The sequence below is a fragment of the Hibiscus syriacus genome, unplaced genomic scaffold, assembly GCF_006381635.1.
Source record: "Hibiscus syriacus cultivar Baekdansim isolate YM2019G1 unplaced genomic scaffold, ASM638163v2 tig00110549_pilon, whole genome shotgun sequence".
NCBI lineage: Eukaryota > Viridiplantae > Streptophyta > Magnoliopsida > Malvales > Malvaceae > Hibiscus > Hibiscus syriacus.
This window is the reverse complement of record NW_024062776.1, coordinates 390,963-455,187: the sequence shown is the minus strand read 5'-3', so window position 1 is coordinate 455,187 and position 64,225 is coordinate 390,963. Positions and strand designations below refer to the sequence as shown.

The 64,225-nt window shown below is 35.3% G+C and overlaps 2 protein-coding genes, 1 long non-coding RNA gene and 5 pseudogenes across 3 annotated transcripts; all 8 read right to left on the bottom strand.

Moving 5' to 3' along the window:
- Positions 1 to 2,444: 2,444 nt before the first annotated feature.
- LOC120131202 (homeobox-leucine zipper protein ANTHOCYANINLESS 2-like) lies at positions 2,445 to 6,517 on the bottom strand. The gene is made up of 9 exons (XM_039148252.1): positions 6,359 to 6,517; positions 6,040 to 6,263; positions 5,811 to 5,928; positions 5,049 to 5,729; positions 4,838 to 4,939; positions 4,547 to 4,753; positions 3,527 to 3,701; positions 3,072 to 3,439; positions 2,445 to 2,843 (listed from the first exon to the last, which is right to left on the bottom strand). Exons 1-9 carry the CDS (start codon positions 6,515 to 6,517, stop codon positions 2,445 to 2,447), a joined length of 2,433 nt encoding a protein of 810 aa, XP_039004183.1.
- Positions 6,518 to 18,530: 12,013 nt separating this feature from the next.
- Positions 18,531 to 20,172, bottom strand: LOC120131215 (probable receptor-like protein kinase At5g24010). The gene has a single exon (XM_039148262.1). The coding sequence runs from the start codon at positions 20,080 to 20,082 to the stop codon at positions 18,658 to 18,660; it is 1,425 nt and encodes a 474-aa protein (XP_039004193.1). The 5' UTR covers positions 20,083 to 20,172; the 3' UTR covers positions 18,531 to 18,657.
- Positions 20,173 to 20,655: 483 nt separating this feature from the next.
- LOC120131198 lies at positions 20,656 to 25,052 on the bottom strand (annotated as a pseudogene).
- Positions 25,053 to 25,687: 635 nt separating this feature from the next.
- LOC120131199 lies at positions 25,688 to 27,159 on the bottom strand (annotated as a pseudogene).
- A 13,171-nt stretch (positions 27,160 to 40,330) lies between these two features.
- Positions 40,331 to 41,637, bottom strand: LOC120131142 (annotated as a pseudogene).
- A 2,119-nt stretch (positions 41,638 to 43,756) lies between these two features.
- LOC120131200 lies at positions 43,757 to 45,404 on the bottom strand (annotated as a pseudogene).
- A 3,316-nt stretch (positions 45,405 to 48,720) lies between these two features.
- Positions 48,721 to 50,930, bottom strand: LOC120131169 (annotated as a pseudogene).
- A 954-nt stretch (positions 50,931 to 51,884) lies between these two features.
- Positions 51,885 to 53,539, bottom strand: LOC120131190. Its single transcript, XR_005516901.1, has 4 exons — positions 53,312 to 53,539; positions 52,374 to 52,418; positions 52,160 to 52,276; positions 51,885 to 52,057 (listed from the first exon to the last, which is right to left on the bottom strand). It is a non-coding gene; the product is annotated as an uncharacterized LOC120131190 (long non-coding RNA).
- Positions 53,540 to 64,225: the final 10,686 nt, after the last annotated feature.

Genomic DNA, 64,225 nt, shown 5'->3' with positions numbered 1-64,225 from the left:
TTCGATACCGGAGATCGCGTTGCGAATTATCGATCGCGTTGCGAATTATCGATCGCATTACGATTTATCGATCGCATTACGATTTAGTTGGTCATTTTGACAAATCTAAAAAAAGTTAATTAAAATCATATATTATAAGACATTTTTTGTCACTGAAATTATTTTCTCTTATGAATATCAGAATATCAGTGATGATGCGTGTTTTTATTCTTTATTCTTTTTTATTCTTCTGGAAACTTTTATTATTTTAAAATTCCATATGCGGAGTGCTTGTAGAAAATCTGTAATATATATTGAAAGTAAACAATAATAAAGACTAAGCATACCCAAGTTGGCCAGTGTGGTTTCGGAAGCATTTCACCTTCCGTAAGACACATTGATGTTTTTAAACACAGGTAATTCGTTTTTTTTGAGGTGACGATTTTTTTTATTTTCTTTGAAAAAAATAAAATTACATAATAATCTGAAAAAATAATAATAACTTTTTAATAATGATGGGTTTCAAAAGAAATATTAAAATATTAAATTTAAAATAAAAGAAATATTTTTTAAAATTTATCAATCTCAAAATAACGAGTACACTTATACGGTAGATAATACTGTAAATCTCAAAATAATTTATGAGGTATTCTATTGGACCAAAAAATTATACCGAGTGCCCTATTGGGGCAAAAAACCGTCAAAACCATATGCCCACCACATATTTAACAAAATATCATCATCCAGAAACGCCGTTTCTGTCAGCCCGCTTTCTTCTCTGAGAAATATCCTCCAGAAACGTGGCCCCGTTTCATTGGCTTCCTCCACGTATTCCTTGGGTCGACAAAGCCAAGACCTTTCTTTGCATTTAATGACAGACACGCTTTCTCCCAACAGCTTCTGCAACCGCATTTAATGCCCCCGTTGCAACTTTCAACCTAGCCCCCACACTCTCGGTCTCATTTGATGTCTAACTTGCATCGGTGGCGCGTTGGCTCTACTTGCTCACTCGCCGCCAAATGTGCTTTCACGCCAAAGTTCGGGGATTTCATCAGACCTAATTTGAGAGTTGGATGACGGATCTAATTTCAGTTTTAGATGTTGAAATCTAAAATCTAATCTATGTACTTTATTAAATAAATTTATATATTTTGATTTTATATTATTATACCTTCCCCAAATCTCCTCAGTAGCTCAGGACCTTGAAGGACTTAAGAACGTCTTCGAATCTTTAGTCCCTCTTGTATTTTTTGGGATTATGAAAAATTTTAAAATAATATTTTAATAAGAAGAATCTAGAATATCAAATTTTTTTTAAAGATGTCACGAATAAATTCAAATGACATACAAAAGTTAAATTTACTGTCAACTAATCATGTCTAATTTAATCATAATAAACCTATGTTATCATTGGCTACAAAAATCATTATAAAACCTCTTTATTAAAACCGTGGGAAGAGACAACTCATTATTCTCCTCCATTCAATTATTCTCTACCATCGTATGAATACAAAGGATTTAGATATCTAGTTTCGACAATCAATCTCTCAACAACTATAATTTTTCATTATAATTTATTATGATCTTTAATAAACTCACATGACATATCAAATCTAAATCTATCATCAAATAATAATATTTATTTAATTTATAAACTTATAAATAGTCATAATAATCTTACATAATCACCACTACAAGAATCACTACCAATACTCTCGTCAACTTTCAAAGAGATAAAACTCACTATTCTTTTTCACCATTCAATCATTCTCTACGAATACAAAGAATTTAGATATCTAACTACCGACAGAGGATAAATCATTTATAAACATCAACAAATATAATTTAATCATGTTATAATGTTGCAAGTGATATCTAGAGGAAATAATCGCTATTAGATCACAAAGTTAATATCACATGAAATATAACTTTATTGTATTCAGTTACTGATAAATTGTTAACCATAATGATATTTTTAAATTTTAAATAATAATATAAAAACAAAATTGAAGTTAAAAAATGCAAATAATAAATTTTAGGTTCAAACAAAAAGTTAAAGCAGGTGTGAAATTGGTAGGTTTCCTGAATCCAAAACCCTAAAGAAAATGACAACTCAAAAGCAATATGTTCCATGAGATTACGAGTCGTGCAATCGAAAAATCTAAAGTCCAAACCCTGGGAAACAGAGTTGATTAACAATCAGAGGGAGCTGTTGACTTTCTTCCAGCCATCTCAGAGGGTCGACCTGAGTCAATACCCGAACCACCACCCTTGCCTCGTGCTGTCCACTCGACTAAGCCGAGCCGACCATCACCACGCAAGGAGTCTCCACGAGCGGTTCGTTCTTGACTCAAAGCCCCCCGAACTCACTGAGTCACACAAGAGACTTGCATGTAGAGAAATTCAACAAAAGTAAAGAACAACAAAAAAACTAGTACACAAACGGCCCTCGGGTCAAAATCAGGTCAGCTTTCGCACTGGAGGGCAGCTTTGATCTTCTGGACAGTGCACAATATCAGATTGTTGACCGTCTCCACCGATTCTACCGTTAGCTTCGCCGTAGGTAAACTGTTGACCAATATTTGGAACGCCACCGTGAGAAGGGATCCACCCACTCTCGGTGACCCTCCAATGTCACCGCCGCTCCCGTTAACCTGTACATTAGTGATGGTCCCACGAGAGCCCGGACCATCCGGGACGATGGAGAAACCTGAAGGTAGGAGTGCCACGTAAGCAGAATCACCACCGTTCATTACCACGTGCATGGCTGGAATGTCAACGGGCGCGTACACCACAAGCGATGCGGCCGCGTCTATGCATGTCTCCTGCAATATCAGCATGCTACTCTGGTTCGGGTTCATGGCCTGCAACGAAAATAACAAAAGAAGAAAAGGTTAAAAGGGTCCTGTGCTTTGACTTTTTTAAATGACGAGGACGAAACCTTGTTTTTTTAAATATCCTACAATAATACGTGGTCATAGATACTTCTAAAACTCCAGACCCGGCTCGTCCTTTCGATTTTACCCACTAAACCCTAAATTATTTTACCCATACGTGAAAATGACAAGAAGCGAGGTAGGGAGTATATTTACACTGGCACGGAGGAGGGAGACGCAGTTGCCATGATCTTGGCCTTTAGCAATGTGGGCCATTTCTTGCATCGGTCCACCGTTGGACAATATGTCCCACTCGCTTCTCAACCGTTCGTCACGAAGAAAATCGAACAGTCTTTGAGGCGACACCGGCAACCAAACCGATGTTGCGGCACTCAATACGATGCCCGGCGGTTCGCCGGGGTCGTTGACACTCTTCCTAGTCATGACCCTAACGTCTTCATCCACATTACCAACGTTCAACTTGTTCCATTTATGAACCGTCGAGGCACAAACACCGGCACAAAAGTTGTTAGTCATCCGTTGAGCTAGCTTTAACATGCTTCGTCTCCCACTTGCAGTTATAGCTACAAAGAATAAATAATCATCAAAGTTCGTATATTGCACTGTAGATGTAATTAAATATAATATTTATAGGTAAATTATTTAACTACCAGTGTGATCTCCAGTGGGGACAGTGGTGGACATAAGTATAGCAAGGCATTCGCATTGCCGTTGAAGGGTTGCCACCCACCGTTGGGCACCAAAGCCCATACCGGAACTTAGTAAAGGACGGTAGAGATGGTGAACTTCAGTCTCGTCATACTCGGCATGTTCAACCCATGTAACCTGCAAATTTTCAGTAGCTTACTAATTACATTACCGACAAATGATCTAGATTAATGCAATAGAAAAATACGAGGCAAAATCTTGAAGATGGCTGAAATATTGGGCTCAATGAAAGTTATTAGTTTGAGTGCGGTGTGACATCTTGATGTGTACTAAAGTCGCCTCAAAATAATAGATAAATACAAACAAAAGGGCTACAGCCTATCCAACAGCATTTAGACTAAATGGTCTTTCTCTATGTGTAGGAAAACGAAAACTAACAAAAAACAAAGACATCAGCCGAGGCTGGAAACTAGGTCCACACGCGGTTACATGCAAAGGCTTAAAATGAGAGACTCGAGGCAGCATCAAAGAATACAATATTCTATTCAATAAGAAACTCAGGGTTCCAATGCAGTTTGTAGATGTATATTTATGAAATTAATGTTTTCAAGCCTAAAAAAAACTAGATAAAGAGTAGTTGCAATAGAGGCTTCCATTGATATATTTATATATAAAAAACAATTGGAGCAGCCTCGTTCTGCGGTGTTGCAGTGGGGGTTATTTATTTTATTTTGATGAAGCAAACCCAGACGTTGAAACTTGAAATTTAAACAATATTTTGATATTAGAAGAATCGAAATCAGTAAAATAAGGCAGCAGGAAGGTTCAGATTCTTTAGAGAGGGGAGTTAAATTCATTTGGAAGCAAACCAGGCACTGACAGTGTGGGGTTTGCACTGAGTAATCACTAGACAAAACAAAGCTTTTATATGCACAACCCTCTTAAAAGTTAGTTGGGAATGCAAATGTCAATGGACTTGTTAAAATCTCGTGTTTCCTACATGTAATTTAAAAAAAGTGTACCTTGGAGTATCCATTGGGCAAATCTTGCACAACACAGCCAGAAGGAAGCCTCCTACAGCTCACAAACGTTGGTGCACCTTCTCGGATGCTGTCGATGGACACATCGACTACTGCCCAAACCCCTTCTGCATGTTGCTTGCAGTACCTTAAGAAACTCACCTCCCGAACTGGAACCAAAGGAGAGAGGACTTGGAGCTCAGCATGCATCTGATACAATAAATAAAACATGGAGAATTATTTACAAGGACTTATGAGGATTTTTAACTTTTTGCAGGAAATTAAGTTATATACCAGTTGAAGTGCACCATTTCTGGTTCCTCCCACGCCGTTAGATATCACATCAGTAGTTGATGTTCTAGCCATCATACAAGGAAACATCTCCGCCCAACGATTCTATGGAAAACAAAAGGGATATTTAGTGAGAAAATGCTTGTAAAATGAGTTCAAAGTCCTTAAATTAAAGTGAGAATTGATTAGTTGGAGGGAGATTTAGTAGGCAAACCGAGTCCATCATAGTTTCAACGAGGGCCAAACTGTTGATAATCACTACACCAGTCTCTCTAGAAGCCTCGGTCACAAAGCTGGTTGGTTTCAAGCCGATGCAAGGAGTGAATGTTCTCAAGTACTCATCATGTTTTAACATTTCTCTTCCACCTTCCAAGCTCCTAACCCAAAGTGGTTCATCAGTTTGAGCCATCTTAACCAGTTCGTCCATGGCAGCCAATGCGAGTTCCAAAAACATCGATCTTTCCACCGATCTATCGAGACCGGTGACTCCGGTTGTCTGTCTATTAGGAGGAGAAACCACTGGTGGCAAAGCATTTGTAATCCCACATCCAAAATCAGGCCCCAAAGGCAATGTTGTAGCGGCCACGGTGCTTAAACCACCAAAGCCATTGCTACCAACTCCAAGCTCCAAACCTGAGTTTGGCATTGGAGGTGCTGAAATTGGACGCCCTAAAAACTTGCCAGCAAGTGCACAAACACGATCTAACTCATCTTTTAAGCGAGCGTTCTCAATCCTAAGATGCTGCTCTTCAAGTGATATATCACCAACAATTGCTGGACCCCCACAGTTAGTACACATCGGATTCCTCATAGCATCCCTAATAGACATGTTTTCAGCTCGAAGCTTATCGTTCTCTTGCCTCAGCAATGAGTTCTCGTGGCGTTCTAACTGAGTCTGGAAAAGTATCAAAGTTCCAATATTTACTATACAATCCGAGCAAATGAAAGAAAGAAAGAAAAGTTGGTTCGCGTATACCTTCATTTGAGTTCGGCGATTTTGAAACCAGAACTTGACCTGCCTGGTTTCTAAGCAAAGCCTTTTGCTGAGCTCTAATCTCTGTTTTTCATCGGGATGAGGGCACTCCTTAAAGAGACTAAACCAAAACCAATGAAGGAATCAGAAAAGGTATATAACTTATTAAGGCGATGTTCAATAGAGGAAGAAAAAAATTGATGCAGCTGAAAAAAGGAACATGAAATCATACGCTTCAAGCTCTTGGATTTGCTGAGGAGTGTGTCGGTGGTATCTCTTCTTCCTCGGAGGTTTGTCGGCGGCGGCGTCTTGATCATCACCTGAAGCACCATACATGTTGTCACTGCCAGATCTGCTCTCGTGTTCCTCTTCTCTGCTTCTTCTCCCAATACTTGCCTCAAAATTCCCACCCAATCTGCTCTCATCTCCTTGGTTATTATCTATGTTAGGTTGTTGCTGCAAAAACATCGGAGAAAAAAAAACAACCCAGATCAATTTTTCAATGAAAAAAAACAAAACATTAGATAAGAGTGTTAATTGTTTTTCATTACAAGAGCAAGAGAGAGGCCTGGAGAGTTGAACATGTTCTTAGGAAGTGCAAAAGCACCAGTGGGCATGTTGTTGCTATAAGGGATGTCTGCAACTATTCTTGCACCCACAAGGCCTTCATTAGTACCAGAACTGTCATCGAGAAATCCCCCAAAACTCATCAATGAAAGCTCCTTTTTTTATGCAACTCTCTTTTTCTGAACGTATCAAGCACTCAGCTTTGATTAAGGTCCTTTTTTTCCCTTTCTTTTCTCTACAAATTTACCTGCACAACCTTTACACTTACACTCCCATCAAAACCCAAATTTGCAGACTAAAAATATACATAAATAAAAACTGTGTTCCACAAAAAACAAACGAAAAGTGAAAAAAAAAGGATAATGAGAGAGGATAGAGGAGACACAAGGATGAACAAACTGCAAATGTCTCCAACTCCCTCTCTACAAAAGAAGTGATTTCCAATGGAGAGAAAGAAAGAGAAAGAAGGCAAGCAAAACCCCTTTTGTGATTGTTCACTGCTGCTTAGCCCTTCGTTCTCAATCCCTCTCTCTTTTCTCTCTCTTTAACAAAAAAGAAACCTTTTTTTTCTTAGTGTTTAAGGACTCTGGGAAAGTGAAGAAGAAAGCTTTAAAATTAGTTGGCTGGAGCGTTTCAAAGAAGATAATAAATGCAAACCCTAGTTTCGGCAAGGCGCTTGTGTGATATCATGTTTATCTTTCGCTCGTTCTCTGCATGCTCCACGCTCTTACTGAGCTACTCTAAAAGCTTGGGATAAAAATAAAAACAAAACAAGAAATAGAAATAATTAGTAAAAAAAAGGGGGAAAAAAGCTGAAGATAAAACGTAAGACGTGGACTCTCCGATGCCTTACATAGAGATACCAACGAAAAGAGGTCGGTTGACTTTTTTTCTCTTCAAGAGCCTGGGACTGACAGTGAAAAATTTACTTTTGATCATTTTAACCTGATTTTAGGACAAGGTAAGTTAAAAAGCAAACAAACAAAGGAGAGTAGTCTCAACCCAATTTCTTACATGGGACAGAGTTTCATATTTGCTGCCCCCTTTTCTACCACCCCCCTCTCTCTCTCCCCATCCCCGTAAAAAATTCAACTTTGGGATCTGTAAAAACACCAAGCTCATGGTCAAACAAGGAGATATTACGTTTTTTCCCCTTTCTCTACAGAAGGTAGTTCTAGTTCCTACTGCTACAAGCAATTTACACGTACATAATCCATCAAACAAATTGAAGAATTTCTACTCGGTGAGATTCAATCTCATAACTTTTAACTTATAGATCATGGATGAAGAATCATACCACATGAGCTAGAAAATGACAAAATCTCAAGCTTTCGCATATATTCCACTGATAAATGGTTAAAATTTCATGTCACGACTATATATTAATTTATTTTTAAAAAAGTTACCAAATTTATGTATAAATCTATATAATAAACTACAGGGTTTTTACATAACTGACATCGTTTGCTTTTAATTTTATTTTTCTGACACCGTTTGACCAATATTTTCAGAACTAGCACCCTTTCTGCTGAGTTGGCAAAGGCGCGTCCCCGGGGGCGCGCTTTACCCGTGTTTTTCGCTGAGTTGGATGCCACGTGTGAAAGGCGCGTCCCCGGGGACGCGCCTTTGCCAACTCAGCAGACACGTATTTTGTTTTATAATAAATAGTTTATTTTTATTATTATTATAAATTAATAATATATTATGTAAAATGTTTCGATTATAATGTAAGAATTATCAAGTTTCGAGTATTTTTGATTTTGATTATCGATCTATTAATTTTATCAGTTAATTATTTAAATGTTATCAATCTAGTCATCTCATATCAATATTTAACGAAATATTGATGCATAAGTTAATAAATTAGTATAATTACATATTTAATCTTCAAGACTTACATATTTTATAAAATTAGTCTTATTGAAAATTTAATTTAATAAATTTAATCCTCCAATCAGAACATGAAATGTGTCATCGTATACATAATTTTTTAATAACTTTTAATTTGTTTAATTTAATATTTTTCTCTACTTAGAAGGTGGAATTATTATTATATTTTAAAAAAATTATAACTAATAATATTAATTATTATATTAAATAAATATATTAAATATATTTATGTATTTAAAAGTTAAAAAAATTATTTAGGTGTACATACATTGACAAATTATATAAATGCAATAACATTAAATTATTAGAAATAAAAACATTCATTTAAATACAATATTAATTACATAAGAGTTAACGGTTATATGATGATAACAGAGCTGGACATTTTTTTCTATTGTGCCCGATGTTTCTACAATGCCCACATCGTTTTGTTCTGTTGACTTCTCCCGAATATCCATATCACAATGTATTCTAGTAGATTTTGGACGACCTGAGTCCCTCAATAGCAATGGATCTGGTACAATTGTAAGCCAAGTTTGAATCTCATTTGGGTCTCTTTCGTTTCTTATGGGCGGAAACTCAAATTCATATACCTTGAATACTTGTGAAAGTTGGTATACGGGATCAACATAATTTTTGTAGTCCAAATGCGAATGTGAGCAAGCAGCAATGACATGAGAGCATGGATATTTGAGTGCTTGAAAGAAACCACAATCGTACCACCTCTTTTGCAGATTAACTCTGAAAGAGTTAGCTTCAATCCCTTGCAGCGGACGTGGCATTTCGGTTACACGAAACAATTCACGGGTGCGAGAAAAATTTGTAACTAACATCCCATTTGATGCAGCCACTTTTTTCTGTAAATCGGCTACTAGTCTTGGGTGGTAAATATGTCCGTTTTGCATCCAAGTAAGAGCTTGTCCACCGAGTTTTGTAAAGAGTTGACTCAAACGAAAATAAGTCGTTTTGACCAACGCCGTGACTGGTAAATGACGCGCCCCCTTTAAGGTTGAATTTATTGCTTCAGCCAAGTTTGTTGTCATATGACCATAGCGATACCCCCCGTCATATGCATTTGTCCACATTTCTTTGCTGATGTCCATAATGTACTCGCACCCCTTCTTATTTTTGCCAAACAGCTCTTGTAGCATCGACTCAAACCTTTGAGGTAAGAGTTCGTAACCTAAGCCATTAGGAATATGTAATAGTTAATATGAAGTATAAATAAGTAATAAGAAATTGATAGAAAAATTGGGAAAAAGTAACATACACATCCGCACGACTAACTGACGTTCATCGTTCTTCTTGTATTTTCCGTAATAGTTTGCAGCAATATGACGGACACAATAACGATGTTGAACATGTGGAGGTCTATACATTGTACCCAAAGAGTCCATTGCTGCTTTTATCCCGGCTCCTCGGTCTGAAATAATGCATAGTCGTTCCCTGGTGACAACATGTAAACGTAAATTTTTAAGGAAAAAAGCCCAAGACTCAGTGTCTTCTCCTTGAACGAGGGCAAACGCAACAGGAAGAATATTGCGGTTTCCATCTTGGACCACAGCCAATAATAAAACTTGCTTGTATTTCCCATACAAGAAAGTACCATCAATTTGGACAATTGGTTTATAGTACTTGACTGCATTAATACACTGAGGGTAAGTCCAAAAGACTCGGTAAAATTGGCAGCGATCGCGAACCATTCGATCATTCACGTAATGATGTTGAGTTTCGAACTCAACAATTGTCCCGGGATTAAGTCTTTGCACAACATGAAACCAACTGGGTAGCTCGTTGTAAGAGGAATCCCATTCGCCATGAAGTTTGCAAATGGCATTCTGTTTTTCCAACCACGCTTTTTTATATGAGACAGTGTACCCATATTGTGACTGTATAGTAGAAATCAACACTGCAACAGCTATATGAGAGCTTTGCTTCACAATGGACATGATTGCTTGACAAATAATGTTGGAGTCCAAGTTTGGATGATCCTGGTTTATACCTGTTGCACAACATGTATGAGGACCGTTGTATCTGGTTAGTTCCCATAAGTTGTTCTTCCTCTTCCTCTTTGATACACGGACCATCCATTGACATCCGTTGTGACGTTGGACGCAGTAGCAGACATATTTCTCCGTGTTAGATCGATCAACTCGGGACTGAACTGAGTTACGAATATTGTAACTCTTTATTGCCATCATTGCTTCCTCCTTCGATGCGAACTCCATTCCAATATGTAAATTACCGTCATTGACTGATGATTGAAGTCCATAGTTGCCAACATCAGGAAGATCTGGAAATTCAGGCTCATACATTGCATCATAATCAGCCTCATACATATGTGCAGGAAGTTCGGCTGGTGTTGTATTTATCGGAACGTCATCCTCGTCATCATCAGAATGTACGTTAAACTGTGGTGAGTCAGGTTCAACGAATAATCCCGTTTCAGCACCATCTGCACCTGGCTCCCGAAGAGGTTCTTCTGGTGGAGATGAGGGTTCCTCCGATAATCCAATGTTGAGGTCAAATAAGTTCCCGCTTGCGTGTCCTCCCCTTGAACTTGAGGCCATTGTATCATGTGGGATGTGAATAGACTGTCGTCTCGTTGGCATTTCCATATGTAAGTCGAAAACATTGGCAGATGAATGTCTGCCCCTTGAAGTAGAAGATGTTTCCATATGGATTATTGGTGAAGCCACGTGGGTTGAGATCATAAGCAGTTGCAGATGAATGCCTTCCTATTGAACTTGATGGCATGGTATATGGCGTTGGATCCGCCATTAATGATGTGAAATCATTACAGATCAGTTGTGTCGGGCTATCAACTTGATCAGTTTGATATGCAATGCCAAAGTGAGAGGAATATGAGAGACCACGAGTTGCACGAACCTCAATAAAAGTGGCATACATTTCAATAAGAGATTGTGAACTCCCCATATGAGCATCAACCATCATAGAAACATCATCATCGTTTGAAAGCTGAAATGATGTATACGTTAGCGGAAAAGTTCAGTAGGAAATCTGTACTGAAGTGAAGATAGTCTTCTCTGGCCTGCTACACGAATCTTTAACGAAATTTTTGTGATTACTCCTCAATTGTGATGTTTCTCTTCAAGGTTAAGGGGATATAATGATCTGACTCAAAAACAACCCCCTCTTCAGCTTCCTTAATTTCTACATCATACAAAACAACAGCAGAAAGACGACTCATTTCAGAGAATTTGAGAATTTAGAGTTTGGGAATTTGAGAATTTGAAAGATTGTGAACTGAAGTTTGTTTTGAAAGTTTATAATACGTTGCATATAATAGTGTCTATAATCGGTTCACTATTCACATGAAGGCGCGTTCCCGGGGGCGCGCCTTCCATTATTTCGTCAGAGAATATGTTATCATTGCCCTATTATGTCATTCATGTCCCTCGGGGACACTAGATATATCAGTATCTATTATTTCACTATTCACATGAAGGCGCGTTCCCGGGACGCGCCTTCCATTATTTCGTCAGAGAATATGTTATCATTGCCCTATTATGTCACTCATGTCCCTCGGGGACACTAGATATATCAGTACCTATTATTTCACTATTCACATGAAGGCGCGTTCCCGGGGGCGCGCCTTCCATTATTTCGTCAGATAATATGTTATCATTGTCCTATTATGTCACTCATGTCCCTCGGGGACACTAGATATATCAGTACCTATTATTTCACTATTCACATGAAGGCGCGTTCCCGGGGCGCGCCTTCCATTATTTCGTCAGAGAATATGTTATCATTGCCCTATTATGTCACTCATGTCCCTCGGGGACACTAGATATATCAGTACCTATTATTTCACTATTCACATGAAGGCGCGTTCCCGGGGCGCGCCTTCCATTATTTCGTCAGAGAATATGTTATCATTGCCCTATTATGTCACTCATGTCCCTCGGGGACACTAGATATATCAGTACCTATTATTTCACTATTCACATGAAGGCGCGTTCCGGGGCGCGCCTTCCATTATTTCGTCAGAGAATATGTTATCATTGCCCTATTATGTCACTTATGTCCCTCGGGGACACTAGACATATCAGTACCTATTATTTCACTATTCACATGAAGGCGCGTTCCCGGGGCGCGCCTTCCATTATTTCGTCAGAGAATATGTTATCATTGCCCTATTATGTCACTCATGTCCCTCGGGGACACTAGATATATCAGTACCTATTATTTCACTATTCACATGAAGGCGCGTTCCCGGGGGCGCCTTCCATTATTTCGTCAGAGAATATGTTATCATTGCCCTATTATGTCACTCATGTCCCTCGGGACACTAGATATATCAGTTTGAATAACTTAAATTTAACTTCTTTTGAAAGTTCAACAAGTTAAGAATAACTTAAATTAAAACGTTATGTGAAGTTTGAATAAATTAGATAAAATGTTATGGATAAATTGAATAAATGTGAAGTGATAAGTTGATTGTGACATTGAAATTGTATGGAATGAGCATTGAAATGTGACATTGAATAAATTGCCAATTCACCCCACTCTTGGCTGATTCCGTCGATCGATGAACTCAACATAAGTTGATTTTAATGTATACGTTTTAATATATATGTTAATGATAAAATCATATGTATGGATAAATTTAATTTCAATTTAAGTATTGTGAACTATAATTGGAATATAACTTTTAATTTCGAATACAATTGGAATATTAAGTTGAAATTTAATGTTAAATTTCGAATACTATAATTTATATTTTAAATTTAAATTTGAATAATATTATTTTTATTTTTATTTTAAATTTCGAATAATATAATTTGTATTTTAAAAAACATTTATCAAACATTTAATGTTAAATGTGAATAAAAAATAACATTAAAAAATATGTATGTAACAACCATGAAACATTTAAATAACATAACCAAATTACATAAAATTATGAAATTTAATTATTTAAATAACATTAAATATAACTGGATCACCGATGTCGTCTTCTCGAATGAGTTCCACATGGCGGTGGTTGCCTATTTCGTGGAGGATTTCTTCGTGGAACTTGTTCTTCAGTCTCCTCATCTTCACTATCATCATCAGCATCATTTTCTTCATTTGGTGTAGATGACGCTGAAGGGGCTAAAGGGCCTGTATAAAATAACGACCCTGGAGGAGTGCTAGTAACAATCCCACCGCTCCCCGGGAACTGTGGAAACTGTGGAAACATTGGCATCGATGTATGTGATCCAGATGAAGATTGAGGTGTCTGTGGAGAAGCACCACCAGCCAAATAAGATGCATATGAACCATATGCTAGATCATTAAACATAGTCGTATATGCACCTCCATATGGTATAAAACCCTGCGGGCTAGGCATGTAACCTGGCGGGCTAGGAATGTAACCCTGCGGGCTCGGAATGTAACCCTGCGGAGATGGCATATAAACTGGTGGGCTTGGCATATGAAGTGGAGGGCTGGGCATGTACCCCTGCGGCATCGACGAATAAGGATGTTGTGGTGGGACTGATGCAGAATCGGTAGCGCCTTCTCTCCGTCCACGCATCGGGGGAAGATGATATTGAGACGGTTGACGTCTTTTTCGGCGCCTAGGAATGTTAACCCCTCGTGCTTCCGCCGAAAGTAGAAACGACTTCCCATTTTCATTAAACCAGTCCATATAGTTATCCGTAACCATATGACCAGTTTCAGCGTAATATTGTCGATGGGCCAATAGTGTATATCGGTTCTCCCAAAGCGCAATCCAATCTCTGTGTCTCACCACCCAGTTAACATCTTTCTTTCCCCGTCTATCTATGTTATGCACGTCGTCTAAATTTCTAGGAGCTCCAGGAATATATTGCGTACAACCATACTGACGGAGCACGCGATCAACTGGATGCCACTCAATAATAGCATAACATATAAGAGGTATAACCGATATCCATACCTCTAATGACCCACTAAGGTGGGGTAGGATGCAAGCTTTCACTTCATCGCTCGCATAAGGTATCCACTGAAACTGAAATATAAATATACAATTCAAATAAATAAAATATTCTAATTATATCTAACATTTTAAATTAAAATATTAATAATTAAACAAATTTAAAAACATACCTCAGACCCAGCTTTCGTATCAATAAGTAAACGGATTTCCTCTAACCCAGCTTTCGTATCAATAAGTAAACATACCCTATTTAATTGAAAATATTTAAATCAAAATTTAGTTCGAAAATTACCTCAACAATAAGGGGAATACGTATGGTTCATTTACGATCGGGCATAAGAAAGGCATGCGGAACCACGCCCATGATTGTAGAAGCAGAAGACATCCACCGATAGCAGTTTTCTTATAATTCGTCGCCCGACACATTTCTCTAAAGAGAAATGCCAAAACTGCAGCACCCCAACTATATCTTCCAGCTTCATCAAAATCGATCAGATGCCGCAACCACATACAATGCACCTGGTTGCGAGATTTGTCGGGCATCAATATTCCTCCAATTATTCGTAGAATATATGCCCGAGCACATGCCTTTGCTTGATCCTCTGAAGCATTTTCATTTAAAACCTCAAAATTAGCTTTCAACCAAGATAAAGCTATTCTACCTCCATTAAACTCTGGCGGAGCAGCTCCAAGATAATCAATGCACATTGATTGCCAATCACCATCCGCCATACCACACATCATATTTCCGTCGACGGGAAGCCCCAGATGCATAGAGACATCCTCCAATGTAATTGTTGCCTCTCCACATGGAAGGTGAAAAGTGTGTGTCTCGGGCCTCCACCTCTCAATCAGTGCAGAAATTAGGACAGGTTCGAGTTTGCAACCGCCTATAATTGTTGCAATATACCCGAACCCAGCAGAAGCCAAATATGGCAAAATACGTTCCGGTGTCGGTATACGTGGATTTTAATAAAAGTTTCTAAAATACGATCAGCATCCTAAATAATATATATTATAAAAAATAAAAAATAATATAAATTCATAATAACTTTAAAATAAAAATAAATTTAAATATTAACATTAATTATAAAAAATATTACCATATCGCTAAAATGTCTGGAGATATGATCAATATCCAATCGCAACAGCATTTCGTTTTCCATTATAACTGTAGACAAAATAATATAATTAGAAAAAAAAATTAATAATTCTAAATAAATAATAATTATATAAATATTATTTTAAAAAAAATAATATTTACATAATATATTATATAAAAAATAATAACTATTTAAAAAAATACTAATATAAAATAAATTTCTTACCACTAATAACAAATTTAAAACTCAAATAGTTGGAGAATTTGAGTTATATAAGAGAGGAGAAGATGATTTTGGTGTGAAGAATGAGTGAGGGTTGAGGGGGTTTATATAGGGGAGGAGGAGGGGTAGTTAGGAAAAACGGATGGGGGCATTTATGACATTTAATGGAAGGCGCGTCCCCGAGGATGCGTTTTCCACACGTGTCTGCTGATATGGCAAAGTCGCGTCCCCGGGGACGCCTTTCACACGTGGCATCCAACTCAGCGAAAACACGGGTAAAGCGCGTCCCCGGGGACGCGCCTTTGCCAACTCAACAGAAAGGGTGCTAGTTTTGGAAATATTGGTCAAACGGTGTTAGAAAGGTAAAATTTAAAACAAACGGTGTCAGTTATGTAATTTAGCCCCGATTAGTATAGGAAAATTAGAAAGGCACATGCTATGTTTTACCGACACAAGGCCATCTTAAGTTTTAACCATGACTGTTGCATTGCACTGGGAATGATCTTCCTCTCCCCTTTAGATTCTTCTCCATCTTCCTCCCAATTTTATGCTCAAAAATCGATCTTTTTCTTTTTCGTTTCTTCACCTAAAGTACTGCAATAATCTCTGTACGGTGAATGAATTTCACCTCTCCTTGTAAGGACTGTCGGAGTAGGTGATGACTAGTAATTATGTTATGTACAAGGGGAGAAAAAGAAGACAAAAGCTAGCTGCCGTTGATGAAACCGAAGAGCTAACTGTAAAGGGAAGTACTCTTTTGCTTGGAGAAATTGAAAACCCATTAAATGAAAACCTCAACAACTTGTTAGCTTCGAAGATGCTCGACGAAACTAGTCTAATCATAGAGGGAGTGAGTTAATATGGGCAGATGAAACGGATCCGAGATGGCTCAGTCGTGGGTGTTGAATTTTCTATCGGACTAGCTTGAGTTTGAATCATTTTAGATTTAAATCATTCGAGCAAAAGAGGTAAAGGCATTGAATTTGAGGTAACATTTTGGTTGAAATTTTGTTTTTGAGAGATAGGGGAAGGCCCACTCCACCTGCTCTCTTTTTTTTTTTTTTTGCGGTTGCATTAATGGCTTCTGCTACTATTTCCAGCCTATCTCCATGCAGCTTACATTAAACACGCTATCAATCTTTTCTCGGAGACACTGCTTCCACATAAGAAAAATGAAAGCAAAGCAATACCCTCGCCTTGCTCTTCACGGTCCCAACACCAATTCCTAATCAGTTTATTATTTTATACTAACAATCCTCAAAAATACATTCCTAATCAGTTAAGGGGCAATTTTATGGATTCCTCATACAAAATAATATTATCCTAATTTTTAGATAAAATACATATATTAAATAAAAAACAAATTCATTTAAAAATAAATGGTATTATTTTATTCGAACAATTCTTGAAAACATACTCCTTGTCAGTTAAGGCGCATTTCCATAAATTCATCGTATAAAATAATATTTAGAAATATTACAATTAGCAAGAAATTTACGAACATGTAAATGAAGGATTAAAATAATAAATATGATAACTTTAGGGATTAAACTTTAAAACCAAAAGAAATCAAGACAACCATTACAAATATTTTACTTGTTATGTACTAAAATCGTAAATAAATCAACTTCAATCATTCAATTAAAATAAGACACTCGAATTAAAATAATCATAAAGATAAAATAATAAGCAGAAAAGAACTAAAATAAAATTAAAATAAAAACAATATCCAAATCATAATCAATCGGTGACTAAAATGCATAAATTGAAGATATCGTATCCAAATTATAATAAAATAATAAATAGAACCCAAACAGTGGCTAAAAAGAATAAAAATAAAACTAGTGACTAAATTCGAATAAACCATAATAATAATAGTGACTAATTAAAAAAGAAAAATAACCTCAGTGACCAAAAATGCCTTATAATATACGATTTAACCAACTTTTTAGATTTGCCAAAATGATCAACTAAATCGCAATGCGATCGATAATTCGCAACGCGATCTCCGGTAACGCAAATCAGTTTCCAGATTCGCAACGCAAACTTCGACTATCGCATTGCGATTTACATATTCGCATTGCGATATACATATTCTCATTGCGATTTACATATTCGCATTGCGATAGTCCAAGTTCGCGTTGCGATAGTCCAAGTTCGCGTTGCGATTTATTCCAAATTCGTTGTAATAGTCCAAAATCGCAACGACTGGTGGTATTGCATTTGTTTCTTAAAATTTTCTCTAAAAAGATAGTACGCGTGGACCGAAGACCGTATTCCACGAACGAACAACGAACAACGGCACGCGAGAGTCCCCCTTGTTTTCTATCGCAACAAACTTGGAATAAATCGCAACGCGAATTTGGACTATTGCAACGAATTTGGAATAAATCGCAACGCGAACTTCGACTATCACAATGAACTTGGACTATCGCATTGCGATAGTCGATGTTCGCGTTGCGAATCTGAAAACTGATTTGCGATACCGGAGATCGCGTTGCGAATTATCAATCACATTACGATTTAGTTGGTCATTTTGACAAATCCAAAAAAATTGATTAAAATCGTATATTATAAGGCATTTTTATCACTAAGATTATTTTCTCATTAAAAAAACATCGAATAAACCAGAAGATATCGCCGACAATGAATGTGGTGGTGAGCCGATGCAAGTGGTTGATGAGAACGAAGCTGGAGCCGAGGAAAATTCAAAGACATCGAATGGTAAAGTTTAGGAGAGGATGAGGAAATATATTGTCATGAATAAGAGGGGAAAGAGGCGGCTTTCGCCTTCGTCTGCAGCGGAGGAGAAAAGGATTAGTGACGGTCGATTCACCGGTGGCGCCAAGCGTTTTTGTCCCAAGGGAGCAAAGTTGCGGGCTTTGGATCTTGTATATCAGTTTCACTGTTGAAAGTATAAACACAAAAATAGGTATGTATTGAATATAACAATCATGTTCTGTTTAATACAGCTTTACATACGGATTAGGATTACCAGACAACAACTTAGACTTTAAACACGAAGAAACCATCGAATCGATAGACCCGATCTACGAAACCGAACAAGTACGTGTTACACTCGACTAGCTTCTTGTAATAGTTATATAATAGGACCAGTGGAAATGATTTTTTACAGTGTTTAGGTAACGATGTTTGACAATTGTAGTTTGGCTTGCTTTGGAGAAATTTCGTGGTCATCCGTAGGCAGTTTCGACCACGGCACTGCGTCCACCTTATTCTTCCTCCTATGCATAATCGCCGACAAGCTCATCAGCAAGCACACAAGAGCAATCAAGGGAAGCAGAATGCCGATAGCTCCTCTATGCCAACACTTCAACAGCAGCTCCGCAGGCAGCTTACCGTCAAGACTACCCACAGAATTATTCATCTTCAGGATCTCCACTCCATTTAGGATTGCATCGACCGCATACTCCATGCTCTTGCTTGACGGTCCAACACTTACGCTCAAGACACCGGAACAATCGGCATCAACCACAAAGTCCGCATAGAATGGAGAAGCCAACTCGTAATTCGCAACAGCAGATAGATCCAAGTCTTTATACACCAAATGTCCGTTGACATAAACATTGAAGAACAACAATCCGAGGGATATGCTAGCAATATCACAGAAATGCATCCTAACAAGATACTTATAATCATCAATCACCGGAAACTCCCAAGTGAGGTTAACATTAGGAATCGAAGCATTCTTGCTCTGAATCAACCTAGCCGAATTGTATACATTATCGGGACCGACTTCACGGCTCGCCGCACCATCTTGATACTTAATCCTACCACCAAAGTACAGCTTAGTCGACTCCTTGCTCGATTTCAAATACGCATCATCAGGCATCCAAGTCCTCCACAAAGAATCGTTAAAGGGAGTAACTTTAACACCTCCTACAGTGACCCTATGCGCAACTTCAAATGCTTGTTTATTTAAACCTTCAAATTTCTCAACTTTAACGCCATTAACATACTGGGCAGTTTCCAGTACCAAATCTTTGGGTGCAGATATCACTTCGATTGCATTAACAAAAGCAAAGTTCGATTTTCTAGCCGGAACAAAGGCAATTTCGAGCTTCTCTGAATTAACCCAAATCAAATATTCCATAACCTTAGGATAACCCATCAAATTCCCACCACTAAAATTGGTCAAAGATACCAACTCATTAATCAAAACGTGAAATTGAGAGTTACCCAGATTCAACCTGGACGATATGAATCGGTGAAAATGGAGACGTACCGAGTGCATCCCTGGTTCTTTGACATTGAATACGTACTTTGACGGCGCGTTGAAAACCCTAGCGGTGTGGTAGATCTGAGGCTGACCCGGCTGAAGAGTTCCGGCACAGAGAGAAAAGGTCCGGGATGAAGAGAGACGTGTGTCTGGCGAATCGGACGAGTCGGAGATAAATCGACGGTTGTCTACGACGGAGTCGAGGGAGGCGCCACAGTTGATGAGATAATTGTCGATCGGAGAGAACGAAAAAGAGGGAACATAAAAGGTGAAGGTATAAATAAGGAGCAAAGAGAACCCAAGTTTTGAAATTAAAGTTTCCATGGGAGAAAACAGAGTTAATGATCGAAGAACATGAAAACGTATGAAGTATAAGAAGGAAAGGGAAATTTGGGGAGGGAACTTTTAGCGCGTTTTCGTTTAGACTGAGTCAAAGGCGAGTTTAGTTTATGTATGAGTCAAGACAGTTGTCAGTAACTCACTTGTCGGGACACGACAGAATCTACTTTCCTTATCGGATTAAATTGTGTCGGACATCCTAAAATTATTAGATGGTTTTAAATTGATTCTAAACTTTAAAATATTTTAATTGAACCCTTAAGATATTGATAGCATTTCAGTTAAGTTCTTCCCCTCCAATGCTATTATTAAACAAAAAATCATATCAAACCGGATTGTTCTCAAGTTTTAAATTTTATATTTATGATTTATACCATTACGATCGAATTCGTCCATGGATAAGTAATAGATGTTCGGGCGATTACGCTCTTAAAAATTTTAAATTTCTGATTTTTCATTCCCTAAAATTTCATAATTTCACGTCCCGAAATTTCCATGACAATGGATATGACCGTGGTCTAAAATTCATCGAAAAGAGAAGAAAAAAAACGTAATAATTTGATGTTGAAGAGCAGGGAGGAAAATGAAAGTGGCTCAGCGCAATTCAATGACCTCATCGTCTCCACATACTCCTACATCAATAACCATGGTTCCTTTCTTCTTCGTTGGTAACACACTGCAACAATTCCTTCTTGGAGCCTGCTCGAACACACAAACAGAGCAAAAAGTAGAGTATTAAATCTCCAGTTTCATCATATTAGATGGACTAAAAGAAAAATTAAATAAATCAGTTTACCTTGTCCCATAAACTCGGGTCGGGCTTTCTGTAAACCTCAACTCTATCAATCCGTGAAGGATCCGGCAACTTCCACTTGCAGTCCGGGTTCGGGACTCGGTGCCGAACGTGCTCGCAGGTTGTCTGGTTTGTCTTCTTGTCGAGTGATGCTTTAGACAAGTAGTACACGGAAGGTCTTTGGCAGGCATGTCGGTAACGGGTCGAGTATTGAAAGAGAAGCCAAAGTAATCGGCTCTCTTGTACCAATTCAGGAAAGTTCTGGCCGGCATTTCCATTTCTCTCACTGACAAAATCCCTCGGTGTATTTGAACCGTGTAGCCCCATGAGACCGAGACGGTCCAACTCCTGGTTTTGTCGTAGCAAACCGATTGCTGCATCAATGCAGCCGAGTCCAGGTTTATCGGGAGGTCGAGACGTTTAAGGGCTTGGGCCCTGTTCACATTGGGGAATATGGGTTCGACCTTGTCTAGGTGGTGAATGGACACCAGTGGAGCAACTGGGTGCGCAGCCAATAGGCCCAGTAGGTTACCAAACACGTCATACTGTTTAAGAACAAAACATAACGAAATACTTGTTTAGATATTGGACGTAAAACAACATATAGGAACTACGTCTATAAACTAAACGAACGAACATAAATGATGATATGTTCATATTCATTCATTTAACTTTAACCGAATAAACGAACGAACGCGAACGATTAAACAAACAAAATTTTTTGTTCGTGTTCATTCATAAGAAATATAGTTTGTTCGTGTTTATTCATGTTCGTTAAAATGATAAACGAACAAAAATGAATGAAAGTAAACAAACCGAACATAAAATTAATTGAGCTTATATTTGAGAATAGTTTTCTTTTCAAATAATTTTAGATTTATATTTTCTTTAATTGATTTGAGTATTTTTTTATTTGGGTTTAAAATTAATTGGTTTTAAATTATTAATGGGCTTAAGGTAAATAATTATTATGTTTTAATATTTTAAACATATCTCGAAATTGAGTTGAATATAAAAAACACTGAATAACAAACGCATTTATTTGTTCATCATTTAACTAAATGAATATAAAATATTATTCATATTCGTTGGTTTAATAAATAAATGAATTATGGTTCCATCATTGGATTATGGTCCATCGCACAAACTTTAGAGTGAATACGTGTCTGTCGTAGACATGGAGCTCGAATAACACCGACTCCTTGTCGTGCACGTGGACGAGAGAGAATAAACTAAGACATTAAAAATACAAGGTTAGATGTTAATGTAAGGCGACAAATGTTGTATAGAGTGGTCCGAGGAAAACATTATAAAAAGGTGAGTCCTAAAACATTAAAAGGATAGTCTAGGTTCCACCGTCATAAGACTTTGGTTCCAAAAGACAAAGCCATCGGAATGGACGATGGATGACGGTGAATTACATGTGAATGAACAATGGCTTGCAAAAGCTGTCCAAAGCTACGTGCCTGTCAATGCCGTGACATGCGTAGGCATGCTAAAAAAAATTTGGACCACACAGATTTAGTCTCGATCGATATAATACAATCGAGTTTTCCTTATGAAACTATAATTTTCAATCAAGTATTCATCGTAGTTCTTGAAGTTTATTTTATTATAACTTTTAAAGTATGTTAACCGTTTTAATTAAGATATTTATAAATCTTATACATTTGTGAATTAAGAGAATATGTTAAAATATTTATTAAACACAACGATCAAAACATATTTTCAAAAATTATTATTTACTTCAATGAAATTAAAGAATTATGTCAAACTTTTAGGATTTTTTATGACTAATGTAATCAGTAAATATTTTATTATTTATTTATTTAATGATCAAGAAACTGTTGACGTTTATAAACGCATAAGACTAACGATTATGTTAAAAACAAACTTTGAAGACTATGATAATATCCTAAGAAACTCCGAATATTAAATTGATGCAAAAAATAAATTGAATATACACCGAGGATAAAAGTAATCTTAAACCCAAATTTAATACAAATATAATAAATAGTTATCCTACAAAGTACTAGAATTATAATATTACGTTAAAATTTATTTCAATTATATGTTTATTAAGTTAAAAAGTTAATATTTTATTTGATTATTTATATTTTTTAAAAAATAAAAAATTTAAAACTTTATTAAATTGGATCAAATTATCAAATTTAATTGTTAAGTTGAATTTGATGTATGTGACATTGTTTAACTTGTATCAAATTAAAATTATGATGATTTAAACTCGAGTTTATAATAATCAAAGCTTCATCATGACCCAATTCATTGTTGTCTTTAAATACATGAGACAAGCAAATTAAGCTTTTACTTGTGCTATTATTACTGTAATTTTATGACTATGCTTAGATTAGGTTAACTAATTATAATACACTTTTAAATACAAATTATTGTACTATCATCTAAAACACTAAATCGCTATTATTTGGTTGAATTAGTTTGGTTTATTGGGATAGACCTAAAATTTTATGTTAAGAGAGATGAACATGAACTATAAAATTTCAGGAGTCGAACTAGAACTTATAAAATTATAAGGGACAAGAATAGATTTTCAATAAAAAATATAAAAAATTAAAGTGTATGACAATTATAAAATTTTAAGGAGAAGATCGCTCCCGCCCAGCTCTATCCCTATTTGTTCAGTTATTTAGAGAGATAATTAGGGAATAACCCCACATGTAATGCATTAGCTAAACAAGATTAGGGTTCCTTTAAGTATTCCTTTCTATTTTTTTTTTAAATTTTCAAGAGTCGAACTATAACTTATAAAATTTTAATGGGCAAGAACATATTTTCAATAGAAAAATATAAAAAAATTTACAGTGTATGATAATTTTAAAATTTTAAGAGATGACCACTATCGCCTAACTCTATCCCTATTTGTTTAGTTATTAAGAAAGATAATTCGGGAATAACCCCACATGTAATGCATTAGCTAAATAAATTAAGAAAATTAAGTGGTGGAATCAAACAATTATTGAAAATTTTAGAATTCTAATTTAATTAGAATTTTTTATATGCGTTAATAATGAAATATAATTTAAAAAATAAAACACCATTTAACCTAAGTATTTATATAATATAAAGAACGAAAAGTGAAAAAAAAATGCAAACCTGGTGAAATCCCGGTTCCTTGGTAAGGGGAACACCGAGCTCCGCCATGCAAGCGTGAATTCGATCATCGGAGCCGTACAATCCGGGGTATCTCTATACACCTGTCTTGCATTCTCGCAAGTGTTTTAGCCAAAGGGTAGCTGATGGCGAACCCTCCGCCGCCGTAAGCCATCCCGTACGAGAAATTAATATTCTGCAAATGACTCTCCGACGAACTCCCGATGTAATAAAACTGATTGTGGTCGTATTTAGACAAAACCCTAACCAAATTATCGGACACAAAGAACGTATCATCGTCTCCCATAACGAACCATTTAACATCTTCCATGCCCATTCTTAGAGTCTCCGATACTATACGGGATATCCTTATGGCAGACCGGTGGCCTTTTGGGTTATTGTATTTGAACTTGGAAGTATCGCCGGAAATCCTTATCGGCGGCAAAAGATGGTCGTCGGTTCCGGTTTTAACACCCTTGTCTAACCAGACGACGCCACGCATTTGCTGAGGCTTCCACCAAAGTTTGATGTAATTCTTCCTTTGATCCCATAACCGAGCCGAGGCTGCAATGCCGAAAACTATATGATGAAGGGTTGTTTTTTGCGAGGAGTTCGGTTTTGGAGATGAAACGGGCGGCGAAGCAGTGGCTATGGATTTCTCTCCGGCATTAACATGAACTGCTTGGATGATGTTTGGTTCTTTGTTCGAAGCTTTCGAGAAGCTGACTGTGTAGAAGATGCAGAGAATAGAAATCAAAAGGAGGGAAGAAAGTACAAACTTGGGGAAAGTCCAGGAAACAGTGAAATGGTTTCTCAAGCTTTGATCCCATGGGAAGTCATCTTCAACCTTTGGATTGTCTTTCATGGTCATGGAGAGTTTTTTTAAAAAACAGACCTTGGATTTTCCGGGTGTTGATGACTGGAGATCTAACCCTAGATTCCAAGCTCTAACTCATGGAAACATGGATTTTCCACATAAAATCTCTGTTCAGAGGAATATTACTTATTAGATGGAGCGAGGAAAGAAGAGAAAAAATGGAGAGAGATGTTGAAGCTGAAGTGGCAGAGTATTAGAGACAAATGGCAACCCCTTTTCCAATGAGATCCTTTCGTTTTAACTCAAATAAAAGTCATTGAAGTTGGCCCAAGTTCATACTCGCTACAAAATTACAACGGACCTGGGATTGTTCTCATCAAGCCACTTAAAAAATCCAAACTCATTGTGAGGCCTTGCTGATGCCGTAGGCATCAACTTTTTAGTGCCATTTAATGCATAAATGGTACCAAAACTACCCACGGCCTCTGGTTTTCTTGGCTAAAATGATGGGGAGATGACCCATTGTGGGGCTCGCATCAAACATTTCTTGAGATGAATGTCGACTCATTCGGCCATCACCAAACAGACAATCCAGTTTGGTGACTATATATTTCATGAAAGCTTTAAGCAGCTCCTCAAACACTGGTATTCCTTGAAGTAGGAGTTCAAAAATATTTTTTTATTAATTTGGTAAGTACAAAATAATATATACTAAAAAATAACTTTCAAATATTTAATATTAAATATTTATGCTCTTGATTCTAATGGTCGAATCCGAGACTTAAAAAATAACAACATAGAAAAAGATGCCAAGCATAGAGAAAGGTGTCAACCATTTTATCTTTTCCTTCTTGCATGATACATCTATTGATTTGCAGCTCCATTTTCCTTGAGATACTCCACAAATCTGTTGAAATAAGTATCTTGCAAGTCTCTGTTCCCAAAAACTTGAGCTGCTTCTCTTGCTCGGCTTCTTAGCTTCTCTCCTCCTCCCGACACCATTGCAAGCCTCAGAGCCTTGGCAATGTCATCTCTGCCAAACGAACCATCCTCACTTCTCTCGATTTCCACAGCCAAACCCTTGTCTACGAGTAGCCTCGCATTCAAGGGTTGGTCTATCACAAAAGGCAGCACCACGAGAGTGTGTCCGAACTGGAGCGTTTCGATGACAGAACCCCAACCAGAGTGAAATAAAGATCCCCCAATCGAAGGGTGTCCCAATATCTCCATCTGCGGTGCCCAACCAAAGCAGACAACACCTCTCCCTTGCGTACGCTCTCTAAAACCACAAGGCAACGTATCGAGTTCATTAACAGCCCAATCGGGTTTCCTTAGTGCCCATAAAAACGGCAACCCCGACAGCTCAACCCCATAGGCTATCTCCTGTACTTGTTCTTTACTCAGCTTGCACTCGCTCCCAAACCCTACGAACACAACCGAGTTAGCCCTTTGAACATCGAGCCACCCAAAGATATCATTGATTGTTCTTCCTTTGGGTTTTTCTGGTAATAGTAAACCAATATTTGTGTTTCTCGCCGCCAACTATCTTCTCGAATAGGTTCAAGTATTCAGCTTCAAATTCAGGGCAAGTACGAATAGCAACAGCTTTAGATGCCTGAATAACTTTAGCAACCCTTTGATCGTCGGATATCCCAGAAGCATTCTGCCCGTAATAACCTCCATGCAAGCCACTGGCTAAGAATCTTGGATAAGCCAATGGTGAAGGAAAATCAAACCACTCGGGAGTTAATGTCAAACTTTCAGGCGAAGACCTAATGTTCTTCTGGCCATCACACCGGTGAGGGATGCTGGAATTACAAAGAAACTTAAAGTAGCAGCTGAAAAAACTGAGAAACTAACCAGAGGGATACGGTGTTCCTGTGCTATTTCGATCACCCAATAAGGCAACGTATCAACCAATATCCAATCCGGCTTTTGATCTATGACGAACTGCTTCACCGGATGTCGAAGCAAATCGTAGGCAATCTTCAGGTATTGGATATTCTCGGAAGGTATATCCACGGTGGCCTCGCAGCCTTGGGGCAAGAGCTGCTCGTTATCTAAGCTCGGCAATGGAAAGGCCACTAATTCTAGAAGATAGGCTATATTTGATGGAACTGGAAGGAGTCTTCTGATGTTGGCAGGGGTTGAAATGAAGGACACCCTGATTCCAGCTTTGGCTAACTGTAGAGAGAGTTGAAAGAATGGTATCAGATGGCCAAAAGCTAGCCATGGAACCATCACTACATGCAGATTTGTAGCCATAGCTCTAACCAAGGTAATCAAGGTTTCTGACCAGGCACCAGATGCCAAACACCAATCTATATATAGAAGGGGGAATGATCATCCTTATCCATCAACTCGCGTTGTATACTTTATTTTAGTAAATAAGTTATCCAACAAAATTTTTACATAAACAATGATCAATAAAAAATCCTATTTAACTGATATCAAATTTAACTAATTATTTTTTAATATGTCATTAAACATGAAATTAAAATAAATATATTTTTAAATTTTTTAATAATATATTATCCTGCATCATAGAATTTTATTTTATTAATGCACAGAATTGTAGATATTTTCTATCCTTCAACGGCATTGCTTGCCCACGAAATCTTTATCATCTTGAAAACGATATCAACCAGACCTAATCATTTTTATTTATTTTTCTTATAATTTTTTAAAAATAAATTCTCTTATCATATCTTAACATAAATTTCAAAGTATTATCGGTGCGGTTTGGAAGCTTTTTATCTGCAACCGCACCGATAACATACCTATAAAGTTAATACTATTGTTGAAGTTATATATTTACATAAATAATACAAAAAAATAAAGAACTATCATCTTTATTTTCAAAATTTAACTATTTTTTTTATTTTTATATATTGTTTAAAATTATTATTTTTTAAACTTCAAAGAATTATGTCTTATTCTAAATTTATTTTTACATGAGCGTAACTTTAATAGTTGGGTAAACTATGTGAATTGTTCCTTTTATTTTAATTTTAAGAGATTTTGATCACTAATTTAAAAATTAAGGATAAATAATTTTTAACGTTATCGATCTGTTCGGTTTAAACTCCTCTGTCGTTAAATTTTATTAAATAATTAACGGAAGTATGATACGATAATTTAGAAATAATAAAAACATTATGTCCCCAACGCTTCATCTTCTTTCCACCAAATACATTTATGTGGAAAATCTCAGTTTCAAGTTCAACGCCATTACAACTCACCAAGTTACCCAAACTGGCCAATTCCACTCTTGTTACCATGTCTAGACCCTACTCACAGCTATGTCCGCCATACGATGAACCGTACAACATAATCACATTACATAATCTCCACTTCGATTATCCCTGCCTGGAGTATTCTGAAATGTGCGTCATCGTATCAGTCTTAGGCGTTGTCCATGACCTTCGAAAGCCACCATTTGTCCATTAGCTTCCTTCTATGGACCTTCTCGATTGGTTGGATCTGTTCCTCAATTTTCAAGATGACAACATGAAGAACCAAAGGGACCTTGTTCTCCACTTGCCCAACGCGCAATGTACCACTCTCATCCGGTCAATAACGTTAGAACCTTTCAAAATATAATCATTTGAGAGTTTCGATGTTAATTGCTCGAGAATTACACAAAATGTGTTGTTACCTCGGGTAAGCGTCCAACGTTTGTGTTTCGGACAACTCCAGTTTCGATTCCGATGGTACTCAGAGAGAAATGTTTTACGATGGCCTTTTGTTGATGGGGATATAGTCTACTAATGTGAGGTTCATGACTAAATCACTACAGCAAAACTGTCTTTCTGCGGTGTTTTTTTTTACTTATAGCGGCGTTTTTAAGCGCCGCAAAAAGCACATGTGACGTTATAACAAACGCTGTAAAAAGTGCCGCTAAAGTTCGCGGCGTTTGTTAACGAAAAACGCCGCAATAGGTGTTGATGTTTAGCGGTTTTTTTCTACAAACGCCGCAATAGGTGTTGAGATTTAGCGGCATTTTTATCACAAACGCCGCAATAGGTGTTGCTATTTCGCGGCGTTTTTCTCAAAAACGCCACAATAAGTGTAGAGATTTAGCGGCACTTTTCTCAAAAACGCCGCAATAAGTTTTGAGATGTAGCAGGATTTTTCTTGCAAACGCCGCAATAGGTGTTGAAATTTGGCAGCGTTTTTTTGATACAAACGTCGCTAAACAGCGTTTTTAGAATACAAATATCGCTAAAGGTCTGGTATATAGTGGCGTTTTTAGGATACAAACGCCGCTAAAGGTCTGATATATAGTGACGTTTGTATCCTACAAACATCGCTAAATGTATGGTATATTGCAACATTTTTTGTTACAAACGCCGCTAAATAAAACAAAATTTAACCAATTTAAAAATTATGTTCGATTATCCCAAATTTGTTTTTTCAACCTGTTCCATTATCCAACAAACATGACAGCAATAACATCAAACTTTATACCATAACAAGCAACATCAAATCCAATATAACAAATAAAATTTTTCATTAACGTAATATAAGTTTAGTTAACACACAGTTCAACAACATTAACAGAATGCTGATAACATGAATGAGACTATGATGGAGGATTCTGAGGTTGCGTTTTTTGTATCATCTGCATCATATCATTGAGTCGTTTTTCAAATTCTTCATATCTCTGATGATATGGTGCTTCTCTCTATGCTATCGCTGCTTCTCTCATTACTTCCGCTGCTACTTTCTATGCTTCCCTTGCTTCAGTTTCCGCTTTCATGTTAGCCATTTGTTGATCCATCTCAACCAACTTTTGTTTTAAACGACTAACTTCTAATTGGGAAGATTGAGACTGTGATGACATGTACTGTGATGAACTGGATCCAAAATATTTGGTGGGAGTAACGAATGATCCTTGACAGCGCACCAGACCATATCTTTCAAGACCCAAAACGTCATTAATAGCTTGGTTTTCAATGTCATCTTCATTAACAATACCTTGACTCGAAGCAGTAGTATGATACTCCACCCTTTTCTCCCTTAATTTTTCCTAATAATAAAGTGAATAATTAATTAAAATAAAAAATATCATGGTACAAATATAAATAAAGTCAGGTAAATTTAAAACATATACCCAATAAAACGTACCATAATTTATGCAGCTTCAGTAGTCATAGGAGTGTCATCCTTCTTCGTATGTGTCATGTCGAAGAGTTGGATTCGACCAACTTCAGAACCAGATGTATTTTCCTACAATGTACCATAATATAATTAGTTTGAGTTAGTATGTAAATGGAATACAAATAATTATGTGAATAATCTATAATACCTCCTCATTAGTTATACAAGCAAAGCTCTTCGATCCAGGCGTATGCGTAAACTTTTGTTGCTGCCTGCTAGCAACACCAACATGCTCTCGGTCCTACAATGTCAAACAACCACTTTTAATGATAATTTATTATTCGTTAAAATATTTTAGGACATAAACAATCATACATGTCCTTTTTGTGAACTCCAAAATCTGAATGCATCTTCCCATTGGTACCTGAGCATTCCAGGCGGGACTATTTGTAGCTTCTCTTCAAGACTGAGATCATTCTTAAAGTATTTCTTCTTTAAGGAGCTCTTGTGGTCTCTCTATCTCTTCCCTAACGCTTGCTTCACATAATCGTCAGAGACCTCTAAAGAAAATTTCTCCTATACAACAAATAAGTGTGCAACGTAAGTATAAATTACTATTGAAATTATAATAGAGTATCTATTATAATGACATTATTACCTTAACAAAATCCAATGCCTGATTTTTGTTACTATTAGGCATTTCGCGCCATGACTCATAATTGATCGGTAACAGATTCGCACTACGTCCAACTATGTCTAAGTAACCGGATAGAAGACGTGCTTCTGGCCAATAGGTTGACCGACATCGTTTCTAGAAACTTTGACACGGTGCCCAGGAGAAAGTTGGTATAATTCCTTCAACGTTGTACGTCCTCTACTCTTGTGCATTCCAATATTTTCAACTATATAAGAAATTATTAAATGTAAGTTTTAAAAATGAACAAAGTAATAAAAAAAGTTTCAAAGATTACCTTGAATTTCTACATCTTCTTCAATAGTTTCAGGAACTTCGGAAGACTCAGCTGCATTCGATTCCTCGTTATTTCTTTGTTCATGGTCTTCAAAACCTCGAACAATCCGTAAATCACTTATTTTTCTCCTCGGTGTGATATATGTAATAAACAAACATTTGTAATAAGACAACGAATTAATTAATGATATATTGAAAGATAACATGTTAAAAGTTATAACATTATAAATAAATAAATGAAGATATAAATCGTACAACATTCTTATGTAATGTCAGTTGTCATAAATATCTTCATCAACGTCCTCCCAAACCCATTGAAATTGTGTTGTATTATGATAGTTTCATCTAAGTTTTGTGGTAGTAGAGGTAAACATTCTGATCTTGTTTCAATGTCATCTCTACTTCCATCCCCGATGTCTATCAAGTCTCTAGGAGTATTTCGGAGCACAACATACCAACCGTCATCCATTGGATCGTGACAATAAAATACTTGTTTCACTTGAGAAGAAAATACATATGGTTCATCCATCAAACGTTGACCCGTGTGAATTAATCAAGAGAAATTCACCATTGTAAACCCGGATTTATCTCTTTTTATGCATCTGTTTACATCAACCCAATCACACCGAAACAACACAACCTTTCATTTTCTATAATAATCTAACTTAATAATGTCCGTAAGATTTCCATAATAATCGACCTCTTCCTCCTGCGGATTATTGTCCCTTACAGTAGCATAACTTGTAGTTGACGAAGTAACTATGACTCCACAATTTTTTGTCCTCCTTAATCTTTCACGAGATTTCGTGTGGAACCTAAACCCATTATTGAGGAAGACATTATATCTTTTAACTATTCTATTCGGACCTTGAGAAAGCCATTTAACATCTTCACTAACTTCTCTCCCACTCCAAACCTATTACACATGAATGGTGAATTAATTTGCATCGATGTCGATATAAAATGCAAGACATATATTATTTATAAGTATTCTGTAAGATTTAGTTGCTTACCGTCTGGCCTAACCATTCATGAAAAGTTTCTGTGAATAACTTATGTAGCTCTCGCTGATTTAATCTTCGGGAGCATGCAAGAGATCTCAAGACTTCTTTAAACTCACTATAAAGTATATTATGTCGTTAAAAATTGATAAATATAAAATATTAAGAGATTTCATTAGGATTGGGTTCGAAAGAATTACGTGCAAAAGGGATATATTGAATCATGATGGAAAAAAACATATCGGTGTGCTTGTACCCAAGACGTGCCATCTAAGTGTGCAATTTCAACTTTCCCTAATGGTTGACCATAACTTCCAAATAAATAATGTTGAGGTAAGTCATCAGTACTTAACATATCATTTCGATTTGGTTTATTCCATCTTGTTTCAACATCTTCCAAATATCTAGAGCAAAATGTCATACATTCCTCTACCAAATACCCTTCAGCAATTGATCCTTTCGGATAACGCTTATTTCGACAATAAGACTTCAACTTGCCCAAGAACCTATACACAAAACAACATACTACGTAAATACATTTTATTAAAAGGTATAATCAGTAGTAATTTGAAACGTGTAATTCCATGAACACCTCTCTATAGGGTACATCCATCAATAGAAAATTGGTCCACCAACTTTTGCTTCGTGAGGAAGATGAATTAACAGATGCACCATTGCACCATAACTGTGAAGAATGAAGGTGAAAATATCTTCTCCAAGTTGCATAAAGTCAAGGTGACTCGATCTTCTAGTTTATCAAGTTCTTCAACCATCAGAACTTTCCCACATATGGCTTTCATTATAATAGAAAGTTCAATGATACAAGATGTCACCTTACTCGACATACAACTGCGAACAACTACTGTCAGTAAATCTTGCATTAATATGTGATAATCATGTGACTTTAAACCATAAAGTCTTCGATCTTTAACACTGACACATCGAGAAATGTTTGATGCATACCCATCTGGGACCTTTATATCATTCTACACCGTGCAAAACAATTCTTTTTCTTTCTTCGAAAGAGAAAAAATAGAAGGCGGCAAGAAATATCTTCCATTCGCATGTAATTGCGAATGAAGATCATGTTGAATTCTCATCTCCACTAAGTCAAGTCGACTCTTAAATTATCTTTAGATTTTCTACCATCATTCAGAATGGTCCCGATAATATCTCACAAACATTCTTCTCAATATGCATTACTTCAAGATTATGTCTCAAAATCTGCTTCTTCCAATAAGGCAACTCGAAGAATATACTCCTCTTTTTCCACAAGTCTACCTCATTTGGATCATCCTCTTCATCAGACTCATCATCACTTTGTTGGTCAACTTCAACCTCTTCATCGACATGCTTTGCCTTTTTCTTTGATCGTGTACTACTTGGTTTATTCATCTTTCCATAAGTAAAATTGATATTTTTCAACATTCTGAATATTTCAGAGCCGGTTGTTTGGTCAGGAGTTTTTCGAAACTCTTCATCACCATCAAACATATTCTTTTGATATATAAATCTATGATTATCAGGTAACCACTGACGATATCCCATTTAAGAGAACTTCTTTCCATTAATCAACCACTTCGAACATGTTTGTGCAGCACAACAAGGACAAGCATAACGACCTTTGGTACTCCAACCAGATAAATTTGCATAAGCAATTATTTTGAATAAGTCATACTAGATGAAATAACAGCACACACAATATAGAATCTGACATCATCTTACAGAATTTTAAGGTTATTTTACTTGGCATGTCAAATAAGATAATAGAATGCTAAGTATAATAAACATCAAGACCATAACTCTACGCAAATGCCTTCTAAATGACTCACACTATTTGGCTAACTGCAGTCGTTACAATGTCTGGGATGTTTTTGTAACATAATCCAGGAGCCTCACCAACTGTTGTCTACTCAAGTAATTGAAACATATAGTAAAGAGGAAATGTTAGGTCTACAAATATATCAAGTCTTAAACAGTTGCAAAGCAAGAAAATCAAGTAATATGCGAAAACAATTTTCTGGATGCCTTTAACATCAACTGGTCCTAAATAAATATGAAAACGTACCACGCCAATGCATAAAGAACAGTTTCATAGTTATTAAAGCACGAGTAAAGCTGTTGTTTTTCCTATTTTAGTAACATCAACAATGGTTTAGCCATATAGGCAAAACCAATCATTTTTTTGTGTTGAGTATACTCCATAATCTAAAGGAAATAGGAAACTAAAACTAACTGAAAAAGAAATGGTAATTAAAAGTATAATACAAGAAAAATAGAATAAGTTCATAACTTTAAAAATATATAGCAAAACAAACGCAAACCTAACATCACCGTATTTCTAGACGAGAAAAACAAAATAACTTCATAATGTTGATAAATATAGCAAAAAAAACGCAAACCTAACATCACCCTATAGCAAGATGTGTTCATCATGCTAGCTAAATAAATTCATACCATTTGAAATTAGATTCCAACAGACCCTAATAACATTGTGTACGACGACGGTTTACGAACAGAAGAATACGACGGCGGTGAGATGCTACGATGATGGTGGTGGTTGGGCGATGGTGGTTATGCGGGGCTAGGGTTTGGAGATTTGGGTGAAATGATTTTGAACGATAATGGTCGAGTAGAAGAAGCGTTTTGGGTAAGGCAGAAGCAGTAAGAATAATAGTATCCAAAACAAATCGTTTTGAACGAATTAAAGATGGCATGCGACGTTTATCTTAAAAATGCCATTAAAGTAAGTGAAATTAGCGGCATTTGTGCGTAAAACGCCACTAAAATACATTTCATTAGCGGTGTTTGTGCTTAAAACGCCAATAAAGTATGACCTTTTGCAGCGTTTCTATAAATTCACTACTAAAGTTCAATATTTATCGATGTTTATATAAAAACACCACTACAGTACGTGTATTTCGCGCCGTTTATGCGTAAAACGCCACTAAAGTACTTGTAATCTGCAGCGTTTGTGCTTAAAATGATACTACAATATGACATTTAGCGGCGTTTGTATAAAAACGCCACTATAGTATGTAAAATTAGCGGCTTTTTTACCTAAAACACCACTAAAGTACGACATTTTGCGACGTTTTTATACAAAAAATGCCGCTAATAACCTTTATTTATAATATTAATTGATGTTAAATATTTTATTTCTGCTCAAGATAAACAGAACCTAAACACAACCATACATTTTAATTAAGACAAAAGTTACGCAAACAAATACTTAATGTAACATCCTCAACCCGTATCCAACCCGAATACGAGTTTGATGTGTCACATTGACTTTTCAAACTTTGACTCTTGACAAAATTCAAAGAAAATTTAAAACTTTCATTAAAATAAAAACTGTGTATTTACATAAATTGACCAAAATCGATCAGAGCATATTCAGCTCAATCAATTAGTACATGCCAACTATATTCAGATTAACCATACACATTTAAATCATCTATTTTCTAATTTGAAACTTTGTAAGGAAAATACTGACATGTCTTGCTCCTCTTAGCTCTTTACTCTTCTCACTTCTGTAACCTACGTGTGAAACAATCACACGCTAAGTCGTTGATTTAGTGAGGCATAAAACATATAATAAAACTCTAACTCGTAATCATGCTTGAACAATTTCTACTAACATATCACATACAAGCATCATACCCACATACATATAATAATTCCTACTATGCACCTTTCATATATATATATATATATATATATATATATATATATATATAATATATATCCACGCATACATATAATTATCTTCTTTCCTATCATTATCATATTATCACCTTTCATATTTCTATTCTCTTGTCTATATGATCAATTAAGCTCATATCATATATCTTATAGCATATACAATAATCACTAACACACATATCATATACATTACATTCCATGTTATATCTTATTAGCCCATGTGCACCTATGAGAACTGTAGATATGTGAGTCTATTGAGGTTGTGCACCACTATGCTGTCACCACAGCTCATATAAATGTCCCGAAGGACCTATCCAGAGGTCACATAGACCCCGGTAACTATCCAGAGGTCATAAAGATCCTCGGTAACTGTCCAGAGGTCATAAAGATCCTCGGTAACTGTCCATAGGTCCTGAAGAACCTAGGTAAACTGTCCATATGTCTCGAAAGACATAGGTAAACCCTCGACTCTTGGCATGCCAACTATACCCCTAGCTCTCATATCACATAACATGGGCATTATCATTTATAACATTTCATATCACTTGTTATTTCTCTTCTATCACATACCACATGTATGTGTAACCATATATCTCATATCACATGTATCACAAGTGCATGTATTCACGTAGATCGTTTCATATGACTTATACCATTTCTCATTTGTTCATGTAACTCGCATGTCATATCATGTAACATATAACACATAATCATATAGGCTTACGGTTTTATCATCTATCATGTTATTTCACTTATACACTTTTATATCACATAAACTCTATATATATCGTGTCACATAACTTATCTCATAACTTATTTGATATTCCTATATATTCTCATCTTATAACTTATATTACCTATGCATATAACCTTATGACTTATTATCAAGTACTCAATTAATGTTCCTATATGGTTCCATCTTTATCATATAACCTATGAGCTATTCTTATATTACCATATATCAACCATACTTTGTTTATCTCACTTTTCATATCATTCATTCAAAATCATGTTAACACATATAATCATGCATACATACAATTATGTCATGCATATACATATAATCATATATTCATGCATTAAACATATGAAATAGACTTGTCACAAGTCTTGTTTCCATTTAGCACCATAAACGAATTAATATGCACTCACCTGAGCCTCACTAAGTTCCAATCCACTCTTGTAATTTTTCCTTTCTTTCGATCGAATCTTAATTTGATGATCGTTCCGAAACTTGTTTGTGTTCGATATCTACATAATCACATATTGATACATATCAGTATCCAATTGATATACTCTAATCTATCATTTCTTAGACCAAAGAATGTCTATTTCAATTTCCCCTTGAAGTGCATCGATGCATTCTACAGTGCATCGATACATTCTTTAACATGTGCATCGATGCACTACCCATGCATCGATACACAAATTACCTTCGATGTTTTCATTTTAAGGGGATGCATCGATGCATCAATTGCATTCGATGTTTCTTCTTTAAAGAGTGTATCGATGCACATTGAATATGCATCGATACATCTTGCCTAGAATTTGCATTTTAGCATGAAAATCATCAACTCTTCCCTTAATTCTTCTATTTTAAGCCTCTAATATGTCATAAAACTCAACTACCATTACTTAAACCAACTTATATCCATGTAAATCATCTTTAACCTCAAAATCCTATCTTCCTTATGAAATTCAAGAATCATACTCAATTTCTAACATGTTCCAAATTCCATTCAATTGCTTCTAACTTTTTAATTAGACCCTTGAAAAGTCAATTCAACTTTAGAACTTCAAAAACCTTTCTATAACAAAAGTTCATTTATAAACCCTTAATAGAAATTCCTTTCTAATTCTCTCTCTTTGGTGTTTTAAACTTATATAAGCTTTCCTTAAGCTTATATAACCCCCAAAGACTCAAATACAACTTAAAACTTTCAAGAAATCAAAAGCTAAATCAAACTTACCTTTGCTCTTGGCTTCCACGTAAAGAAGAAGAAAGAAGAAGAGAACTCTGGAGAATTCTCTCCCTTTCCACGTGTATTTATCCTTACCAATCTCATTTTTAATTCATTTCTTGGTCAATTGACCTTTTTGCCCTTTATTTCCTTTAATAATTACAAAATAACCTTCATCATATATATCCAATAATCATTGAACTATTTTATTCTTTTACTTTAGTCATCAAATTCTGAAATTTTACAATTTGGTCACTAACCCGGTATTGCGGATGTTACACTTAACAACAAAATCCATAATAATTTATAACATTAAAGTTATGCATAAACAGTCTTCACATATTGTTCACTACAATTTAGTCTTCATTACTCCTTCGTGGGCAAATGACGTAAAAAAACACTTTTCATTGTTTGACGAAGCATCGTTACATTTTTCCTCCGTGCAAACTCTATATGGAGAAACTCTTTATCCATTTCACCAAATAAATCCCCTACCTCCGGTTCACCAAGAAGTCTCATTGTGCCTTCAATGCTTCACTTGAAATATATAACGACCTTCCACCTACAGTATGTAACTTGATTGAAGATGGCTTGGGAACTGAATCAAACATTAAAAAAACTAAATATAAGATAGAAATGTTTACTTGGAGTAACATTAGAGGCAACGTCGTCTTCATTGAGGATAGATATTGATTTTGCAATTGAAGATTCTTTCAACGCCACAGAGTTCCCAAATTCGGTTCTAAACATCGGGTATTTATCCACTCCTCTATCATCGTCATCAACAAGCTTCGAACATCTTACATGCGTACGATCTATTTGAGCGTACAAAATAAAAATATAGCGCTGAAAGATTCATAGATTATTACCTTCACGTTGGAGATCGACCATGGAAGGGTATGGAGCAATAGGAGTTCCTTTTGGGTCATCATCGAGTTTCGACGGTAAGACCAGACCGATTGCCTCCCAACGATAATTTGATCCATCGTCAGAACAAATACGCCACGTAGGCATTCCGACAATAATTTCTCTTACTCAAGGCAACACCTGTTCTTTGGACCACAACCAATTATTCACGTTCTCAAATCTATTATTTCCTTTTTCGAAAGCAGATCTATTATGTTTCTATTCGAAAGTAGTAAAACATTGCTCCCAAGCAGTAAACCATTGCTCCCAAGCAGTAAACCAGTAAAACACTATGTAAGATATTGTTTTCCTATTCAAAGCTATTTTTCCCTCAAATACGTTAGCTTTTGGGTTTTCCCCATTTTCAAAATACCAACAAAACAAAAATAAAAAATCAATAGTGAGAAGATTTAAATCGTGCAATTGTGTTAGTTCGCCTGTGAGAGGGTCGATTTGGTCACTAGGACACACAAAAGCCCATGTCGCTTGGAATCGTGTGAGGGTCGTTGTTGTTCCAGAGAAGAAGCTTTGAGGGAAGAATAGTTGAAATTTTTTTAAGGATCATGTAGAAGAGAAGAGTGGAGCATATATTTAACATTTGGCGGTGTTTAAAAAAAAAGGCCACTATATCACATGTTTTTTACAGCGTTTATACAAAAAGCGCCACTATTGATTAACACTATTGCGGCATTTGTCTAAACTGCCACAAAAAAAAATACTTATTGCGGCGTTTATGGTCTAAATGCCGCTAAATTACAACTCTATTGCGGCGTTTAGGCTAAAACGCCGCAAAATTTCAAATATATTGCGGCGTTTTTACAAGAAACACCACTATTGATGTAACTTTCTGTGACGTCTGTCTAAAACCGATGTAAATGTATTCTTTATTGCAACGTTTGTTGTAGAAATGCCACTATAAACAACCCTATTAAGGCATTTGTCGTAGAAACGCTGCTATATTATTATTTTATTGCGGCGTTTGTACAAAAACATCGCTAAAGTATCAATTTGTGGCGTTTGTATTGTAAACGCCGCTATATCTTTAAAATTTATGGCGTTGTCTCCAAACGCAGAACAATTTTATTGTAGTGAATACGTTTTTAAACTGCGTTGTGAAGCCATGGATTCCATCATTATCAAACGAAAATGCATTTCTAAATAGCTTTGTGAATATATAACATCGAGGTGATGAAAAGATAAATCGAAATTGCCTCTCATGATAAATGGAGGAACTAGATGATTTCGAAGAATTTAATGGAATTTAAATCGAACGATCGATAACGTTAGAGATCACCAAACGCAGATCATTATCAGACGAAAATGCATTTCTAAACAGCGTTGTGAATATATATAACATCAAGGTGATGAAAAGATAAATCGAAATTGCCTCTCATGATAAATGGAGGAACTATGATGATTTCGAAGAATTTAATGGAATTTAAGTCGAACGATCGATAACGTTAGAGATCATTTATTTTTAATTTCTAAATTGGTGACCAAAGTCGGTCGGACCGAAAATAAAGAGACTATTCGCATAGTTACCCTTAATAGTTTTATAAGCATCGGTAGTGACAGACGGTTTTACAAATCCAAAATTCCATAGAGTTGTGGATCATTCGGTTACTTGATATCTTGATCTCCGTTCCGGACTGAGCCAGGAAGTGATTGATTTGGAATGCTTAACAATCGGACAAACATTAGTATTGGATTGCAGCTGTAGGATGTTTTATAAGTTGATGCAAGAATGTTCATTGTAATATAGAAAGGACGACGTTTTAGTGACGCAGACTTAAAACAGATAGAAAGGTTCGGAGCATTTGCTACCCTTATGCATAAAGAATGCGATTTTCAAAAAATCTTGAGATACTGAGATGCAAGCCTCAGAGCCTTGGCTATGGCATCTCTGCCAAACGAACCATCCTCACTTCTCTCGATTTCCACAGCCAAACCCTTGTCCACGAGCAGCCTCGCATTCAAGGGTTGGTCTATCACAAAAGGCAGCACCACGAGAGTGTGTCCGAACTGGAGCGTTTCGATGACAGAACCCCAACCAGAGTGAAATAAAGATCCCCCGATCGAAGGGTGTCCCAATATCTCCAACTGCGGTGCCCAACCAAAGCAACACACCTCTCCCTTGCGTACGCTCTCTGAAACCACAAGGCAACGTTTCGAGTTCATTAACAGCCCAATCGGGTTTCCTTAGTGCCCATAAAAACGGTAACCCCGACAGCTCCACCCCATTGGCTATCTCCTGTACTTGTTCTTTACTCAGCTTGCACTCGCTCCCAAACCCTACGAACACAACCGAGTTAGCCTTTTGAACATTGAGCCAGTCAAAGATATCATTGGCTGTTCTTCCTTTGGGCTTTTCTGGTAGTAGCAAACCAATAGGAAACACCGGTTTGTGTTTCTCGCCGCCAACTATCTTCTCGAATAGGTTCAAGTATTCAGCTTCGTATTCAGGACAAGTACGATAAGCGACGGCTTTAGATGCCTGAATAATTTTAACAATCCTTTCATCGTCGGATATACCAGAAGCATTCACTCCATAATAACCCTCATGAATGCCAGTGGCCAAGAATCTAGGATAAGCCAACGGTGAAGGAAAATCAAACCATTCAGGCGCTGATGTCCAACTTTCTGGCGAAGACCTCGTTTTCTTTTGGCCATCAGCACCGGTGACCAGCGTTGGAGTTACAAAGAAACTTAAAGCAGCAGCTGAAAAAACCGAGAAATGAACCAGAGGGGTATAGTGTTCCTTAGCTATTTCCACCACCCAGTAAGGGATCACATCAGCCAATATCCAATCCGGCTTTTGATCTATGACGAACTGCTTCACCGGATGTCGAAGCAAATCGTAGGCAATCTTCAAGTATTGGATATTCTCGGAAGGTATATCCACGGTGGCCTCGCAGCCTTGGGGCAAGAGCTGCTCGTCATCTAAGCTCGGCAATGGAAAGGCCACTAGTTCTAGGAGGTAGCAGCTACATGCGATGGAACTTGAGGGAGTCTTTTGATGTTCGCAGGTGTTGAAATGAAGGACACTTTGATTCCGGCTTTGGCTAACTGTATAGAAAGTTGAAGGAATGGTATCAAATGGCCAAAAGCAAGCCATGGGACCATCACCACATGCAGATTTCTAGCCATAGTTCTAACCAAGGTAACCATGGTTTTGACGAAGCACCAGACGCCAACACCTATATAAAGGAGGAAATGATTGTCTAAAAACGCTTTAGAAAAACATACTCTAGTCCTATCAATAATTATCGGTGACAGACTTTAGTATTATTTTTTAGAATATTAAAGATTTAAATTTATGTCTAAAATAATATGAATCAACTTACTTTAATAATTATAAAAAATATTATTAGTTTTAGAGGTTATGAGTTTAAATACTGATTATTAATAATTTAAAATCTTTAAAATCATATTAACTTAATAAAAAAATAATTTATAAAAAAAAATAATATATTTTAATATTTGATTTTGTAATTTTTCAAGACTATGATTGCACTCATCACACGTGGCGTGACAGTGATTCCACTCATCCTCCCTAAACTATTCACACGTTGAAAGCCAGCTTCGAGATTTATGCTAGTTGATTTTTTTTTATTTGTCACAGAGAATCTTCTGTCGGTTAAAGTATGTAATAAGTGATCTCATATTGATTAAACTATCAAATAATCAGATTGATATCCATTTAATTATTTTTTATTCATTTTTTCAATTCATTACTTATTGAAGAATAACATTACATTTGATCTCTACGGTATAAGTTTTATTAAAACCAAAAAATATTTAAAATTATAATAAAATTTATGATCATAAGTAAATTAAATATGTAATTCAAATTTTTTTATTTCTATTTTTTTTTGCTTAATAAGAGAATATTTTTATTGAAAAAAAAATTAACTTAAATGGAGATAAAGAATACTCTTAATCAGGTAAAATGAACAACACCGACAAACATTAATGCAGCAGCACCTCCAATACAACACAATGGGTCCACGAGGCCGAACCCGAACACAATACAACCGTACCCCAATTCTGAAACCACAAGAACAATAGTCGACAACCACCCTCCATTATATTTATTAGTGGACTATCGAACAAAACTTGAAAAAAAAAATATACATTAACATATCTGATTACATCAGCAAACGAACTACTAAAAGATATTAAGTTACCGAAATTACCGACAAACCACTAATAAAAATTAAACGACACGAAAAAATTCGACGAATACAAACCTCATATCTAAAGTAGAAAATATCAATATTAAACAAATAAATATTTTTTGGTCGCCTCGATAAGTGAACACACCAATCAACAATAAAAATATATCAAAATAAAGAAAATGTGCCCTAAGATAACATTATTAAAAAAAAAAAAATCCAACACTTGTATTAAGATTATTATCATCAACTACCAATCAACGATGAAGAAAGAGATATCCACGTATTAAATTTTTCTGAAAATGATTTTCTATTTCTATAAGTAAAGATTATTGTTGATTTATACATTTTAATAAAACGTATAATATATTATTTGTATTTTAAAAATGCTTACTATAATAAATGTATTTTGATAAAAAATATAATATAATATATTTTAACAGTATGTCCAATATATCTACTATGATTATTATGACGTTGATAAATACTATTTAATATAAATAATTCATATTAATTTAAATAGTTATTATTTTTAAAGATTTTAAATTTAAGTATAAGAGACTATAACAAAGATGATTGAGAGTTTATTATAAATGGTTAAGAATATATTTAAAACTAATACTTAATTGAAGTCTAATTTTTAATTTCACCAAAATCAGTAATACGACCTGAGTCGATTCAAATTAATCATGACAAAATCTTAAAACTAGAGGCAACCAAAACATTACAACCGGACAAGCTGAGGGTTTGTTAGACTACAGCAAGACTTCTGTGTACTAGCTTGTATTATAGCTAATTAGCTATAGTTAGTTATCATTGGGCGCCAAAATTTGTTAGTCAGTTAGAGAGGCTGTTAGCTTCATAGAGTAGCAGTGTTTACTATATAAGAGATGTATCATCAGTGTAAATGCATGAGTTCAATATATCCTTTTCATACAGTTTCTTAATAGGGTTTAGGATGTCGTAGGTTTAATTTGGTCTGTTGCTATGAGAATTGGGTTGTGGCATGTTCAATAAGGTGTAAGAACGTACATTCCAAATGTAGGAAAGGGGACAACATTTTAGTGGACAGAGACTTAAACAGATAGAGAGCTTTCCTTCACGCATGATAATCCTATTGATTTGCAGCACCATTTTCCTCGAGATACTCCACGAATCTGTTGAAATAAGTATCTTGCAAGTCTCTGTTCCCAAAAACTTGAGCTGCTTCTCTTGCTCGGCTTCTTAGCTTCTCTCCTTCTTCGGACACCATTGCAAGCCTCAGAGCCTTGGCTATGGCATCTCTGCCAAACGAACCATCCTCACTTCTCTCGATTTCCACAGCCAAACCCTTGTTCACGAGCAGCCTCGCATTCAAGGGTTGGTCTATCACAAAAGGCAGCACCACGAGAATGTGTCCGAACTGGAGCGTTTCGATGATAAACCCCACCCAGAGTGGAACAAAGATCCCCCGATCGAAGGGTGTCCCAATATCTCCAACTGCGGTGCCCAACCAAAGCAGACAACACCTCTCCCTTGCGTACGCTCTTTGAAACCACAAGGCAACGTTTCGAGTTCATTAACAGCCCAATCGGGTTTCCTTAGTGCCCATAAAAACGGTAACCCCGACAGCTCCACCCCATTGGCTATCTCCTGTACTTGTTCTTTACTCAGCTTGCACTCGCTCCCAAACCCTACGAACACAACCGAGTTAGCCTTTTGAACATTGAGCCAGTCAAAGATATCATTGGCTGTTCTTCCTTTGGGCTTTTCTGGTAGTAGCAAACCAATAGGAAACACCGGTTTGTGTTTCTCGCCGCCAACTATCTTCTCGAATAGGTTCAAGTATTCAGCTTCGTATTCAGGACAAGTACGATAAGCGACGGCTTTAGATGCCTGAATAATTTTAACAATCCTTTCATCGTCGGATATACCAGAAGCATTCACTCCATAATAACCCTCATGAATGCCAGTGGCCAAGAATCTAGGATAAGCCAACGGTGAAGGAAAATCAAACCATTCAGGCGCTGATGTCCAACTTTCTGGCGAAGACCTCGTTTTCTTCTGGTCATCAGCACCGGTGACCAGCGTTGGAGTTACAAAGAAACTTAAAGCAGCAGCTGAAAAAACCGAGAAATGAACCAGAGGGGTATAGTGTTCCTTAGCTTTCCACCACCCAGTAAGGGATCACATCAGCCAATATCCAATCCGGCTTTTGATCTATGACGAACTGCTTCACCGGATGTCGAAGCAAATCGTAGGCAATCTTCAGGTATTGGATATTCTCGGAAGGTATATCCACGGTGGCCTCGCAGCCTTGGGGCAAGAGCTGCTCGTTATCTAAGCTCGGCAATGAAAAAGCCACTAGTTCTTCCACCACCCAGTAAGGATCACATCAGCCAATATCCAATCCGGCTTTTGATCTATGACGAACTGCTTCACCGGATGTCGAAGCAAATCGTAGGCAATCTTCAGGTATTGGATATTCTCGGAAGGTATATCCACGGTGGCCTCGCAGCCTTGGGGCAAGAGCTGCTCGTTATCTAAGCTCGGCAATGAAAAAGCCACTAGTTCTAGGAGGGTAGCTACATTCGATGGAACTTGAGGGAGTCTTTTGATGTTCGCAGGTGTTGAAATGAAGGACACTTGATTCCAGCTTTGGCTAACTGTATAGAAAGTTGAAAGAATGGAATCAAATGGCCAAAAGCAAGCCATGGAACCATCACCACATGCAGATTTGCAGCCATAGCTCTAACCAAGGTAATCATGGTTTTGACGAAGCACCAGACGCCAACACCTATATAAAGGAGGAAATGATTGTCTAAAATTAAGAAAACATATTTCCTAACAATAATAAATGTCTTATAGAAAACATACACACAGCTTTCCTAACGTACCGACCGACCATTTCCAGAAAAGGGAACCTTCTACTATGAGGTGCGGTTGGGCACCCTTTCTCCGCAACCACACCGATGAACACATATTCGGGCAGTATGACATCATATATATATATAAATTAATAAACATATATTTTGTTACATCAACGGTACTTAATATTTTGGTTAGGAATATAGATTGTATAACTAATGAAAATGTCAATCTTTAATAATTTTACATTCTTGATCTCTTTAACTACGTTTTTAATCCCTTCTATTTTATAAATTGATTTTACATAAATATAACTTCAGAATTTTAGGTGTCACGTAAATTTAATTTTGATATACGTTATTTGACACATATATTACATTGAAAAATTCACGTAAGACTTGTAGTTTGCGATGAAGCAGACAATCTTAAGGTTTTCAAAGCCAGGCATAGTGTCGGAATCATCTTTCGGTTGGGTCTGGAATTGGGCTTCGACTTGGATTAAATGAATTGGAGTCGCCACCGATCATTTTAAAGAGATATTAGGTAGATCGGACACCATCTTACCTGATCTACGTTGTACTAGAAACGGGTCGGGGTCGGTTACGATCAAGGAAGGATTAGCACCCTTGAACCGCCCTTTCGGTACCAATTAATTTTGGTTGTCTTAATTGCGAAAATTAGAAATTAAAATTAAAATTTGAAATATTCGATTTGAATTACTTACCTCGTATGATTTGAAAACGTACCCTTAAAAAGTCAAGACACTTGTTAGAAGGAAAAAGTAATGAAAGTAAATAAAAAAAACAATTAAAAACAAATGAAATAAAAAAGATAAGATAAAGAAAATAAAATAAAATAAAATAAAATAAAATGAAGTTAAATAGGATAAATATAATAAAGGAAAAAATAATAAAAATATAAAGAACAAAGAACAAAGGAAAAATGAAATATATAATAAAAAAATAAAAAATAAAACTAGAAACTGAAACTAGAAATAAAAAAAAAATACAATAAGATAAAAAATTAAATAAATTAAATAATAAAGAGAGTATATAATGATAATAATAATAAAGGAAAAAGATAACTATATATATCTATATATATATATATATATATATATATATATATATATATACGTATAACAAAGTAATAGAAATAAAGAAATAACTAATAAAAATAAAGAAATAAAATAATAAAATGATTAAAAAATAAAATATATATGTATGTAATATCGTATAATTAAAAAAATAAGAAATAAAATAAAATAATAATAATAATAATAATAATAAAGATAAAAGGATTAAATTAAAAGGGAGACAAAATTAGAGGATGAATTTAAAAGTAAAATTGGCATGTAAATTTGATCTAGGGGCGAAACGAATACTATAAAAAATGTGGGATCTGAAAGGGGATTAACTCCTAAGATAAATGAATAAAGCATGAAGTTTCCAGACTTCAGGGACCTGACATGTAATTTGCCCAAAATATGTAAAATAAGCACTCCCCCCTTATATTCCTGTAACGTGTGAACACAAAAAATCCAACCCTTTTTTTATTTCATTTACAGTATTTTCATCTCCTTTCCAACAACCTCCAAGCTTCCTCATCAGCTTGTACGGTTTGCTTCTGAGCTTCTTTCGCCTTTAAAGCCTCTGTATATTGCTCGATCGAACCCTTTTCGTCTTCTCAAAGTTCAAACAAAGTGAAATAGAATATGCAAGCAACAAAACCCAGCCGAAATAAAGGTAAAAATTATACCTTTTTTATATAGCTTCAAGATTGGTACAAAAGCTTCGATCTCTTTAGTCGTAGGATTTTTTCTTCTCGTAATCATATGATCTTGTGTGTGTAATGATGTTGATTTACATGGATATTTATAAGGCTCTGTAAATCTTACTTTTAAGAGTTTAAATCCTAGTGAAATACTGATATTTGGGTTCGTTTCTATTTCATGCGTGTACGATGCCTTAAGAACCGGGTAGTTGACCGAGAGCTTTGGCTGTTTGGGTTCGTGCATCGTGGGGAGTCTTTGCTGAAGGGGAAATATGGTTTACGGGTCCACTGCTGGACCCGGGTCGCAGCTCCAGGGTCTTGGTGTGTAACTTGGGCTGTTACATTGGGCTCGTATTTCAGGCTACTGTTGGGCCTGCAAAAAAAGAAAATGTGTACATAATTAGGACGAAATATGGTGTCTATAAATAGTATATGGTCTGGAATTGGCATAATAATGTGTAAATTAATTGCCTCGAGCAAATTAGTTAACCCAACTTGAACTCTAATCTTCAATTTCAACTTCCAATGGCTCCTCCCACCACTTCTCCCGAGCTCTTACATTACAAGGTCTTCCACATTCAGCATTCGACCAGATCATAACTCGTCATCAATCCACAGCCATAATAGACCCAAGAGTTAGCCAAGGACTAATAATAGAATCCAAATTGGCTCCGAATCTTTTGACTGAAAGGGCAGAAAGCCACGGTCAAGGGCCAATCCGCACTTGCCACCACCTCATGGGCGGTGGTCAGTCTATGAACCATTCTGTCATACAATCGAATAGTACCAAGAAAATACCTTTCTCGCTTCACCACACAATGCATCTGCAACATTACTATCCATAGATTAGAACTGCAACTGACATTATTTCCCAGTTTCATATGACTGCAACGGATACAACCTGAGGATCTTCTCTTAGCATTCAAGCCAGCCAGGGATCATAAAAGCTTCCAGAGCTTGGTTGGCTGTATTCCGATTACAGAGGGTTGGATACCAAATTAGGATATCACCCCTGAAAAAGAATGTCCGGGAAAAATAAATGGTAATGAACAAGGTTTTAAAAAACGGTCCGCGACTGCGATTTCGTCCGCGATATAACAGTTTCGCCGCCGTCCGAGTTACCCGCAACGCCCGCAATCACAGTAAATCCGAAATAACCGAAAACGCAACCGCGACTTGAAACCCTGGTAATGAAAGAATACCGGGATGAAAGGACAGATTGCAGAAATTAATCCCCCCCCCCCAAAAAAAAAAAAACTAGAGACTCGTGTAGCTTCCATCTGAATTTGAATGTCCACCAAAATTTTCACATCAAAAACATTCATACAGTTGACAGCCAAGAAAAACTAATGGAATTTATACCTCTTTTGAGAGTCATCGCTAAAGCATGCTACATGTCAAAGTAGCCTGAGCTGCAAAGGGAAGAGATGTTAGGAAGCAACATTTGCAAAAAATATATGCCATTTATATAGCATTCGACATAGGATGGTCTGAATACGTGTACAACAAGTATTTTAGTATCACACACCTTACAACTCACAACACATACTCTCGTTACCCAAACAAGCTTGTATACGCCTACAAGTTAGAAGACAAAAGGTCTCATACCTAAACCATCTGTATACAGAAGAAATTAGCTTCACCACATTCATGATTCACCTTGCAACTGGCTGGTCGATATTTCTTCCTGTGACTGATTTTGGGACAGCACAACCTGCTCTTAGATTACATAGCAAAACATCACGCCCAGTCAAAACTATTTTGAAAAAGCTCCATCTAACACCTTTGAAAGATTATCTAGCCCTTGTGATAGTGTCTCTGCCATGTTCCGCAAATCTGAAACAGAAGTAATGAATGGTTCAGCTTCGGCTGGACCAAACCCATCTTGAAGGAATGGATACAATTTCTTGGAACAACCATCAACAGCATGAAGTTCTCTAAGAGCTGTAAATTCTCCACAAGAAAATATGTTTCTAATTTTTGTATTCACAGTTGCTTGCACATCAGAGAAAACTTGTGCCCATGGTAGCGTAGCAGGAACAGGCAAATCTAACAAATTCTTGGTAGAACCAGAGAAAGCTGCAGCAAAAACACTACAGATATATGTAGTCGCGACCTTAGCTCCATACATGGCATTCATCAAAACCTTCCCTTTAGCAGAGTTCTTCACCTTAGGCAAGTTCAATGACTCCACAAGTTTGTCCAGTATAGGACAAGTTTCAACTCTGGGATTTTTTTAACAGATTTGTTGTCTCCAGCTATCAACTGAGGAACAGGCCTGTAGAAACTGGTCGGAGGAGTTGGACTCCAACTTATGCAAGACACACTGGAGTCGCTTTCTGAGATTCACTGTGACATAAAGAACCTGATAACTGAACTTGAACTTCCTGTGACTGATTAGGATGAGAAATGGATAGATGTGTACCTGGACATAAGTGTAAAGTTGCTTGATATTAGTATTGCTTTTACCTCTGAACTTACAAGGCTCAACCATTTATGTCACAGTGAATCTCAGAAAGCGACTCCATTGCTAGTTTCATCCATGAGAAGCTAAGGATGTCATTCTTGTCTTTAGGCACAAGTCTTTGTAGCCTCTCCAAGAAGGTGGCCTCAAAAGCATTCAATAAAGAAATCAGTCTTGAGGCAACTGAGAGCCCTTTGGTGTACGGAAAGGATTTCCAAAATGGAAGAAAGGGCGATGTGGTTCTTGAGGACGGCTCATTTTTTGATGTATTTACTACAATATCCAAAGATCAAAGACAATCACATCACAAAAACAATACTTGATAAACCAAATCATATTAATAATTAACAGATATAAAAAACCCAGAAGTTTCCATAAGTAATCATCTTTATAGTTTATAATATTATGCAAACATGGGCATATAGCTTGAGACCATTAGTTCCACCATCCCGCAATAAAAGTATTCCAGCCTATACCTACCTCTCATTTCTAAGAACAAGGGAAAGTAACTTGAACCTTTGACCAATACCATACACAGCAGATCTAATCACATAATACATAACAAGCATAAAATCGTTCGGATTGAATTTTGTTCAAGGGTAAAATAACAAATGCAAAAGATATGGTGTAACAACAAATCATAAGAAATACATCTAGATTTCCTCCATGAATACTAGGAGAAACTTGATACTGAGAAACAGCCAAGTCATTTCTACACAAAATAAGATAATTCTAAACCAAAAATTCAAAGAAACCCTGAAAATCACACCTTAAAAAAAGCTTTAAAATCCAAAGTCAAAACTCAGAAACCACATAAACTAGAGCAGATCTGATGAATCTGAGACCCAAAACATCCATAAAGGAAAAGTCAAACAAATACAAAAGTAAACAAAAAAAAGAATTACCTAAAGTTTAGATTCCTAACCAAACGACCGATTAAACCAAGCAGAAGAAGAATCATCCACAGATCTGTTAAAGCTTCATTGACAGCAAAAGATAAACACAATTATAAAAAATAGATTTCAAACAACTAATCTAAAAAATGAAAAAAAAAATGGTATTTCTTCAACATCGCACATGGAAAGCCAAATGAAACAACAAAAAGGGAAATAGAGAAATTGTACCCGAGTACTGGAAAGAGAATTTGGAAATATCGAACAAAGCTGCAAATGCGTGGTGTATTTTTCAGCTTAGTTGAAATTCAGGAGAGTTGACGATAAGGGGTGTTTGATTTAATCACTGCCTGTTATGTACTGGCAGCCACAGAATGTATACGTGGAGCACAATGATTGGGTAAAAGAAAAAAGGGTAAATTTTAAATTTCACTATACTTTACTTCTTTCTTATCTTATTTTGTTAACTGAATTTTAAAAAAAAATCAATTTTCTCATTAAACTTAATATGTTTGATTTTTTTGTTCATTCCTTTATTAATTATTTAACGACGTTAAAATGACATCATTTAAAATAAATCACCAAAACCTGAGCAAAATCTGGCGTAACTGCATCAATATGAAGCAGAGTTATCACTAATGGACATTCAATTTTTCCTTAGGGTGAACAGGCCATTCAAAATCCACATGAAATGTCCATCTTCCCAATAAACAAATAGAGAAACATGTCTTCTTGTAACAATAAAGAAATGTCAATATGAATCAGAAGCAGCTGCTACACCCTATTTGATTTACATCATAGTAGATGATTTAAGTGCTCTATAGACAGCATTATAGATGCACTATTTAATCCTCTCAAAAAAAATAGATGCACTATTTAAGTACTGTTTTTTGTTTATTATTTAAGAAATTGCATGTGTCCTGATATTTGCTATTCCAGTGTTTGCACCTTCGAGATATGGTCATATATCAACATGGTCCAGTGATGCATGCCCATATAAGCCTCAAAGTAGAAAAAAAAAATACTAACCTCTAGACTGCTTCCCATGATACCGTGGGTCAATGGTTTCACCAAACAACCGAGTTCTTGGAGTGCTTTGGTTGCTACTACTGTAACAAGAATTGAGCGCAATAGTTGGTCCAGCCCATGATGCATCTGGAAACATACATGATCCATATGTGATCATATTTTGGGACTTGAGAGTAAGAAAAAAAGAAGATAGAAACAGTGCCGGAAAAATCAAAACCTTTGGTCACTTGGGGTTCAAAGATGGGTGGCACAGAGTTGCAACTACAGGAAGACAAAGCTGAAGTGGCAATTGGATTCCCATGCATTGACGATGAATCTGGCCTGCACGTATAACCGGAGTTATGTAAGGCAGATGAAGATTGAAATGGTCCAACAACTTGGGGTACAACAGTAGCTGCAATAGATGCAAAAGTAATAGAAGGTGACAGGGGGGTCAATTCACGATCAATGACACCCCAAAAAATACGACTGATATAAAAATATTGGTCATACTGACCATTTTTGGGAGCCTTTTGTGGGTATGCATGAGCTGCTCTCCTTTTTGACCGAGGAGGAAGAACATGTTCACTTGTCTCTGAACTTTTAGGAAGTACTTTTCCGCATGGCTACGGATCTGCCAAGAGAACCCATTGAAGTATTCAGTAAAATGTATCCAAAACAACATATAGACAAGTCAATGCCAAACAAAATCAAACAATCTTTTCAATTACCTGGACCCAGCAAATGCTTCAATCTTCTTCCAATCACGATCAAATCTAAAATGAGTAAGGTAAACAAAGATCTCGTCAGCACCATGATCCACCGAGTATGAACATAAAAATGTAGAAAAAAACAGACTTGATTAATAAATTTGTACATTGGGGACTGAATCAAAATTTTCAGGCATTCCATAAACATAATTCCAAGTATTCGGAGTTAAAATTATTGCGGAAGATTATTATCGGATAGAGTAAAATCGCAACTGATAATTTGAGAAAATAAAAATAAAGATACAAAATTTACGTGAGAAACCCCTAAATAATATATAATATAGGATAAAAACCACGGACAACGGTAGAAGAATTTTACTATAAGAAAATAGGAATTACAATTTCTCTTATTCTACCAAGGAGAAAACAATGATAATTATCTCTTAATAAAAATGAGAAAACAACTCTTAAGAAACTCTCTAAATTCTCTCTAGTATTAGAAGAAAACTAGAATGCTTTGAGATAATTTTTAAACTAAATGAACTAGAGTATTTATAGTTGAAGCTTAAAGATTAATCTTATAAATACACTAAAATTTAGTAATTAAAATTTATAATTCATCCATATAAAATATATAAAAAATTATGTACCTCATTTTTGGTGCCTTAATTACACCGAAAGACGCACCCATAATAATTATAATTTTTTTTTGACTTTCTACAAAAATAAATATCTTATATCTGTTTCTCTTCAACCCATTACAAATCATCTGAATAATCACCAAGCAAATGCATTGAAGTGGTAAGATTACCAGTAAAACGAAAGTCCTTCAGCAAATCTAGCAAACTAAATTTACAACACTCGAGTTTATTATCTCCACAACCCCAACAACCCTCAGAACTCGCAAATATGAATATAACATATAGTTATAAACCTTAAAATTTAGTAAAGTTATTGACAATTGAAGAGCTTCGAGAAACTTATCGTGCTCCAGCTCAGTCCAGCTCTCTCTAGACTTGGTAATAGTATAAGGTTTCCGGATCTTCTTGCTTGGCTCCTCCGATCAGGAAGCCGCGGATGTGAACACGGTGTTAGAAGGAGGAGGCGTCACCGTATCGGGAGGCGGAAGAGAACTATGACCCATATTCTTGGGATTGAAGAAGTAAAACCCCTGAACCGGGCTGGGGTTCACGGACACCATAAGCTAGAAAATAACAAAGATTAATCTTTATATAGAAAATAATAATAAATTGATGCAGTTTAAAGAAATTTAAAAGCTGTGGATTTTACTGGTAAAATGGCGGGATCCTGGCCGTACACGTGGGAAAAAGTGGTCGCCGGATGGGTAATGCAGGACAAGTGGCAAATTTGCAGCCGGATTCGGGATTTGTGCAGTTACCGTTATGGCCGTACATCTTTTATTTTCTGAATATATTATGATAATTTATGGGTAAAGTACACAAATGTTCCCTTAACTATAGAGTACTGCTTTATTGAGTCACTCAACTATTGATAGTTACAAAATGATTTTTTGACTATAGGACGTTGCTTTCTTAGGCCCTTTGACTATTAAAAATCACAAAATGATCACCTGATTATTCATTATGTTTCAAACTTGTCCTTTTTTATTAAAAAGATTATGGTAATTTGAGTTTGACGTTAACTTGTTGACTAAGATACGATAGTCGTTTAAGATTCTAATTTCATATTATATCATATATCAATCAGCAAGTTAATATTCCAACTCAAACTGACATCAAATTTTTAACAAAAAATGACAAGTTTGGAACACAACGAATAATTGAGTGATCATTTTGTAACATTTAATAGTCGGGGACTTAAAAAGCAATGTCTTATAGTTAATGATCATTTTATAACTTTTAATAGTCAAAAGACTTAATAAAATAACACCTTTATATTTGGGGGACTATTTATATACTTTACCCATAATTTATTTACATTCAACAAATCTTTTAATAATATTTTTAGTAATTTATTATTTTTATCTTGCAATGTATTTTCATGATTTTAAAATAATTTTATTTTTCAAAAATTAAACATATAATTAACAAGTTTATAATTTAAATATAGAGAAAATAACCTCAGTGACCAAAAATCGTATATTATAAGGTATATTTGGTCATTGATATTATTTTCTCTTTAAATATATCAAATGTTTTGTACTATTTGAAACTTTAAAAATATAGCTTTTATATCATAAAAGTTTTCAATTTACTAACTGAACTTAATACATTGAATTTTCTTGGTCACTAAATTTTATTATTTTTCTTATTGTAATCACCCAATCGTTAAATAGTTAATGACGTTAAAAATGATGTCATTTTGAAAGAAATAAATTTTTTACCAAAACAACGTCGTTTTGCATCTATATAACTACTAAGTTTAATGAGAAAATTTAAAAGATTTAAAGTATAGTGAGAGAAATAGGAAGAGAATAAAGTCCAATTGCCAAATTTGTAATTTACCCAAATAATTATATATTATCGTACTATTAAACTTAGATATTTATAATATTATTTTGTGAATAAATATATAAATAAAGGTTGAAAGCAATGAGTCAACTCAAAAAGATGGGTGAGTCTAAAAAAAAATTATTTAATACGCCTTTAACGAATATTTACTTTTTTTACACCGTTTAATATATATTTCTTGAAATGACACCTTTTTGGCTGAGCTGGCAAAAGGCGCGTCCCAGGGACGCGCTTTATCCGTGTTTTCACTGAGTTGGATGTCACGTGTGGAAGGCGCATCCCCGGGGACGCGCCTTTCGCCAGCTCGACTGTCACGTATTTTGTTTAATAATAAATATTTTATTTTTATTATTATTAAAATTAATATATTATGTAAAGTGTTTCGATTATAATGTAAGAATTATCAAATGTATTTTGTTAATGTGTGTTAAAGGTGGAGTGAATTATCTACATTAATATAATATAACAATATATGAAAACCAGTTTTGACTTTATTGTAGTTATAGGAAAAATATATGAAATTATAATATTACACATATGGTTATATTATTATTTTTGATTTTGATTATCGATCTATTAATTTTATTAGTTAATTATTTAAATGTTATCAATTTAGTCATCTCTTATCATATTTAACGAAAATATTAATGCATAAGTTAATAAATTAGTATAATTTTAATCTTCAAGACTTACATATTTTATGAAATTAGTCTTATTGAAAATTTAATTTAATAAATTTAATCATTCAATCAGAACATGAAATGTACCATCGTATACATAAATTATTTAATAACTTTTAATTTGTTTAATTTAATATTTTTCTCTACTTAGAAGGTAGAATTATTATTATATTTTAAAAATAATTATAACTAATAATATTAATTATTATATTAAATAAATATATTAAAAATATTTATGTATTTAAAAGTTAAAAAAATTATTTAGGTGTTGTCAACACACCTTTTTCATCCTACTAGGATTCAAACTCTCAAAAATAGGATAGAATTATGCTTGGATTCAACTCCTAAAAATATGATAGAATTTTGCTATGTTTTAAACTCCTAAAGATAGGATCCACAAGCACTATAAATAGTCATTGTAGCTCACTATTGTAACACACGATGGACATACGAAATTACCAGAAAAAAAAATACGAGCAAATAAATTGTTTTGAAGCTATTGTAAACAATTCAGGAGCAATAAAAGGTGAAAGCTTTTACCTTTCGCATTCTTTCTTCTTGCATGTGTTGTTATTCGTCTTTGTGCTTAAAAAAAACAGTTTTGGCCGAGGAAAAGGGGTTGTCGTTCGAAACTTTTCTTTTAGATCTACACAACCCCGATGCCGTTTTGGAAAAATACTAGAATATTTAAAACGAGGGAATGAAAGGCTTTTAAAAATCAATTTTTTTTTCGAGGTTTGCCGCCGATGAACGGTCCTTTATGTATTATTTCATATTTTTATTTATTTCTTTTGATAATTCGTATTATTAGTATATATATATAATTATTTTATTCTAATATTATTTTAATGTTTTTAAAGTTATTATATATATATATTTATAACTATTATATTTATTATTATTACTATTAACGTATAAATATATTTTCTCTTTTGCTACTATTATTATCATATATATTTTTTTATTGTATTTTATTTTTTATTTTTACTTTTTTTAAACATATGCATATATATACATTAATTATATTTTTATATTTTATACTTCTTTATTTTTTTGTTTTCATGTATTTATATTATATTACAATATTATTATTTTACTTTATTAAATTATTTTTTTTCGTTATATTTATTATATATATATATTATATCATAATGTTTTTTTGTTTATTCATTCTTACTATATTATAGGGATACATCACACTCATTTATTAACTACGGTCCTACTCCTTATCGTCTTTCCTTCCCGACAGTTATACTTCACCAAACCTTGACTTTCTTTTTTACTTTCTTTTGGTGTGATTGCGTTTTTTTTTTATTTACTATATTATCATTATTATTATTTTGCACTTAATAATTATATATTTTTATTCATCTTTTAGTTTTTCATCATTTTTTTCCCTTCTATTTTCTTTATTTCATTTACTCTTATTTCCTTTTTCCTTTAACGCGTTTCTCGACTTTTTAAGGGTACTCTTTCAAATTGATCGGAGGTAAGTAATTTTGGATCATATGTTACCTTTAAATTTTAACTTTCGATTTTCTTAATTAAAAAACAACTGGAAATTACGTAGTACCGAAAGGGCGGTTCAAGGGTGCTAATCCTTCCTTGATCGTAACCGACTCCCGAATCCGACATATCTTTGGTAAGACGCAGATCAGGTAAGATATAAGGTATCCGATTAACCTATTTTTTTTTAAATAAATAATCGGTGGCGACTCAAATCACATTTTTCAAGTCGAAGCCCAATTCCGGGGCCCAACCGAAAGACGGTTACGACAGCTTGGCGACTCCACTGGGGACACAGGTAAGTGAGTCAGGCTAAGGTAATTTCCAGTTGTCTTTTTAATGAAAAGGGTAAGTTTAAATTTTAAGGTAACATTTCGATCCTTATTACTTACTTTTGATTATATTTTCGAGTAATTAGTTGTACTAACCGTTTTCTCAATGATTTCAGCCCTTAAAGTCTTTTTTCATCTAAGGCTCTAAACCCGAGCTCCGAACCCGTTTTAAGTGGGGGTGAAAGCGACGCATTCGTGTGAATTTATTCACCGCATATGCCTAGCAAGTAGCCTTCGGGATTCATATACCTTATGTCTTCGTGTGAATTTATTCTCCGCATAGACATAAGGGAATGTGTCCTCTCGAGTTTAACTTAGTCCACACAAACCTGTGATGGGTTTAAGACTAAAGGTCTGGCAAGCCCAAAGGGGCACCAGCAAGGAGAACTCGGGTACCATTTTTTTAGAACCTAAACCGGGAGACTATGGAGAATTAGAGCCCACCCCAAAACCTCACTTCAAACCCTAGGTTGTTTTATTTCATGCTTTACTTTCTGTTCAAAGCATGCGAACTAGACAATATGCGGTTAGGATTGTTTGAAATTAGCATGCGGGATAGAGATCATGTCCGGGTAGGAATAATAATAAGCATGTGGGTAGATATCATGTGGGTAGGACTTTCATTTTTATGATCGTTTTGATTATTTTCACCTCACTAACTCTTTTCATCTTTATTTTATTTTATTTTCATCACTTGCATAATTAAAAAGAGGTTATTGATCCACTAAAACGTGTTTGTTAAAACTCGAATAATCTGAATCCATGGACAAAGGTGTTGTAATACAAGAGATGAAAATACAGAGGATAGTCTACAAGGCGACTATGTGTCACATTCAATCCAGAAGACGTGGTGCCCACAATTGAAGAGTATATCACTCTGCTGCATTATAAAAGACTCCAAATGAACCGGGTCTACATCAAGCACAATGAAAGCTTATCTTTGAAGAACTGACTGGCAGAGGTTGCAGGGCAAGATGAAGGTTATGTATCTCGGAAGTCCCTTTGAACACAACAATGGCAAAATGATAGCTGAAATTGGAGACCATTGCCGGCGAATTCAAGAAACAGGTTAATGAACTTCACATAGTTCCTATCAATTAAGAGCTCCAATGACGAATTCGTTGGGAACAGGCTCAACAAAAGTAAATGCTCGAGATGCGATCATTCGAGACTTCTTGGACCAGTACAAAAAACAACTTAACATTTTCACGGTTCATCCAGAGAGGCCGGAGAGGTTCGACAGGTTATTCAACCGGTGAAAGACGAAAGCAGAAGACTAGTCAACATGTCAGAAGCTGTCAGGATATTTTTTTCTCTTAAAAGATAAAACATTTTTGTCCCCAATAAGGATATTCATAATAACAGTCACATTTCTTGGATCAATGCCTCGAACATTTCATGCATTCTTGCATTCTTGCATTTTTGCTTCATCTACATTTTAAGCATTTCATAAACATGAAATTAAATAACAAAGGATTCGATGAAGTGGTCTTAACCACATTACACCACATGGAAGCCAGATTTTAACAATTAAAGAAAAACTGAAATCAGTACAGGGGGAGCTGGATCAGCTGATTGTAGGACTAAGCCTGCCAGGATGATCTGAGAAAAGAGTACCCATCTCCTAAGGGCTACAATGTTGAAATTGTTGCCACAAGGATTCCCAAACATTCTTCTGAAAACTGTAAGGCGCTTGCCGAAGAAGGGGCATGTCATATACCATTTGCACTTAGAGGATTATTTTTGTTTGAACACTTATTTTAAACGTTTGAATTCATGTTACTTTCTAAGGTGGAGCAATTGAACAAATTTTAATCTTTAGTTCTTTGAATATTAAATGAATTAAGGATTCTTTTAATTCTTCAAGAATTATAGATTTTTGACATATGACAAGATTAGACCTTTCTTACCCTGTCTCAAACCCTAGAATAAAACACATTGATTCTTCACCCAAAATAACTCATGGTCATTATCAAAAAACCAAATTTTGACATTACCTCCATTTGAAATTCTTGAACATTACCTTTATCTTTTTGATACACCCACACCTTTCTTTGAGTCATAAGATCACACAACTGTCTTTTTAGACTCAAAATTAACCTTTTTACCATTAAAACCCAAGGCATTGAGTTGTTCATTGAGGAGCAGAAAAAATAATTCATTCGAAATAATTCTATCATGCATTAATTGCACTGTTTTCATGTGAATATAATTAATCCTAAAAATCTATCCCCCTGGGGATACCTCTTGTAACACCCCCAACCCGTATCCGATCCGGATACGAGTCCGAAGTGTCACATTGACTTTTCAAACATTTATTCATATAAAATAGTGAGTAATTTAAAAACTTTGATAACATTTAACTTATTCAAAACGTTTACAAAATATATATCAGAGTTCATACAATTTATGTCTTAGACTACATGCCAACTACATTCTATATACAGTACATATATTTCTGATATGACATTGGTAAGGAAAATGACTGTCTTGACTTTTAAACATTTATTCATATAAAATAGTGAGTAATTTAAAAACTTTGATAACATTTAACTTATTCAAAACGTTACAAAATATATATCAGAGTTCATACAATTTATGTCTTAGACTACATGCCAACTACATTCTATATACAGTACATATTTCTGATATGACATTGGTAAGGAAAACTGACCTGTCTTGCTCCGCATTACTCTTTACTCTTCTCGAAACCTACGTGTGAAACAATCAACGCTAAGTCGAAGACTTAGTGAGGCATAAAACTTATAATGCACTTCATAACATATATCATACATGCATGTTTGTTTTATCATGTTATACCAATTCCATGCATTCTTCGTATCATAAAATCATATCAGATTAATTACAGTAAATACATACATACACATTCATCATTAACAGTTTATCATGTAATCACATACTTTTATTGTTAACCTTTTCAATCAAACACTGTACACACACAACATCATATGGTTCACGTAACATTTCAAACCACTTATAAACCATCGTATACATATCACATTCATAGCTTGTTTAATCACTTATTAGCCCATGTACACTAGTGAGAACTTAAGGTATGTGAGTACATTGAGGTTGTGCACACATATGCTGTCACACAGCTCGATCAATATCCCGAAGGACCAGTCCATAGATTCTGAAGAACCTAGGTAATCAGTCCATATGTCCCGAATGACATAGGTAAACAGTCCATATGTCCCGAAGAACATAGGTAAACAGTCCATATGTCCCGAAGAACATAGGTAAACCCTCGACCTTGGCATGCCAACTATACCCCTAGCTCTCATATCACATAATGGGCATTATCATTTTAACAGTTCACATTACTTCATATGCTTTCTCTTATAAACACTATTTTTCTTTTCAGTCACGTATCACATGAACGTGTAATCATTGATCTCATAATCACATGTTCCTTCTTTTCTATCACATACCAAATGTATGTGTAAGCACATATCTAATATCATATGTTGCATTTTCATGTAAGCATGTAAATCATGTAACATATAAACATACATCTATTTCTATGTACTAATGCACACAGAGTAATCACATAACATTATATAAGTTACTTCTTACCATAGTAACTCTATCATTGACTCATCGCAAGCCAATGTTTGATCAATCACATAAGTACAATTTAAATTGCATTCACCTGGCCTCACTAGTCAATTCCAATCTCTTATATTTCCCCTTGATCGATCTTACTTGTCAATGATTCCGGAAATGCTTTATGCGTAGAATCTACCTACTTGTACATTTTGAGGCAATCATTAAATACCTACACCTTGTAATTGGATACTAGCAACTTAAACGAACTTATTAAACCAATATTCACATTTTCCTTTAGGGGGAATCGGTTCCCTACTAAGGGGGTATCGATTCCCTAATGACATTCTGGAAATGTTGTTCGTTTGAAGGGGTATCGGTTCCCCTTGAATGGGTACCGATTCCCCTTGCCCAGAAATCATATTTTCAACCCGAAATTACTTCATTTTCCACTCAAACACTTCATATATCATCCCTTTTTCATTCTTAACTTAGTACATACTTAAACCAATCTATATTCAATTATTTCATCTTAAACCTCAAAATCCTATCTTCCATATGAGATTTAAAAATCATACCAAATTTTCAATGTGTTCTAATTCCAATTCTAACACTTCATACTTCTTAATTAGATTGATGACAAGTCAAATTCATCCATAAAACTTCAACAACCATACCATATCAAAATTTCATCTTAAAACTCATATTGCAAATTCCTTCTAATTCCTTTATCTTATTGTTTAAATCACATATAAGCTTTCTAAGCTTATTTAATACCCAAAGAATCAAAACCAAACTTAAAATTCAAATAATAATCAACTAATAAAACTCTCACCTTTGCCTTGCTCTCCCACGCATGAAGAAGAAGAAAGGAGAAGAGAACTCTGGATGTTTCTCCAAATTCCCACGTTTATATTACCTTAAAAAGAAATATAAAATCTTTCTGGTCAAATGACCATTTAACCCTTAATTCCTTTAATAATTACTAAATAACCTTCAATATATATTCAAATATCATTGAACTATTTCATTCTTCTACTTTAGTCATCAAATTCTGAAACTTTATATTTGATCACTAACCGGTATTGAGGATGTTACAAATCTCCCCTCCTTATAAGAAATTCGTCCTCGAATTTTCACTGCACATCTTAATAGGAACATATCTTCTAATGTTCTTATGTTGCTTCCCTGACTATTCTTTCTTGTCATCATCAGAAACTTACTTTTTAATCCTTTAGTTTCCGACTATCATTTTCGTTTATACCTTCATCTTATGTTGTTTATCATATAAACAATAACCAGTAATACCAATCCATTGTTGTCTTTTCTCTCATTCGATTATGTATTTTTCCTTTGACCTTTCTAAAATTCCATATATGTCACTCATCACGTTGACAGTAACATTCATCTCATCACTCTATATCAAAAACTGTCCTCTGTACTTCCATATTTATCGTATCTGATTCTTTTAAATCAATCCCTTTAATTTCTTTACTCCTTATTCCTTATACATAAATTATATTCCTTTCATATCACATACTCTTGTCTTATCACTTACTCATCTTTATGTACCAATCTTCATTGCATCCTCATTACTCTGATAACCCATTTCTTAACATAACTTCATTCTTTATCATTTCTTATACTTGTATTTTCCTTCCTGAAGGTTCCATGCAAAAACTTATCTCTTCTACTATAGCTATTTGCTCAGAATATACAACTATATTCAAATTCACATCATAATCAATTAACTCCACTATATCTTTCCTCTAATCTTATAACTCTAGCACCTTGTACTCTGACAGCTAGATAATAACTTTTGTTCAGTCTAGGGCACAAGCCCTCTTATACCAATCATATACATTCTTCCAATCTAAATTATCTCAACATTCGCTTACTTAACTTATCAATTTCACCTCTATTCTCATATATCCTGAAATTTCTTTTACTCAAACTCAACATTCTGATTCCTGGTCCTATAATCTGATCATCGATATACATATTCTCAAACTCTTCTTATCAATCCTCAGCTTTACTTAAATATACAAATTATTACTTCATTTTCCTTTACTATACCACATTACTATGATCCAATATAACTGTATCCAGATCCATTGCGGATTTGATTATCATATCCTGAAATATCTTAAAATCTATAATTCCAATACATTTTTATCACATACTCTAGTTAGCCAATGCAAACTCTTTCCATCTTAACTGCAAACCCTTATCATAAACATAATCTTGTTCATGCGCAATACAATACTATCACTTCGTTTCAAACTCATAAGCTCTGACTTTATACATCTTATATATTTGTCACTGATGCACTTATCCTTGAGTTCTTCTATACGTACTCATCACGTCATTAGATCTTTTTAACATTCTTATGGTGACACCTGTTCACCATATTCTATCTTATCCACATAATAACAAAACTACTCTATATCGTGTTTCCGATTCCAACGATGAAAACTTTCTATCATTATTCAGATATAATTTCAGCTTTCTGAAATCAACTTTGATCTTACTAGGCATTTCCTGAGGTGTCCGTCTTCATCCTGCCTGGCCAGGGCAGGTGAATAGCTATCACAATCAGGAATATCACCTTTCACTTACTTCGAAATTATCACGATCGGATTTTCTACTGTATTAAACTATTCTTATTCTATTAGCAAGACAACATATTCCTTACACTATCAGATCAGAAATTTTTCAATCTATGTTGGCATGTACACCTTTTATGACACTTTGGACTTCGGTTTATGCCGAGAATCGGCTAAACCTTGGCTCTGATACCTTAAATGTAACACCCCCAAACCCGTATCCGATCCGGATACGAGTCCGAAGTGTCACATTGACTTTCAAACATTTATTCGTATAAAATAGTGAGTAATTTAAAAACTTTGATAACATTTAACTTATTCAAAACGTTTACAAAATATATATCAGAGTTCATACAATTTATGTCTTTAGACTACTGCCAACTACACTCTATATACAGTACATATATTTTCTGATCTGACATTTGGTAAGGAAAACTGACCTGTCTTGCTCCGCATTACTCTTTACTCTTCTCGAAACCTACGTGTGAAACAATCACCGCTAAGTCGAAGACTTAGTGAGGCATAACGACTTATAATGCACTTCATAAATATATCAATACATGCATGTTCTGTTTTATCATGTTATACCATCCATGCATTCCTTCGTAATATAAAATCATATCAGATTAATTACAGTAAATACATACATACATAATTCATCATTAACAGTTATCATGTAATCACATACTT

Excerpts from the sequence above, each read along its gene's own strand:
- LOC120131202 (XM_039148252.1), bottom strand. The coding sequence starts at position 6,517 with ATGAGTTTTGGGGGATTTCTCGATGACAGTTCTGGTACTAATGAAGGC. Across the intron at positions 5,730-5,810 it reads ATCGCCGAACTCAAATGAAG|ACTCAGTTAGAACGCCACGA; the intron begins GTATACGCGAAC and ends ATACTTTTCCAG. Across the intron at positions 4,940-5,048 it reads TTGAAACTATGATGGACTCG|AATCGTTGGGCGGAGATGTT; the intron begins GTTTGCCTACTA and ends TGTTTTCCATAG.
- LOC120131215 (XM_039148262.1), bottom strand. The coding sequence starts at position 20,082 with ATGGAAACTTTAATTTCAAAACTTGGGTTCTCTTTGCTCCTTATTTAT.